Genomic DNA, 72,089 nt, shown 5'->3' on the forward strand with positions numbered 1-72,089 from the left:
TTTTCGGCCTAGTATGGTTCTCAATCAGAGGCAGGTGTCATTAGTTGTCTCTGATTGAGAATCATACTTAGGTAGCCTGGGTTTCACTGTGTGTTTGTGGGTGATTGTTCCTGTCACTGTGTTTGTTGTCACAGGATAGGACTGTTTTGCGTTTCACATTTCTTGTTTTTGTTAGTTTGTTCATGTGTAGTGATTTATTAAAATATGAATAACCACCACGCTGCGCTTTGGTCCGCTTCTCCTCCTCCTACAGACGAACGCCCTTACAGAATCACCCACCGCAACAGGACCAAGCGGCGTGGTAACGGGCAACAGCGGCACAAGGAGGAATGGACTTGGGATGATGTGTTGGACGGCAAGGGTTGCTACACATGGGAGGAGATCCTGGCGGGAAAGGATCGCCTTCCATGGGAACAGGTGGAGGCAGCGAGGAGAGCAGAGGCAGCCGGAGAGAGGAGCCGGCGATATGAGGGAACACGGTTGGCAAGGAAGCCCGGGAGTCAGCCCCAAAAATTTCTTGGGGGGGGGGCTAACAGGGAGTATGGCTACGCCAGGTAGGAGACCTGAGCCAACTTCCTGTGGTTACCGGGGGGCTAGAGAGACCGGGCAGGCACCGTGTTATGCTGTGGAGCGCACGGTGTCCCCAGTGCGGGTGCACAGCCCGGTGCGGTACATTCCAGCTCCGCGTATCGGCCGGGCTAGAGTGGGCATCGAGCCAAGTGCCATGAAGCCGGCTCTACGCATCTGGTCTCCAGTGCGTCTCCTTGGGCCGGCTTACATGGCACCAGCCTTGCGCACGGTGTCCCCGGTTCGCCTGCATAGCCCAGTGCGGGCTATTCCACCTCGCCGCACTGGCAGGGCGACCGGGACCATTCAACCGGGTAAGGTTGGGCAGGCTCGGTGCTCAAGAGCTCCAGTGCGCCTGCACGGCCCGGTCTATCCGTCACCACCTCCACGCACCAGCCCTCCGGTGGCAGCTCCCCGTACCAGGCTGTCTCTCCGGCCCATCCTTGCAGGGGCTCTCTCCTCTCCAGCGCTGCCGGAGTCTCCCGCCTCTCCGGCGCTACCAGAGCCTTCCCCCTCTCCAGCGCTGCCGGAGTCTCCCGCCTGTTCGGCGCTACGAGAGCTACTCAGTCCAGCGCTTCCAGAGCCTTCCTCCTCTCCAGCGCCGCCAGTGCCGCTCGTCAGCCCAGCGCCGCCAACGCCGCCCGTCTGCCCATCGCCGCCAGTGCCGCCCGTCAGTCCGGCGGTTCCAGAGCCTTCCTCCTCTCCAGCGCCGCCAGTGCCGCCCGTCTGCCCAGCGCCGCCCGTCTGCCCAGCGCCGCCAGTGCTGCCCGTCTGCCCAGCGCCGCCAGTGCTGCCCGTCTGCCCAGCGCCGCCAGTGCTGCCCGTCTGCCCAGCGCCGCCAGTGCTGCCCGTCTGCCCAGCGCCGCCAGTGCTGCCCGTCTGCCCAGCGCCGCCAGTGCTGCCCGTCTGCCTAGCGCCGCCCGTCTGCCAGGAGCCGCCAGTGCCGCCCGTCTGCCAGGAGCCGCCAGTGCCGCCCGTCTGCCAGGAGCCGCCAGTGCCGCCCGTCTGCCAGGAGCCGCCAGTGCCGCCCGTCTGCCAGGAGCCGCCAGTGCCGCCCGTCTGCCAGGAGCCGCCAGTGCCGCCCGTCTGCCAGGAGCCGCCAGTGCCGCCCGTCAGCCAGGGGCCGCCAGTGCCGCCAGTCAGCCAGGGGCCGCCAGTGCCGCCAGTCAGCCAGGGGCCGCCAGTGCCGCCAGTCAGCCAGGGGCCGCCAGTGCCGCCAGTCAGCCAGGGGCCGCCAGTAAGCCAGGGGCCGCCAGTAAGCCAGGGGCCGCCAGTGCCGCCAGTCAGCCAGGGGCCGCCAGTAAGCCAGGGGCCGCCAGTGCCGTCAGTCAGCCAGGGGCCGCCCGAGCAGCTGCCCCTCTGTCCAGAGCAGCTGCCGCCCCTCTGTCCCGAGCTGCTGCCGCCCCTCTGTCCCGAGCAGCTGTCCCTCTGTCCCGAGCAGCTGTCCCTCTGTCCCGAGCAGCTGCCCCTCTGTCCCGAGCAGCTGCCGCCCCTCTGTCCCGAGCTGCTATCGCCCCTCTGTCCCGAGCTGCTATCGCCCCTCTGTCCCGAGCTGCTATCGCCCCTCTGTCCCGAGCTGCTATCGCCCCTCTGTCCCGAGCAGCTGCCCCTCTGTCCCGAGCAGTTGTCCCTCTGTCCCGAGCAGCTGCTTCACCTCTGTCCCGAGCTGCCCCTCTGTCCCGAGCAGCCCCTCTGTCCAGTGGGGTCATTGAGAGGGGTGGCCATGGTGAGTAAGCCAGGGAGGCGGACAATAAGGCGGACTAAGACAATGGTGAAGTGGGGTCCGCGTCCCGCGCCAGAGCCGCCACTGCGGACAGACGCCCACCCAGACCCTCCCCTATAGGTCAAGGTTTTGCGGCCGGAGTCCGCACCTTTGGGGGGGGGTACTGTCACGTTCTGACCTCTATTTCTGTTGTTTTGTATTTATTTAGTATGGTCAGGGCGTGAGTTGGGTGGGCAGTCTATGTTTGTTTTTCTATGTTTTGGGGCATTTCTATGTTTTCGGCCTAGTATGGTTCTCAATCAGAGGCAGGTGTCATTAGTTGTCTCTGATTGAGAATCATACTTAGGTAGCCTGGGTTTCACTGTGTGTTTGTGGGTGATTGTTCCTGTCACTGTGTTTGTTGTCACAGGATAGGACTGTTTTGCGTTTCACATTTCTTGTTTTTGTTAGTTTGTTCATGTGTAGTGATTTATTAAAATATGAATAACCACCACGCTGCGCTTTGGTCCGCTTCTCCTCCTCCTACAGACGAACGCCCTTACACAAACGATTGACCATATTTTGGTAATGTGTGTTGTCAACACATGATAGTGGTATAAGACATTAGGTCTCCCATATTCTCCAGTAGTAAATTGGCAGAGCTTCAGTATTGGTTCTAATACAAGGTATCAGGTGTCGTGACCAATTAAAAGGCACAAATACCATACCCACTTCCCTGGAGAGTAGTTATCGCTACCTTTGATTTTTTTTTCAATTGGCACATATTAAAACCGTGAGAGAGGAAATCTAAACTGGACATTGTTGAGAAAGGAGCAGAAATAACCATCATACAAGAGGAAAACATTTAGCAAAACCATAGAGGCACTAAAAGAGCATTCTACCAATTCGGCTCGAATGTGGGAAAAAAATCTAATCATTTTAATCATGATAAAATAATCATGATAAAATTGGGCAGCATTTCCCTGCTGACGGAAAATTGCAATCTAATAAAGAATTCAGAGATGCTATAGTGAATTGGCACAATGACGTGAAAGAACAATCAAAATGTCAATAAATCAGCATTTTGATGTTAGCGTTCTGTCAATAGAAAAGCAAAACCGATAAAACCAAGATTAGTATTTCACTCAGCATAAACACACTAACCGTAATATTTGTGAAGTAAATTGAGTATGTAGTGTGCTTATTTTTCTTAAGATATAAATTCATGAATTTAATTAATTATGACAAATGTTAAGACAATTTTGAGCAATGTTATTAAGTAATGACTTTTCAAATAAGTTACATTATACATTATATTGGCAGACAGTTTGTTAGTTACGCTATCCTTATGAACCTCAAAGCATATCATTAGAGCAGTATTAACCGGTAATACATGTTAGCTAGCTAACGTTAGTCGGCTACTAATACATTGAATATAGAGTTAAAGTCAGAAGTTTACATACACTTATGTTGGAGTCATTAAAACTACTCCACACTTGTTAACAATCTATAGTTTTGGCAAGACGGTTAGGACATCTACTTTGTGCATGACACAAGTCATTTTTCCAACAATTGGGGGGGGGGGGGGAGTAATTAAATTGTTGCCAGCAGCACAGTTAGTCACCAATGCTTTGGATAACATGAAAAAAGCCTAACCAAGTCTGCTAGGGTGAGTAAAATGGTCAGAGTGAGGTGTTCTCTTACTATTTGTCTGGAAGTCTTGGGTGGTTGACTGCCTTTGTGAGGTCAGAACGCTTGGATCAAACCCTGCTCCTTGGCCAGAGAGGGCAGTGTTCACTCTGACCAGTCTGAATTTCCAAACACTCAAATTCGTTAAGTGTTGAACTAGTATTTTGTTATGCTAGCAAGAGGCTGCATAGCAACAGCATCAACTTCTGGTAGACATGCACAGCTCAACTGAAAGGTTACTATTCGTTTACAGTATACTAAAATGAACTAATAGCATATAGTATGTAGTATATCCTCGTTAAGTATGTAGTATACAGTATATTAGTATAGGTATTCGAACACAGCTTGGGTATGTGAGTATGTTGGTAAAATGTGAACGTACAGTGGTTCCTCCTTTAAAAGTTGTGTCATACCGCAGTACACCTTGCGGTCTGCTGCAGCATTCTGTGGCACCTTATCTATTTATCAACCATGTTTTCTGTTAATGCAAGTTATTGCTAGTTCGATCACCAGGGGGCATCTTTGAGAGGCATTTAATAGTCTTCCATATTGGCATTACCAGATAATTTTTTTGTAGATGATGAGCGATCAGCAAAGGCATCATGGCACAACTGCTGGCATCACGGCACAACATCAACATCAGTCTAATTACAGTCAGAAGACAGTTGAATAAACTTGCGCAGACTTATCTTCTTTGGGACAGGGGGCAGCATTTTCACTTTTGGATTAATAGCTTGCCCAGAGTAAACTACCTCCTACTCAGTCCCAGATGCTAATATATGCATATTATTATTAGCACTGGATAGAAAACTCTGAAAACTCTGAAGTTTCTAAAACTGTTTGAATGATGTCTGTGAGTATAACAGAACTCATATGGCAGGTAAAAACCTGAGAAAAAATCCAAACAGGAAGTGGGAAATCTGATTTATGTAGTTTTTTAACTCAGCCCCTATCGAATACACAGTGGGATATGGGTTATGTTGCACTTCGTAAGGCTTCCACTAGATGTCAACCGTCTTTAGAATGGTGTTTCAGGCTGCTCCTGTGAAGGGGGGCCGGATGAGAGCTGTTTGACTAAGGGGTCTGGCAGCAGCCTCGTTCTCAGTCACGCGCATTTCACATGAGAGGTAGCTCTTTCCATTGCTTTTCTAAAGATGGAATTCTCCGGTTGGAACATTATTGAACAGTTATGATAAAAACATCCTAAAGATTGATTCTATACTTAGTTTGACAAGTTTCTTCAACCTGTAATACAACTTTTTGAACTTTTCGTCTTTTTGGACCTGAAAGCGTGTTTGGATTTGTTTACCAAACGCCCTCACAAAAGAAGCTATTTGGACATAAATTATGTACATTATCGAACAAAACAAACATTGTGGAACTGCGATTACTGGGAGTGCATTCTGATGAAGATCATCAAAGGTAAGTGAATATTTATAATGCTATTTTTGACTAATGCACTAATGCTAGTACTGCAGCCCCGGGTTCGATCCCAGGCTGTGTTACAGCCGGCCATGACCGGGAGACCCATGGGACGGCGCACAATTGTCCCAGCGTCGTCCGGTTTAGGGGAGGGTTTGGCCGGCCGGGATGTCCTTGTCTCATCGTGCTCTAGAGACTCCTTGTGGCGTTCCGGTCAATCGAATTCAGTCATCAGTTTGACAGTGTTTCCTCCGTCACATTGGTGCAGCTGGATTCCGGGTTAAGTGAGCAGTGTGTCAAGAAGCAGTGCGGCTTGGCTCTCGATCGTCGCCGAGTCCGTATGGGAAATGCAGCGATGAGATAAGATCGTAACTACTAATTGGATATCACGAAAAAGGGGGTAACTCCATGGTCCAAAATAAATGTAATATATTGGCCATGCTGTCCATCCAGCATGACTTCTGCCGTGTTTAAAAAAACTGGAAATTCAGATCTGGGAAATCTCAGATTTCAGTGAGTTCAAGACAACTGAGAACTCGGATAAAATGAACTCAGACTGGGAAAATACAGAAAATAATTTTGAACTGTCATCCAACTCTTTTTAGAGCCCACATGAAGGACTGCTGCGCTATCTTCCTATTCAAGTGAGCACAGCACAACAAGGTGAGTTCAAAAATGTATTGTATGTAGCTAAAAAAGTAATACTAAGTATATGTTGTGTAGTGGGTTAGTAGCTCATGTTAGTAGCTCACCCTAAAAAAATTATCCCTTTTCACCTCCTAACTTAGCCTACTGTTCTGCACATTTAGCCTATAACTTGTTTTAGATAAATGCCATCATCGAATACTGTAAGAGCTTTCCATGTCTGCTTATATTCCCACTTTATTTATCTTACAGTTCTGACTTGGTGTACAGGGGAGAATACTGTAAAAACGGCCCATGTTCTGAATTCTGTCGCTGTACATTTCAAAAGTGCTCAACAAATATTGACTATGTCCGTCCTAGCTTGCTCGTTAATGTTTTAATTGAAATTACAGATTGCCTCTTCTACGCTCGTCGCTGCCAGACAAGACTCTGCTGATAGCCAGGTGTAGCAGTGGTAATGGTTTGGGAATGCTGTTGAGATAGCTTTATGTAGGCCCTAACAGTTTGTCACCGTTATACTGCAATTAATGTATTGTTTAGTGTTGTGTAGTTTATTTGTGGTATGCATCTAAAAAAAAAATTGTTGCATTTGCTCCACCAAGATTTACATGCTAAAATCGCCACTGCACAACCATGAGTCAATGCATGTTAGAAACACCTTTGGCAGGGATTAAAGCTCTCTAAGAGCTTTGCACACCTGGATTGTACGATATTTGCATTTTTTTATTTTTTATTCTTCAAGGCCAAATTGGTTGTTGATCATTGCTAGACAAACATTTTCAAATCGGGCCATATATTTTCAAACGTATTTAAGTCAAAACTGTAACTAGGTCACTCAGGAACATTCAATGTTATGTTGGTAAGCAACTCCAGTGTATAGTTTGTCTTTTAGGTTTAAGGTTATTGTCCTGCTGAAAGGTGAATTTGTCTCCCAGTATCTGTTGGGAAGCATACTGAACCAGGTTTTCCTCTAGGATGTTGCCTGTGCTTAGCTCTATTCCTGTTTTTTTTCTATCCACAAAAACTCCCTCGGCTTTGCCGATGACAAGCATACCCATAACATGATGCAACCAGCACCATGCTTGAAAATATGAAGAGTGGTACTCAGTGATGTGTTGTGTTGGATTTGCCCCAAGCATAATGCTTTCTATTAAGGACATAAAGTTCATTTCTTAGCCAACATTTTAGCAATTTTACTTTAGTGTTTTTATTCTGTACAGGCTTTCTTTTTTTCACTCTGTCAATTAGGTTAGTTTTGTGGAGTAACTACAATGTTGTTGATCCACCCTCAATGTTCTCCTATCACAGCCATTAAAATCTGTAACTGTTTTAAGAATCCTTAAGAGTATATTGACACACCTGTGCGTCAATTTAATTAACACACAAAAAAAATCTGTGTTAAGAAGTTGGCGGCCAGGCGGGTCATGTTTTGGAGGACGCATGTTTTGACCTTCGCCTCTCCTGAGCCCATTAAGGATTTGCAGCAATGATACAAGGTCATAACAAGCAATGGCAGAAAATGGGGTAAATAATAATCAAAACAAAACAAAATATTTGGATACGCTACACCACTAGATGGCCCCATATCACACCATATCACAGATGGCCCCATATCACACCAGGGTTATAAGAACTGAACCCATGGTGTTCAGTTCATGGGGCCCTGAAATTTGGTATTTAAATGTCCTTAGCAGCTGTAAGTATCCTGTGCTCCGCAATCTGTGTTCAATGGTGTGTATTCTGCAGCGTATGTCTTATTTTATGTTTGGTAAGGGTGTGTGAGCGTTCACCAGCACCTGACTCAAAGTATTTGTATTTATTATGGATCCCTCTACTCTTCCTGGGGTCCAGCAAAACTAAGGCAGTTTATACAATTTTAAAACATAACAATACATTCCCAGATTTCACAATACTCTGTGTGCCCTCAGGCCCCTACTCCACCACTACCACATATCTACAGTACTAAATCCATGTGTATTTTTAGTGTGTGTGTGTGTGTGAGTGTGAGTGTGAGTGTGTGTGTGTGTGTGTGTGTGTGTGTGTGTGTGTGTGTGTGTGTGTGTGTGTGTGTGTGTGTGTGTGTGTGTGTGTGTGTGTGTGTGTGTGTGCCTTGTTGATAGTGTTGTTAAGATAGACAGACTAGAAATTCTGGCTTTACTCAAAGTCAGTGGAATGTCGTTAGTAAAAATTGAAAAAATTCAAGGGGCCTAAACAGCTACACGGGGGAATTCCTGATTCTACCTGGATTATGTTTGATAGGCTTCCATTAAATAACACCCTCAATCATTTTATCTTCCATTTCTCTCAGCCAATCATCAGTCATTTGTGTAAGTGCTGTGCTTGTTGAGTGTCCTTCCCTATAAACGTGCTGAAAGTCTGTTGTCAAACCCTATTTTTTCCAGAAGTTTTCTAAGGGTTGGTAACAGGGTGATTGGTCAGCTATTTGAGCCAGTAAAGGGTGCTTTACAATTCTTGGGTAGCGGAATGACTTTAGCTTCCAAAATAGGAGTGGCAATATCATCCGCTATTATCCTCAGTAATTTTCCACCCAGATTGTCAGACCCCGGTGGCTTGTCATTGCTGATAGACAACAATCATTTTTTCACCTCTTCCACACTGACTTTACGGATTTCAAAAGTAAAATTCTTGTTATTCAAAATTTGGTCAGATATACTTGGATGTGTAGTGTCAGTGTTTGTTGCTGGCATGTCATCCCTTAGTTTGCTTATCTTGCCAATGAAGAAGTCATTAAAGTAGTTTGCAATATCAGTGGGTTTTTCCCCAAAATGTCATTTAAGGTGCCCCAAAGCTTTTTACTATCATTCTTTATATAATTTATCTTTGTTTCATAGTGTAGTTTCTTTTTCTTTTTCTTTAGTTTAGTCACATGATTTCTTAATTTGCGGTACGTTTGCCAATCAGTTGTGCTGCCAGACTTAATTGCCATACCTTTTGCCTCATCCCTCTCAACCATACAATTTTTAAATTCCTCATCAATCTAAGGGGATTTAACAGTTTTTACCGTCATTTTCTTAATGGGTGCGTGCTTATTAGTAACTGGAAAATGTAGTTTCATAAATGCGTCAAGTGCAGCGTCTGGTTGCTCCTCATTGCACACCACAGACCAGCAAATATTGTTTACATCATCAACACATGAAGTGCTGCTCAGTTGTGTTTTAAGAAACTTATGCCAGCCTACACATTGGAAATGAAAGACATCCTATGCTATAGTATTTTACAGCAGTAGTTCTCAACCCTGGGGGTCCGTGTGTGAAAGTGGTAATGTCAGCATTTCTTGAAGGAGTCATCCAAGCACTTGTGTTGAAAAACCTTGTCAATGGGATTTGAGGATGCCTCTCTGCAGTCACAGGTTCCGTTACAGAATACTAACAAGCCAATCTAACACATTCCATGATTACGTCCCAATAATCTCCCCATCCTCCTGAAGTGTGCACTTGTTCACCACAATTCCACACATTTAAAAGCATTGGATTAGTGTTGATGTGGGATAGAAGAAGTTTCCATATACTAGTCATTTCCTTTCAAATCCATGATTTGTACACACTTTAGGAGAAAGAGAAGATAATTCGGACGCACCCCATGACTGCTTGCAGGAGCCTGAGCATGTCTAGATGATTAGCCCCGGGAAATAATACTTCCTCTTAAATCAATACCTTTTAAGGTAGCTTGCTGCTGCCGAATAGATAAGCAGGCTGTGGCCCTCATTGTGGGAGGTGCCCTAACTCTTATGGGTAAATGAGGAAAGTGGGCACAGCTCGCACTCTGGAGTTTAAAAACATGTCCTTTATCAAGAAAAATTGTTAAAAGTAGTGTTAACATTTTGGCCATGTTGTCCTTCATTAAATCAAATCAAATCAAATCAAATCAAATTTTATTTGTCACATACACATGGTTAGCAGATGTTAATGCGAGTGTAGCGAAATGCTTGTGCTTCTAGTTCCGACAATGCAGTAATAACAAGTAATCTAACTAACAATTCCAAAACTACTGTCTTGTACACAGTGTAAGGGGATAAAGAATATGTACATAAGGATATGTGAATGAGTCATGGTACAGAGCAGCATAGGCAAGATACAGTAGATGGTATCGAGTACAGTATGTACAAATGAGATGAGTATGTAAACAAAGTGGCATAGTTTAAAGTGGCTAGTGATACATGTATTACATAAGGATACAGTCGATGATATAGAGTACAGTATATACGTATGCATATCAGATGAATAATGTAGGGTAAGTAACATTATATAAGGTAGCATTGTTTAAAGTGGCTAGTGATATATTTACATCATTTCCCATCAATTCCCATTATTAAAGTGGCTGGAGTTGAGTCAGTGTCAGTGTTGGCAGCAGCCACTCAGTGTTAGTGGTGGCTGTTTAACAGTCTGATGGCCTTGAGATAGAAGCTGTTTTTCAGTCTCTCGGTCCCAGCTTTGATGCACCTGTACTGACCTCGCCTTCTGGATGATAGCGGGGTGTACAGGCAGTGGCTCGGGTGGTTGATGTCCTTGATGATCTTTATGGCCTTCCTGTGACATCGGGTGGTGTAGGTGTCCTGGAGGGCATGTAGTTTGCCCCCGGTAATGCGTTGTGCAGACCTCACTACCCTCTGGAGAGCCTTACGGTTGAGGGCGGTGCAGTTGCCATACCAGGCGGTGATACAGCCCGCCAGGATGCTCTCGATTGTGCATCTGTAGAGGTTTGTGAGTGCTTTTGGTGACAAGCCGAATTTCTTCAGCCTCCTGAGGTTGAAGAGGCGCTGCTGCGCCTTCTTCACGATGCTGTCTGTGTGAGTGGACCAATTCAGTTTGTCTGTGATGTGTATGCCGAGGAACTTAAAACTTGCTACCCTCTCCACTACTGTTCCATCGATGTGGATAGGGGGGTGTTCCCTCTGCTGTTTCCTGAAGTCCACAATCATCTCCTTAGTTTTGTTGACGTTGAGTGTGAGGTTATTTTCCACACACCACACTCCGAGGGCCCTCACCTCCTCCCTGTAGGCCGTCTTGTCGTTGTTGGTAATCAAGCCTACCACTGTTGTGTCGTCCGCAAACTTGATGATTGAGTTGGAGGCGTGCGTGGCCACGCAGTCGTGGGTGAACAGGGAGTACAGGAGAGGGCTCAGAACCCACCCTTGTGGGGCCCCAGTGTTGAGGATCAGCGGGGAGGAGATGTTGTTGCCTACCCTCACCACCTGGGGGCGGCCCGACAGGAAGTCCAGTACCCAGTTGCACAGGGCGGGGTCGAGACCCAGGGTCTCGAGCTTGATGACGAGCTTGGAGGGTACTATGGTGTTGAATGCCGAGCTGTAGTCGATGAACAGCATTCTCACATAGGTATTCCTCTTGCCCAGATGGGTTAGGGCAGTGTGCAGTGTGGTTGAGATTGCATCGTCTGTGGACCTATTTGGGCAGTAAGCAAATTGGAGTGGGTCTAGGGTGTCAGGTAGGGTGGAGGTGATATGGTCCTTGACTAGTCTCTCAAAGCACTTCATGATGACGGATGTGAGTGCTACGGGGCGGTAGTCGTTTAGCTCAGTTACCTTAGCTTTCTTGGGAACAGGAACAATGGTGGCCCTCTTGAAGCATGTGGGAACAGCAGACTGGTATAGGGATTGATTGAATATGTCCGTAAACACACCGGCCAGCTGGTCTGCGCATGCTCTGAGGGCGCGGCTGGGGATGCCGTCTGGGCCTGCAGCCTTGCGAGGGTTAACACGTTTAAATGTCTTACTCACCTCGGCTGCAGTGAAGGAGAGACCGCATGTTTTCGTTGCAGGCCGTGTCAGTGGCACTGTATTGTCCTCAAAGCGGGCAAAAAAGTTATTTAGTCTGCCTGGGAGCAAGACATCCTGGTCCGTGACTGGGCTGGATTTCTTCCTGTAGTCCGTGATTGACTGTAGACCCTGCCACATGCCTCTTGTGTCTAAGCCGTTGAATTGAGATTCTACTTTGTCTCTGTACTGACACTTAGCTTGTTTGATAGCCTTGCGGAGGGAATAGCTGCACTGTTTGTATTCGGTCATGTTACCAGACACCTTGCCCTGATTAAAAGCAGTGGTTCGCGCTTTCAGTTTCACACGAATGCTGCCATCAATCCACGGTTTCTGGTTAGGGAATGTTTTAATCGTTGCTATGGGAACGACATCTTCAACGCACGTTCTAATGAACTCGCACACCGAATCAGCGTATTCGTCAATGTTGTTATCTGACACAATACGAAACATCTCCCAGTCCACGTGATGGAAGCAGTCTTGGAGTGTGGAGTCAGCTTGGTCGGACCAGCGTTGGACAGACCTCAGCGTGGGAGCCTCTTGTTTTAGTTTCTGTCTGTAGGCAGGGATCAACAAAATGGAGTCGTGGTCAGCTTTTCCGAAAGGGGGGCGGGGCAGGGCCTTATATGCGTCGCGGAAGTTAGAGTAACAATGATCCAAGGTCTTTCCACCCCTGGTTGTGCAATCGATATGCTGATAAAATTTAGGGAGTCTTGTTTTCAGATTAGCCTTGTTAAAATCCCCAGAACGCACACGTAGTGTTACTAGTCTCCGACATTATCAGATCGTTAAGTCATATCCATGGGGTTCACGCAATGTTAGACACTACTTCGTAATTTGCAGAGATCTGCTACAGATTTGATTTGTCTCAGATCTCTTCTAATTACAATTGGGTGTGTTTTGTTTGAGTCGGGTGTAAGCATGGAGAAGATAATATGTTTAGTTGGACACTGCCACAGTGCTGAAATTTCTCAAGCCCTGTAGAAGCTGAGCAGGGTTGAAATAATTGCCCAACTGCTCATTAAATTGAGTAACATATATAGTGTTAATGGAAAAACTAGAGTGGTGAGGCATTGTTCAACTCTAAAGGGGGAAAGGATATGTGTGCTATACCATGCTCTCAGCCCTGCTCTCAGTTCCACAATTATGTTTATTATTCAGTTCCATAAATTCTGTAAATTCTGTGAATATTTAGTAAACCTGCTTATGTCATTTCAAAGACAGGATGCAGTACCTAAAGATGTACTCTGTATCTATTGTATTGTATTCACTTTAATGTGAAACTGATTTGAATCAAATGTACAGTGCCTTTAGAAAGTACTCACACCCCTTGACTTTTTCCACATTTTGTTGTTACCGTTTTTGTCAACAATCTACTCAAAATACTCTAATGTCAAAGTGGAAGAAAAACTCAAACATTTGCAAAACATTTATGAAGAAAAACCCCCACTAATATACGTATCTTGATAAGATAAGTATTGAACCCCCTGAGTCAATGCATGTTAGAATCACCTTTGGCAGCTATTTCAGCTGGGAGTCTTTCTGGGTAAGTCTCTAAGAGCTTTCCACACATGGATTGTGCAACCTTTGCCCATTGTTCTTTTCAAAATTCTTCAAGCTCTGTCAAATTGGTTGTTGATCATTGCTAGACAACCATTTTCAGGTCTTGCCATAGATTTCAAGCAGATTTAAGTTAAAACTGTAACTCGGTCACTCAGGAACATTCACTGTTTTCTTGGTAAGCAACTCCAGTGTTTTTTTTTATCCTTAACAACCCCATTCCTTAATAATTACAAGCATACCCATAACATGATGCAGCCACCCCTATTCTTGAAAATATGGAGAGTGGTTCTCACTAATGTGTTGTATTGGATTTGCCCCAAACATAACACTTTGTATTCAGGACAAAAAGTGAATTGCTTTGCCACATGTTTTGCACTATTACTTTAATGCCTTGTTGCAAACAGGATGCATGTTTTGTAATGTTTGTATGCTGTACAGGATTCCTTCTTTTCACTCTGTCAATTAGGTTAGTAAGTGGAGTAACTACAATGTTGTTGATCCATCCTCAATTTTCTCCTATCACAACCATTCAACTCTGTAACAGTTTTAAAGTCACCATTGGCCTCATGGTGAAATCCTTGAGCGGTTTCCTTCCTCTCCAGCAACTGAGTTAGGAAGGACGCCTGTATCTTTGTAGTGACTGGGTATATTGATACACCATCTAAGTGTAATTAATAACTTTACCATGCTTGAGTGGATATTTTATTTTTACCCAGCTACCAATATATGCCCTTTTTTGCAAGGCATTGGAAAACCTCGCCGGTCTTTAAAGTTGAATCTTTGTTTGAAATTCACTGCTCGACTGAGGGACCTTATAGATACTTGTATGTGTGGGGTACAGAGATGAGGTAGTCATTCAAAAATAATGTTAAACACTATTATTGCCCACAGAGTGAGTACAGGCACCTTATTCTGTGACTTGTTAATTAAGAAAATGTGTAGGCTTGTCACAACAAAGGGGCTGAACAGCAATTGACTCAATTGACTCAATTGTCATTTTTTATTAATGATTTTTTTATAAATTGAGAAACATAATTCCACTTTGACATGATGGGGTATTGTTTTTGGGCCAGTAACCCCCCCCCCCCCCCCCCAAAAAAAAATAATTCTCAATTTAATCCATTTGAAATTCAGGCTGTAACGCAACCAAATGTTGAAAAAGTCAAGGGGTACAAATACTTTCTGAAGGTACTGTATCTCAATCAAATTCTAACAAGTGTATTTATAAAGCCCTTTGTACATCAGTAGATGTCATAAAGTGCTATACAGAAACCCAGCCTAAAACCACAAACAGCAAGCAAGCAATGCAGATTTAGAAGCACTGTGGCTAGGGAAAACTCGCTAGAAAGGCAGGAACCTAGGAGGAAACCTAGGCTCTGAGGGGTGGCCAGTCCTCTTCTTGCTGTGCCGGGGGGAGATTATTAGAGTACATGGCCATTAAGACCAGATTTTTCTTCAAGATGTTCAAACGTTCATAGATGACCAGCAGGGTCAAATATTAATCATAGTGGTTGTAGAGGGTGCAACAGATCAGTACCTCAGGAGTAAATGTCAGGTAGCTTTTCAAAGCAGAGCATTCAGAAGTCAAGACTGCAGGTGTAGTAGAGAGAGCGAGAAAGAGAGAGAATCGAAAACAGCACGTCCGGGACAAGGTAGCATGTTCGGTGAACCGGTCAGAGTTCCATATCCGCAGGCAGAACAGTTAAAACTGGAGCAGAAGCATGATCAGGTCGACTGGGGACAACCAGGAGTCATCAGGCCAGGTAGTCCTGAGGCATGGTCCAAGGGCTTAGGTCCTCCGGGAGGGGAGGAAGAGAGAGAGAATTAGAGGGAGCCTACTTAAATTCACACAGGACACCAGATAAGACAGAAAAATTACACCAGATATAACAGACTGACCCTAGCCCCCCGGCACATAGACTATTGCAGCATAGATACTGGAAGCTGAAACAGGGGCGGTTGGGGGGTACTGTGGCCCCGTCCGACGATACCCCCGGACAGGGCCAAGCAGGCAGGATATAACCCCACCCATTTTGCCAAAGCACAGCCCCCACACCACTAGATGTATCAACAGACCACCAACTTACTACCCTGAGACAAGGCTGAGTACAGCCCACAAAGATCTTCTCCACCGCATGAGCCTGAAGGGGCACAAAAACGTACAGGAAGATCACGTACAGTGGCTTGCGAAAGTATTCACCCCCCTTGCCATTTTTCCTATTTTGTTGCCTTACAACCTGGAATTAAAATGGATTACATTTGATTTACACAACATGCCTACCACTTTGAAGATTAAAAATATTTTTTATTGTGAAACAAAGAAGAAATATGACACTTGAGCGTGTATAACTATTCACCCCTCCAAAGTTAATACTTTGTAGAGCCACCTTTTGCAGTAATTACAGCTGCAAGTCTCTTGGTGTATGTCTCTATGAGCTTGGCACATCTAGCCACTGGGATTTTTGCCCATTCTTCAAGGCAAAACTGCTCCAGCTCCTGCAAGTTGGATGGGTTCCTCTGGTGTACAGCAATCTTTAAGTCATACAGCAGATTCTCAATTAGATTGAGGTCTGGGCTTTGACTAGGCCATTCCAAGTCATGTAAATGTTTCCCCTTAAACCACTCGAGTGTGGCCTTAGCAGTATGCTTAGGGCCACTGTCCTGCTGGAAGGTGAACGCCCGTCCCAGTCTCAAATCTCTGGAAGTATGAAACAGGTTTCCCTCAAGAATTTCCCTGTATTTAGCGCCATCCATCATTCCTTCAATTCTGACCAGTTTCCCAGTCCTTGGGGATGGTAGTCTCGGGGTGATGAGAGGTGTTGGGTATGCGCCAGACATAGCATTTTCCTTGATGGCCAGAGTACCTTCTTCCATCTGTTTGGGCAGTTTCCCACATGCCTTTTGGTGAACACCACTTGTGTTTGATTTTTTTTTCTTTAAGTAATGGCTTTTTTTCTGGTCACTCTTCCATAATGCCCAGCTCTGTGGAGTGTACGGCTTAAAGTGGTCCTATGGACAGATACTCCAATCTCCACTGTGGAGCTTTGCAGCTCCTTCAGGGTTATCTTTGGTCTTTGGTGGGTGGGCGGCCCTCTCTTGGCAGGTTTGTTGTGGTGCCATATTCTTTCCATTTTTTAAATAATGGATTTAATGGTGCTCCGTGGGGTGTTCAAAGTTTCTGATATTTTTTTATAACCCAATCCTGATCTGTACTTCTCTACAACTTTGTCCCTGACCTGTTTGGAGAGCTCCTTGGTCTTCATGGTGCCACTTGCTTGGTGCTGCCCCTTGCTTAGTGGTGTTGCAGACTCTGCGGCCTTTCAGAACAGGTGTAAATTTACTGAGATCATGTAACGGATCATGTGACACTTAGATTGCACACAGGTGGACTCTATTTAACTAATTATGTGACTTCTGAAGGCAATTGGTTGCACCAGATCTTATTTAAGGGCTTCATAGCAAAGGGGGTGACTACATATGCACGCACCGTTTTTCCATTTTGATTTTTTAAATAATCTTAAATAATCTTTTTTATTTTATTTCACTTCACCAATTTGGACTATTTTGTGTACATCCATTACATGAAAATCCATTTAAATTACAGGTTGTAATGCAACAAAATAGGAAAAAACGACAAGGGGGATGAATACTTTTGCAAGGCACTGTATGTAACTCAAGTGAGAGATGGCATGGAGATAGCATGGAGAAGCACTAGTAAGACAGTGTCTCAGCCACATAATAGGGTCAGAGGCACAGAATTCTAGTGGAGAGAGGGGAGCCGGCCAGGCAGAGACAGCAAGGGCGGTTCATCGCTCCAGTGCCTTGCCGTTCACCTTCGCACCCCTGGGCCAGACTACACTCAATCATAGGACCTAATGAAGAGATGAGCCTTCAATAAAGACTTAAAGGTCGAGACCGAGTCTGTGTCTCTCACATGGATAGGCAGACGATTCCGTAAAAATGTATCTCTAAAGGAGAAAGCCCTGCCTCCAGCTGTTTGCTTAGAAATTCTAGGGACAATAAAGAGGCCTGCGTCTTATGACCATAGCGTACGTGTAGGCATGCACGGCTGGACCCAATCGGAAAGTATCTGTGCCTGAAATCTATTTGGAATCACTTTTGTTTAAGCAAAAGCATGCGGCTGAGATGATGGGAAAGAGAAAGAGAGAGAAGAAGAAGAGAAGGAGAAGTGTCTGCACATGCACTTGCCCCCAGACATTCAGTATTTCACATATTTCGCAGTTCTATTAAGGAGGAAATCCTGCTAAGACTTCTTAGTCTCAGCAGTTTTCCTCCATCCTCTCGTTAAAGTTTCAAGTTGCCCCTAGTTATGGGTCTAGGATCAGTTTTCCCTACCCAAATCCTAACCTTTAACCATTAGTGGAGGAAATGTAAAACTGACCCAAGACCAATGTCTAGGGGAAACTTCATCCTTCATCCCATACAACACTGGAGCTGAGCTGCTTTTTAAATCCTGCCAGGAAAAAGCAGAGGATTGTGGGTGCAGCTATGCATACACCTCTCAGATGCACACTTAAAGAGAAGGCACATTCCCGACCATGAGGCTGGGCAAAACCAGCAACTGGAGTAATCTCAGTTTTGCCCGGTCATGTGCTGAATGTTTAAGGTGTGCTGTCAACTTCTACACTCCTCTTCCTCCATCCATTTGCATGTGTGTGGACACTGCACAGACACACAAAGTTAAACTACACTTACAGGTAGCCTAGTGGAGCGGCAGGTGGTAAGAGCGTTGGGCCAGTAACCGAAAGGTTGCTAGATTGAATCCCTGAGCTGACAAGGTAAAAATCTGTCGTTCTTAACCGACTTGCCTAGTTAAATAAAGGTTAAATAAAAATATATATACACACCTTTAACACATACAGTATGCTCACACCAGAGTTTGGCTCAATTTGATTTGAAGGCAGTCAATTCAGGAAGTAAACAAAAATTACAATTCGATACTGGAAAAAAATTTGCATTTATTTCAATGACTTCTCAATAAAACATTTCGGAAATCACTTCCTGAATTGACTGCCTTCAATTCGAATTGTGTTTGTTGTCAGGTACTATTTAATGAAGCCACCACAGGAGTGATGGTTGCTGATAATGGGCCTCTGTGCGCCTATGTAGGTAGATATTCCATTCAAAATCTGCCGTTTCCAGCTACAGTCATCATTTACAACATTAATAATGTCTACACTGTATTTCGGATCAATTTGATGTTATTTTAATGGACAAAAATGTTGCTTTTCTTTCAAAAACACGGACATTTCTAAGTGACAGCAAACTCTTGAACGGTAGTGTATGTCCCAGAGACATCCAACTGTCCCAAATATCTGGTTTTAATGCTCATTCTAGAATGCCCTTCTAGCCAATTAGAAAGAGTATTCAGCAATGCTGTGGTATAAATCCATCATGTAATGCTGCTATATACCAAGGTGCGGATTATGTCTACCGTGTATGATGCTGTCTATGGTGCTGAATCTGTATGATGGAGAAAAAGGGTTTTGATTCTATGGTGCATTGTATGGTACTGTTCATGGTGCTGAATCTGCGTTGTGTACTTCCCTCTGGCCCTGAATGTGGATCTGTCTGATACTGATCCGTTGTGCTTCTGACTCCTGATTTGGTCTGTTGAACTAATTCCCTCTGTCAGTAAAGCCATGGCCCTGATTTGAAAAGTTCCATGAAGGGGAATTCAAGGGAAGCAATATAGTCTATTCTTCTACCTGAGCCCCCCAAATACACGCAGGCAGACACACACACATCACTTTTTTTGGTGAATATTTGGGGAGTAAAAAGGTATTCCCATTCAAAATCCTATTTTCCCTTACCCCTAACACTAACTCTCAACCTTAACTCCAAACCACTAACCCTAACCCTAAACCTAACTCCTAAACCTAACCCTAAAATGAACCCTACCCCTTAACCCTAGCCTTAACCCCAAACCATAAACCTAACCCTTTAACCTACAATAATTTTAACAAATTCAGGGCATGACAAAATTTCTTATTTTCCTACCTAGACAGGACATTCTGTTGACTTGCACACACACACACACACACACACACACACACACACACACACACACACACACACACACACACACACACACACACACACACACACACACACAACAAATCAAGTCTATGATCCAACGCAACCCCTATAAACGATTGGCTTCACTGTTAGCTAAGAGGAGAACTGTGGCACAGTTTCAGGAAAAGGAAAAACAATTACTTTAATCCTATCTATTTTACTGTATCCCCCATCCCCATAAATGTGCAAAAAGCCCCCCTACTACAGTAATGCAATATTATCTCCTCCAATAGCACTGCCCGGATAACTGGGTGCTGCTAGGAAATTACAGTAGGTTGAGGCCCTCCATATTTCATGTTAATGCTTCCAGGTTAAATCGTAATATGATTTATCCTTTGGCTCACCAGCAGCCCCCCTCTCACCCCTCTCTCTCCCTCCCTCAAGCTGTTATTATCAAATCAAATCAAATTGAATTGGTCATATACACATGGTTAGCAGATGTTATTGCGAATGTAGCGAAATGCTTGTGCTTCTAGTTCCGATCGTGCAGTCATATCTAACAAGCAATAGACAATTTCACAACAACTACCTTATACACACAAGTGTAAATGAATGAATAAGAATATGTACATATAAATATAAACATTATGTAAACATTCCTGTGACATCGGGTGCTGTAGGTGTCCTGGAGGGCAGGTAGTTTGCCCCCGGTGATGCGTTGTGCAGACCTCACTACCCTCAGGAGAGCCTTACGGTTGTGGGCAGAGCAGTTGCTGTACCAGGTGGTGATACAGCCCGACAGGATGCTCTCGATTGTGCATCTGTAAAAGTTTGTGAGTGTTTTTGGTGACAAGCCAAATTTCTTCATTCTCCTGAGGTTGAAGAGGCGCTGTTGCGCCTTCTTCAACACGCTGTCTGTGTGGGTGGACCATTTCAGTTTGTCCGTGATGTGTACGCCGAGGAACTTAAAACTTTCCACCTTCTCCACTGCTGTCCCTTCGATGTGGATAGGGGGGGTGCTCCCTATTTCCTGAAGTCCACAATCATCTCCTTTGTTTTGTTGACGTTGAGTGTGAGGTTATTTTCCTGACACCACACTCCGAGGGCCCTCACCTCCTCCCTGTAGGCCGTCTCGTCATTGTTGGTAATCAAGCCTACCACTGTACTGTTGTCTGCAAACTTGATGATTGAGTTGGAGGCGTGCATGGCCACGCAGTCATGGGTGAACAGGGAGTACAGGAGGGGGGTAAGAACGCATCCTTGTGGGGCCCCAGTGTTGAGGATAAGCGGGGTGGAGATGTTGTTTCCTACCCTCACCACCTGGGGGCGGCCCTTCAGAAAGTCCAGTGTCTCGAGCTTAATGACCAGTTTGGAGGGTACTATGGTGTTAAATGCTGAGCTGTAATCGATGAACAGCATTCTTACATAGGTTTTCCTCTTGTCCGGATGGGTTAGGGCAGTGTGCAGTGTGATTGCGTCGTCTGTGGACCTATTGGGGCGGTAAGCAAATTTGAGTGGGTCTAGGGTGTCAGGTAGGGTGGAGGTGATATGATCCTTGACTAGTCTCTCAAAGCACTTCATGATGTCGGAAGTGAGTGCTATAGTCGTTTAGCTCAGTTACCTTAGCTTTCTTGGGAACAGGAACAATGGTGGCCTTCTTGAAGCATGTGGGAACAGCAGACTGGGATAGGGATTGATTGAATATGTCCGTAAACACACCAGCCAGCTGGTCTGCGCATGCTCTGAGGCCGTGGCTAGGGGCTAGGGGTGCAGTCTGGGCCGGCAGCCTTGCGAGGGTTAACACGTTTAAATGTTTTACTCACGTTGGCTGCGGTGAAGGAGAGCCCACAGGTTTTGGTAGCGGGCCGTGTCAGTGGCACTGTATCGTCCTCAAAGTGAGTGAAGAAGTTGTTTAGCTTGTCTGGGAGCAAGACGTTGGTGTCCGCGACAGGGCTGGTTTTCTTTTTGTAATCCGTGAATGACTGTAGACCCTGCCACATACGTCTCGTGTCTGAGCCGTTGAAATGCGACTCTACTTTGTCTCTATTCTGACGCTTCGCTCGTTTGATTGCCTTGCGGAGGGAATAGCTACACTGTTTGTATTCATGTTTCCAGTCGCCTTGCCATGATTAAAAGCAGTGGTTCGCGCTTTCAGTTTTGCGCGAATGCTGCCATCAATCCACGGTTTCTGGTTGGGGAAGGTTTTAATAGTCACCGTGGGTACAACATCACCGATGCACTTGCTAATAAACTCACTCACCGAATCAGCGTATTCATCAATATTGTTGTTCGACGCTATGCGGAACATATCCCAGTCCACGTGATCGAAGCAATCTTTGGGAAACCGGGCCCAGGTCTTCACCTGCATATAATGAATGGATGGGCTTGACATGCACATATGCAGACACACTCAGAGGGGACATTGAAGGAGTTATTAGCTTGAAATGTTGAATATAGGTTCCTGAATTGGGCAGGTTAAATAATAATAGAACAATGGAACCGTATGCAGCTCTGTCACCTACTACCCTAACAAAACATGTCAAAACCCATGTACCAAAAATTACTTTTGGTCATCTTAGTTCAGCAACTCTTCATATCCAAAGAAAATCCTCCTATAAGAACAGAAAGGGATGTGGTCAGGATAACGTAGAAAACCTGGATCTTTGCTAGGGGAGTGTTCAGTTTCAATATCAATGTAGGGAAATATCAGAAAACAGCCATTTGTGGTTCATCATGAAAAATCACATCCCTAAGACCTGATCATTATATTGATGTTTGTCCATCTGAAATTTGATTTGGCCTGATGACATATGCTCACAATCCTGAACAATTATCATGATCAGCAATAGGCATTCAAAGATAATTATGAAGTTCACAAATGTATTTTACAACCTGATGAATCACCACGAAATCTTAATTTCTGGTTACCAGTGTTTGGGTGATGAGTGAAATTGATTCTCAATTACATTTCAGGGGCAGGATTTTAATTACCTCTATTTAAAGTCTCAGCTGTTAGATATTATGATGTTAGATAAATAGTAATTTATCAATGAAAAGAGAACTTTGTTATATCAAAGTCTCTTTTTGATTAACAGAAAATAAAACATGGACAAGAGTTTTACAATTAAACTCTTGGATGGGCCTCCCGAGTGGCGCAGCGGTCTAAGGCACTGCATTGCAGTACTTGAGGCGTCACTACAGACCTGGGGTCGATCCCAGGCTGTGTCGCAGCCGGCCGCGACCGGAAGACCATTGAGGCGTCGCACAATTGGCCCAGCATTGTCCGGGTTAGGAGTTTGGCTGGCCGGGATATCCTTGTCCCATCGCGCTGTAGCGACTCCTTGTGGTGGGCCGGGCGCATACATGCTGACTTCGGGGTCGCATACATGCTGACTTCGGTCGCCTGTGGTACGGTGTTTCCACCGACACATTAGTGCAGCTGGCTTCCAGGATAATTGAGCAGTGTGTCAAGAAGCAGTGTGGCTTGGCAGGATCATGTTTCGGAGGACATATGGTTCTTGACCTCTCCCAAGGCCGTAGGTGAGTTGCAGTGATGTGACAAAACTGTAACTACCAATTGAATATCACATAAAAGGGGTACAAAATAAATAAACAGTTCAGAAGATCTGTAATTGTAACGCTGCTATTCAAATGGGAATCTATTTAATAAATTCTGCAAACTTTATAGTTGTTAAAATTGGATTTGAAACCACTGTGAATTTGATGAACACATTACGGGTTACCAGTAGCCTTATCAAAGCCTGTATGTCCATAGTACTCTGTCATACAAAAAACAACAGTGATAGAAGTACCAACGTAGTGCTAGAAGTACCACTGGTGCTGAAACGCACAAGCCATCTGTTCAGGTAATACTGTACTGTGAATTGTATGGAGTTCATCGTGCTGCTCAAATGTTCATCCACAAAACAAAATGCAAAACTCTGGAGTGCATTTAGATTTTTATTCAACTGTATGCTTGTGTGATGTTTTCATATATAGCTGATATGTCACATTACTTTGAGACTTATTTGTGTTATCATTACAGAAATTAGTTATATTCAAATTCTAACATTGGATTTATTAGACTTCTATTTAAAGAAAATAAATTGTTTTAAAGTTGCCAATTTGTTTATTTCAGTCTAAACAGTCCATGTACATCAATTAAACACAAGAAACATCTTTGATACCTTTAGATTCGTGACTTTTGAATAGACAACTCTTCCATACCAAACTGCAGACAGAATGAATAAGTTAGATTTATTTTTTCAAAGCCCCCTGCTGTTGGACATCAATGATAGTATCTAATGTTACACCTGAAGGCCTGGACAGATGACCTCAAACCTGACCTAAGTACAACGACTGCATTTCCACTGCCTCAGCACAGGAACTAGCATTGATCTTTGTATAGAAAAACACAGACAGAAAAAAAACAGCCATTAAACACGAAATGGAAACGCACATTGTCTTTCAGGGTACTTCTGCTGACTGAAATAATAAAATAATTATTTATTTTTTGCTGTTGATACACAATATAGGGTAGAATGTGATTTCTTGATGGAATAATGATGGTCTTGATGAAAGCAAAATGTTAATTTCCATTACCAGAAAAGACACATATAGCATTTGAGTAAGACTATGTTCTGCATAATTGAAATAGTAAATGCTCATGCTATTTTAAATTATCAATGTCTTTTTAAAAGTGTGATATTATCAATCTTCTCTTCGTTGGTTTGCACTGTGATATTTAAATTGATGGAAACACAAAAAGCAATAAGACTAAATAACTTAATTACCACTAAATGTCAGGTTATTTAATTAATCTTTGAGGAAAGAACAGACCTTCACTGTTAATAAATGTTGCGATTTTTCTTCCATCTTGATTTTCAAACGCTTTGATAAGTGATTAAGAATATCAGTTAAATGTGTCTGACGTTATTGAGTTGAATCTGATTAGACTAATAGATACTGGGTACAAGAGTATATCTGTGAAACCAGCGCAATGTTCTAACTCAAAACACCTGAACAAATGCAGTGAGCTTCGTTGCAGTCAATTATCTGCTGGGCTACTTACAGCCCCGTTCCCATTCATCACCTTCAAGCAATTAAATCCAGTCAAATCAGTTGTCACCAGAGCTACAGTGCTTTCAGATAGAATTCAGACCCCTTGACTTTTCCCACAATTTGGTAGGTTACAGCCTTATTCTAAAATGGATTAAATAGTTTTTCACCATTCATCTACACACAATACTCAATGACAAAGCAAAAAGAAGAATTTAGACATTTTTGCTCATTTATATATATATATATTTTTTAAACATTCACATTTACATAAGTATACAAGCTTGGCACACCTGTATTCTCAATCTCTGTCAGGTTGGATGGGGAGCATTGCTGCACAGCTATTTTCAGGTCTCTCCAGAGATGTTCGATTGGGTTCAAGTCTGGGCTCTGGCTTGGCCACTCAAGGACATTCAGAGACTTGTCTCGAAGCCACTCCTGCGTTGTCCTGTTGGAAGGTGAACCTTCGCCCCAGTCTGAGGTCCTGAGAGCTCTGGAGCAGGTTTTCAACAAGGATCTCTCTGTACTTTGCTCTGTTAATCTTTCCCTCAATCCTGACTAGTCTCCCAGTCCCTGCCTGCTGAAAAACGGGTGTTTTTATAGCATGCTGCCACCACCATGATTTATCATGAGGATTGTGCCAGGTTTCCTCCAGAAGTGACACATGGACACATTCAGGACAAAGTGTTCAATCTTGATTTCATCAGACCTGAGAATCTTGCTTCTCATGGTCTGAGAGTCTTTAGGTGCCTTTTGGCAACTCCAAGCGGGCTGTCATGTGCCTTTTACTGAGGATTGGTATCCGTCTGGCCACTTTACCGTAAAGGCCTGATTGGTGAAGTGTTGCAGAGATGATTGTCCTTCTGGAAGGTTCTCCTATCTCCGCAGAAGAACTCTAAAGCTATGTCAGAGTGACCATCAAGTTCCTGGTCACCTCCCTGACCAAGGCCCTTCTCGATTGCTCAGTTTGGCCAGGCGGCCACCTATAGGAAGAGCTCTTCCATTTAATAATGATGGAGGCCACTGTGTTCTTGGGGACCTTCAATGCGGCAGAAATGTTTTGGTACCCTTCCCCAGATCTGAGCCTCGACACAATCCTGTCTCGGAGCGGTCATTATGGGGTATGGTATGTAGATTGCTGAGGATTTTAACACTCGAAAGGTCTCTGAAGTCAAGGTTTCAATCCCCAAGTCAGTCAAAAATCTGAGGTGGGCGAGAGATCAATGCTGGCACCGGCATCTGTTCTAAATAATTCAAATTTCTTCTGACAAACCTGTCAAAGGTGCCATAAGAATAACAATATGAACACACAAGCATTTCTTGGGATACATTTTTTTTATATCACCCTTAGGTTATGCATGAGGTTTATATTTACAAAGAATGGAAAATGTACAGTGAGTTCTGAAAACATTGGCAAAATAATAAAAACATTTATTTAAAGAAAGCTGTCCACTCCAAACTATATAACATAAGAAAATGGTTAGTTACATTGGTGGGACTTTTTATTTGATTTAACCTTAATTTAACTCGGCAAGTCAGTTAAGAACAAATTCATATTTACAATGACGGCCTAGGAACAGTGGGTTAACTGTTTTGTTCAGAGGCAGAATGACAGATGTTTACCTTGTCAGCTCGGGGATTCAACCTAGCAACCTTTCGGTTACTGGCCCAACACTCTAACCACTAGGCTACCAGCCGCCCCAACTTGAAAAACAACATAAGAGAATTATGGACCTAAAACCAAAATCTGTCATATCCACTTATATGTAGCCGTCTCATCCATGATAAACAGCTAATCCAAGTGTGTCATGGCTCATCCTTTAACAACAAGAGGGTCATCAGCAACTGACCAACACTTAAAATCTCCACCACTGCAACCCATGTCGACATTTCATAAACAGAAAAGGACCGATATTAACAGAAATAACTCATGCATGGAGCCAGTTGACGAGTCCAAAAAAATGCAAAAGTCCAACAACCAGAGGCCTTAAGACAATCCAAAGTCTTTGGAGTCAAATGGATGAAATAAGCTTAAGGAGGCACCTCTCTCAGTTGACAAAAATTGTCCTCACTGGAGGACTGTGTGGTCAAAACTCTGTCATTTTCTTGTGAGTGTCAGCCTTCCTGTTCTCCCTCTGGGCCGAGAGCTCCTGGGCCTTCTGCTGGACCAGCAGGCTGCGGGCTGCAGACAGCTTCTCTTCCAGGTGAGTCACCATGGAAGAATCCCTGTGGGGACACAGAGGGAACAGTGGTTTAATAAGATCTACATAGACATGGGGGGGGGGGGGGGGGGGTTGCTTTACAGACTTACACTGTAGAAGTTCATCTACAGAAGCAAAGTTGCTACAGAGGAAGAAAACTAAAGAGATCTAAGAGAGGGAGAGGCTGCATTGGGAGAATAGGGACCTACTAGATTTGTGATTTGCTGCAAATCCTAAACCCATCACTAGTCAGCAAAGATCAAACTATCATTGACATGAGTTTAGACAACATTGTTTAACAACTACAGTATACTGCCATTCACATCTGATGGCCGGTGAAGTGCTCCTGTATGGCTGTTGGGCATCCATCTTATGATATGAGAGGCGAGGTTAGTTGAGTTCCCAGGGTCCCTCCTTTCCTTACCTCCCAGTCCGTCGGCTCAGGGACTCTGTGAGTCTCTGGATCTCCCTCTCCGTCTGGGTCACCCTCTCTGCCGCCTGGAACAGCTTCACGTTCAGGTTTCTCTTGGTGCTCTTCCCCCCCTTGTAAGCCTCCACTCCGGCCCCTTGAGACGATGGAGTATGTGAGGGAGGAGGGCCACAAGTGCCTCCTGCCTCAGGGTTGGCGTCCCCGTTGCCCAGCTTGCGGTTCAGGAAGTCAAAGACGTTGTGGCACCCACCAGTGTTATGTGCACGAGCCTTTCTCGTTCTCTTATTGCGGCTCACCTTCTGCCCATCTTTGCCTTTGGCCACTTTGCTCTGTGTCTTCCTCCCAGTGAGCTCAGCACACTGGTCCAGAGATTTACCTTTGGGCAGGACCACCGCCAGCACTGGCTCCACCCGACCCTCTGACGTTTTACCCAGACCTGTAGAGGCACAGACGCATCTACTATGGGCTTGCTGGGAGCGGCAAATTGTGGCTTGTATCTCGAAAAGCAATTAAACTGAAAGCCTAAAACAATGGCCATTTGTGTGATGCTTTAAAGTGGATTTTAGGGTGTCAACTTGAAATGACCACAGTAAAATTGCTTTAAACTTACAGTACAAGTTGTATGGGACATTGCTTTTACTAATCCACACATTTCACAAATCTAGGGGGAGACGTAAGAGGGAGAGGCCCAAAACAACATTGCAGAGAACAATCAAGACTGAGCTCCATCAACACCAGCAGAGCTGGGGCATGGTGAAGAAGATGACCCGAGACTGACTGACAGAAGTGGAGACTGTTGCTGCACCTATGTGCCAGAGTGTTTCACTAATCCTTGACTGTGAACTAACCTTTTAAATTGACAATTTCATTCCCAGAAAATATATGCCACAAGGCAATATGAATTTGATTTTAGAGTAGCACAACATTTTTCATTACATTGTGTTTTACAGTAAAGTATTACTTATCTGCATTGTCTCCATGTTTGTTGACTGATAATCACTTGTGTTTACCTTTCCCATATTCGTATCCCATTTTGAGCATGAGCTTGGAGCCTATGCCTCTTGTGTGTGCCTCCCAGCCACCAAAGGCAGAAGAACTTCCCGACGGCGCCCAATCCTCCTCTTGGGTTAAAACTGATGGGTCAATGAGAAGACAAACTCAATACTTTAGCTACATGCAGGGCATCTGTACAAAGAAACATTCAGCCAAGTTACTGTGTAAGTAGGTGTCATGTTATCCACTAATGTTTGTGGTTAGAGCGAAAGGAAAAACATAGATTAAAATGGGAAGCAAATTACAAATCAATAACATCCTCTATTTCTACATTAGGGTCGATTCCATGCCAGCATGCCCCAAAATATTTTTGTCATCTCAGATTGTTTATCGAAACGTTTAGGCCATTTCTTTGATCCGTGAACCGTACATGATACAAACACCACCTTGGAGTACAATGAGGGGGGCATGTATAGCTCTCAAAAGGGCCTAAAATTGACACTTTCATCATGCCCGCCCCCCCCCCCAAAAAAAATTGACACAAATGTAAAAATCATTTTAAACCTCCAACCTTCCAACAAAGTTATTTTGTGAGATTTGTCAAAACAATCTGTTATAACCAAAATAATTTCTGGCCATGCTGGGGTAGAGTCATCCATAACAATGTCTTTAAGGTAGCTGCATACCATTACATGGAAATCCTCAAGACAAAGCTGGGTCTACACCATAGAAACAGAATCCGGAGTCTATTCATACTGAACATACAGATGAAGTCAGAAGTTTACATACACCTTTGCCAAATACATTTAAACTCAGTTTTTCACAATTCCTGGCTTTTAATCCTAGTAAAAATTCTTAGGTATGCGAGCAAGGAGGCCTACAAACCTGACTCCGTTACACCAGCTCTGGCAGGAGAAAATGGGCCAAAATTCACCCAACTTATTGTGGGAAGCTTGTAGAAGGCTACCCGGAACGTTTGACCCAAGTTAAACAATTTAAAGGCAATGCTACCAAATACTAATTGAGTGTATGTAAACTTCTGACCCACTGGGAATGTGATGAAAGAAATTTAAAAAAATCTACTATTGTGACATTTCACATTCTTAAAATAAAGTGGTGATCCTAACTGACATAAGACAGGGAATTTTTACTTGGATTAAATGTCAGGAATTGTTAAACAATTTGTTTAAATGTATTTGGCTAAGGTGTATGTAAACTTCTGACTTCAACTGTACGTTCAGTCACCGCACTAATTGATGAAACAGGTGACTGATGTGGTGTACTCCTCAATGCCATTGGATGAATCCTGGAACATATTCCAGTCTGTGCTAGCAAACCAGTACTGTAACTGAGCATCAGACCACTTCTGCATTGAGCGAGTCACTGGTACTTCCTGCTGTAGTTCTTGCTTTTAAGCAGGAGGATAGAATTTGCCAAATGGGGGGGTGGGGGGGGGGGGGAGCTTTGTACGCGTCTCTGTGAGTGGAGTAAAGGGGGTATAGTTTTTTTTTATTTTTATAACCCCCGTGTTTGCAAGTGACATGCTGGTCAAAATGAGGTAAAACAGATTAAGTTCAGGCATTAAAGTCCCCGGCCACTAGGAGCGCCGCTTCTGGGTGAGCATTCTCGTTTGCTTATGGCCTTAGTGCCTGCATCAGTTTGTGGTGGCAAATAGACATACTAAAAATAGATACATTCTCTAGGTGAATAGTGTGGTCTACAGCTTATCATGAGGTACTCTACCTCAGGCGAGCAAAACCGCAACACTTCTTTAATATTAGAGATCGCACACTAGCTCTTGTAGACAAATAGACACAGACCACCACCCCTTACCAGAGGTTGCTGTTCCGTCTTTCCGATGCACGGAAAACCCAGCCAACTGTATATTATCCATTTCCTCGTTCAGCCACGACTCGTTGAAACATAAGAGATTTGTTTTTAATGTCCCGTCAGTAGGACAGTCTCAAACGGAGCTCATCCAGTTTACGGCAGCCACACCCTCCGGCTCCATTTGTAACAACAGCAGACCTCCACCCGAGGGATCATCTGAAACCATTCACCCGGACAGCTGATGAAACTGTGGGCACAGACTGCCAGAAACCTTCTCAGGGAAGCTCAACTGAGTGCTCGTCGTCCTCACCAGGGTCTTGACTTGACTGCAGTTCACCGTTGTAACCGACTTCAGCGGACAAATGCTCACCTTTGATGGCCATTGGTACGCTGGAGAAGTGTGTTCTTCATACTTTTCAACTGTACCGGCAAGATGGCAGACTGCATGTATGGCGTCGTGTGGGGGAGCGGTTTGCTGATGTCAATGTTGTGAACAGAGTGCCCCATGGTGGCGGTTGGGTTATGGTATGGGCAGACATAAGCTACGGACAATGAACGCAATTGCATTTTATCGATAGCAATTTGAATGCTCAAAGATACCTTGACGAGATCCTGAGGCCCATTGTCGTGCCATTCATCCGCCACCATCACCTCATGTTTCAGAAGGATCTGTACACAATTACTGGAGGCTGAAAATGCCCCAATTCATTCACGGCCTGCATAATCACCAGACATATCACTCTTTGAGCATGTTTGGGATGCTCTGGATTGACGTGTACGACAATGTGTTCCAGTTCCATATCCAGCAACTTCACACAGACATTGAAGAGGAGTGGGACAACATTCCACAATCAACAGCCTGATCAACTCTATGTGAAGGAGATGTGTCACGCTGCATGAGGCAAATGGGGGTAACACCAGATACTGACTGGTTTGCTGATCCACTCCCCTACATTTTTTAAAAGGCATCTGTGACCAAAAAATGTATATCTGTATTCTCAGTCATGTGAAATCCATAGATTAGGGCCTAATTCATGTATTTAAACTGACTGATTTCCTTATATGAACTTTTACTCAGTAAAAACTTTGACATTTTTGCAAGTTGCGTTTATATTTTTGTTCAGTGAATATGGTCTACAAATTGTTGAAAAAGGTACCTACCTATGGGGAACGCTGCTTCACCCTCTCCGTTGTCATCATCCTCCGAGTCAGAGCAGGAGGGCAGGTCATCTTCTCTCAACGGTGGGATGACCCCGTCAGCCTCCACCATGACGTTCTTCAGCAAGGCCGAGTCGAACTTCACCGTGTAGAAATCATTGTCGATGTCTACTCAGACAGACAAGAGCATTTCAATCACCTTGGTTAGTGGAACACAGTAATCTGAGCTGATCAGATGTTAATCTTGTCTACTACAAAACATTGACATGACACCCAACATGATGTAACTAATTTGGGACTCAATAGGCTACATCTCTAGTAGTGGGTAAAATTGAATGGGTTTGAGAAAGGCAATGCTTGTTATGCTGTATGTCAGCCATACTCAACAGGTGGGCCACAGTCCAGATCTGGACCCAGAACAGGGTCAATATAGATCGCTGGGCATGACTTACAAAATAAGAAACAGTGCCTTCAGAAAGTACTCATACTCCTTGACTTATTCCAAGTTGTTGTATTACAACCTGAATTCAAAAAGGATCACCTATCTACACACACAAAATGACAGTGTTTGTTTTTATTTTATTTTTTATGTTAGCAAATTCATTCAAAATGAAATAAATAAATAATTTACACAAGTATTCACACCCGAGTCAAAACTTTTTAGAAGCACCTTTGTCTGCCATTACAGCTTTTGGCTTGTCAGTATCAGCTTTGCACAACTGGATTTGGGGATTTCCCATTCTTCTTTGCAGATTTTCTTAAGCTCTTAAATTGGACGGGGAGCGGTGGTGAACAGCATTCAAGTCTTTCCACACATTTTCAATGGGATTCAAGTCTGGGCTTTGGCTGGGCCACTCAAGAACTTACACATTCTGGTTCTGAAGCCATTCCAGCGTTGCTTTAGCTGTATGCTTGGGGTCATTGTCCTGTTGGAATGTACATTTTTACCCCAGTCTAAGGTCGTTTGCACTCTGGATTAGGTTCTCGTCAAGGATTTGCTTGTACTTGGCTCCATTCATTGTTCCCTATCCTCAACAGTCTCACAGTCCCTGCCACTGAAAAGCATCTTTATAGCATGATGCTACTGCACCCATGCTTCACAGTAGGGATGGTGCTAGATGGGTGATGAGCTGTGCTTGGTTTTCTCCAGACATAGTGCTTTGCATTCAGGCCAAATAATTCAATTTTTGTTTAATCTATCCACAGAAACTTTTGCCTTGTGCTCTGTCTTTCACGTGCCTTTTGGCAAACTCCAGTCATGCGTATTTTTCTCAGGACTTGCTTCCATATGGCCACTTATCAAATCAAATATATTTAGAAAGCCCTTACCACCTCATCAGGTCTCACAGTGCTGTACAGAACCCAGCCTAAAACCCAAAAGAGCAGGCAACACAGCTGTAGAAACACAGTGGCTAGGAAAAACTTCCCAGAAAAGGCCGGAACCTAGGAAGAAACCAGGCTCTGAGGGGTGGCCAGTCCTCTTTTGGCTGTGCTGGGGGAAGATATGAGTACAGGACATTAAGGCCAGATTGTTCTTCAAGATGTTCAAACGTTTATTATTTTGACCCTGCTTGTCATTTATAATCACAGGGGTTGCAACAGAGGTCAGCACCTCAGGAGTAAATGTCAGTTAGCTTTTCATAGCCGAGCATTCAGAGGTCGAAACAGCAGGTGAGAGAGAGCGTGAGCGAGTGAGACGAAAACAGCACTTCCATAAAGCTCAGATTGGTGAAATGCTGTAGAGACTATGGTCCTTTAGGCAGGTTGTCTCATCTCAGCCAAGGAACTCTGTAGTTCTGTCAGTGGTCATTGGGTTCATGGTCACCTCCCTGACCAAGGTCCTTCTTGCCCGGTTGTTCAGTTTGGCCAGTTCCATAATTTTTTTGACATTTCCTAATGACGGAGACAAGTGTGCTCTTGGACATTTTCATTACTCTAGAAATGGTTTTATACCCTCCCCAGATATGTCTCAACACAATTTTATCTCAGAGATATACAAACAGTTCCTTGTAGTTTCTGCTCTGACATGCACTGTCAGCTGTGGGACCTTATACAGACAGGTATGTTTCTTTCAAAATCATGTCCAAACAATTTAATTGGCCACAGGTGGTCTCCAATCAAGTTGCAGCAACACATCAAGAATGATCAAAGGAAATTGGATGAACCTGAGCTCAATTTGGAGAGCTGTGAGTAATTGTAAATTACATCTGCCTTTTATTTTCAATACATTTGGAGAAAAAAAAAAATACAAAAACATGTTCACTTTGTCATTATGTGGCATTGTGTGAGGTAAAAATATATATTTAATCCATATTGAATTCAGGCTGTAACAACAAAATGTGGAACAAGTCAAGGGGTATGAATACTTTCTGAAGGCACTGAACAAAAAAATAAACTCAACATGTTAGAGCTGAAATAAAAGACACCAGAAATGTACCATACGCACAATTTTTTTATTTCTCTCAAATTGTGCCGAAATTTGTTTACGTCCCTGTTAGTGAGCATTTCTCCTTTGCCAAGATAATCCATTTACCTGACAAGTGTGGAATATCAATAAGCTAATTAAACAGCATGATCATTACACAGGTGCACCTTGTGCTGGGGACCATAAAAAGGCCACTAAAATGTGCAGTTGTGTCACACAACACAATGCCACAGATGTATCAAGTTGAGGGAGCGTGCAATTGGCATGCTGACTGCATGAATGTCCACCAGAGCTGTTGCCTGAGAATTTCTCTACCAACATAATTATAGAGAACTTGGCAGTATGTCCAACTGGCCTCACAAGCGCATGGGGTTATGATATGGGCAGGCATAAGATACGGACAATGAACCCAATTGCATTTTATCGATAGCAATTTCAATGCACAGAGATATAGTGATGAGATCCTGTGGCCTGCCCATTGTTGTGCCATTCATCCACCACCATTATCATGATAATGCATGGCCCCAGGTCGTAAGGATCTGTACACAATTCCTGAAAGATGAAAATGTCCCAGTTCTTCCATGGTCACCTATTGAGCATGTTTGGGATGCTCTAGATCGCCGTGTCTGTCAGTGAGTTCCAGGACCCGCAACTTTGTACAGCCATGGAAGAGGAGTGGGACAACATTCGAGAAGCCACAATCAACAAACTGATCAACTCTATGACAAGGAGATGTGTCACGCTGCACGAGGCAAATGGTGGTCACACTGTTTTCTGATCCCCACCCCTACTTTTTTTAAGGTATCTTTGACCAACAGATGCATATCTGTATTCCCAGTCATGTGAAATCCATAGATTAGGGCCAAATTAATTAATTTAAATTGACTGATTTCCTTGTATGAACGAACGCAGTAAAATCGCTGAAATTGTTGCATATTGCGGTTCAATTTTTTTGTTCAGTGTCAATGTTGCAGTTATCATGGCCAGGAGCCCTGACCCCCATTGATTTTGTTTAGTCCCTCAGGTATCATACCTTGTCGTGCTGCTGCTCCAGTTTCTGCTGTTCTGCCTGTGGCTATGGAACCCTGACCTGTTCATCAAATGCTACCTTGTCCCAGACCTGTGGTTGTCCACTCCCCCTCTCTCTCTGCTATGAGAAGTTTTTCCTAGCCATCGTGTGACTACGTCTGCATTGCTTGCTCTTTGGGGTTTTAGGCTGGGTTCTGTATAAGGTACTTTGTGACATCTGTGGATGTAAAAAGGGCTTTATAATACAATTGATTGATTGATATGAACACACATAAGACATGGCAAAATGTGTAGAATTGCGGGAAATTATCTTTAAAAAATTGCAACACTCTCTCTCGGCCAACAAGAGGGGTGCAAACAGTTTGGGGTTGCATAGGTTGCAAGGTAGGTGTTTGTTCCTATGCCGATAAATGACAATATCCATCCAGACATTTGTCACATAGAAAGCGTGTGACCGGACCTCCTCAAATAGTAGTTGAGTACCCCTGCTGTAGGTGATGGACAGTCAGTGACACACCTGTTATTTTGCCCGAGTACCAGATGCCGTCGTCTTGCCTGGCCAAGCAGGAGGAGCCCTCTTGAAGGTTAGTGAGGTTCGACTCCAGGAACTCTCTGAGCTCTGACACATACACCACCTCGCCATGGGAGAACCTACAGCACCAGAACAGGGGTCAGACGAGGGTCCTTACTGAGACGGCGTATCATAGCCAGGCAAAATAACATTGGGGAGAGTAGTCGAAAAGGGTTTCAATTGAACCGAAAATAATGTACTGCATGAAAGCTCAACACTTCAAACATTTTATGGCAGTTAAAATTAAGTGTAAAATCACGTGGGGGTTGAGGAAAAATAAGGGGGTAACGTTATAATTTGAATGACAAAACAATAATGTTATTACTTCATCAGTTACAAAGGAAATGTGTGTTCTGCTTTCCTTCCAACCCTGTAAAAAGATATCCGTGTGAGATCATAGATAGGTTTTCCGTTAAAACGATAAGAAAAACGTATACAATTTGATGTGAATTAACAATGCAGCTGCGCTGAGCCAGCAACAGTTTAGGTCTCACGGTGCGTCCCTTTCAGATGGTTAAGCATTGCACCTGAACCTCAATTCTACCTCTCAAAGTTAGCATTTCCTTCTCATTTAACTTCTTAAAGTATTGCCATTCAGGACTTCGCTGCTGTCGCTTGCCTTTCTGCCATTTTTCCAATTGTTAATGATGACGACATAGTGGTGGAGAGTGGACTCCAAAATCATTTCTGAGTGTCAAGATTCCTTAGATTGAGTATTTTTGGAAGGGAGGAAACTGATTAGTTGCTGTACTTCCGAGAACATTCATATCTTTCATAGCGAGGGACAGTAAGAGGGGGGGGCACTACGCCCATCCATCTCAATTTCTGGGCTTGCAATGTCTTGAAACATCAGTAAAACAGGGACTACCATCAGTGAATAGGGTAGGATATTCTACACGCAATTGAGCAAAAACTGAACACTCTCGCATCATCAGTGAAGAGAAAGAGCAGGGGTGTAATCATTAGTCCAAACAGTTGCAAAACGTAACGTTCCGGTTTGCAACTAAAACTAGAGTTTTAAGAAACATTTTGAAAAATAATTGGCGTAATGAACAAGGCCCAGGCGAGTCAGCGCAAAGGAAAGAGAGGAGGGGGCAGGCTGAAAAAAATGTGATGCACATCTCGCAAATTCACCGAAGTAGCCTAAAGTTTGCCTGTCCCCTCCGGTTTTATTTCAATTACATAACATTTCCCAGGCCTATCGTCTACTTCGGCTATCACATGGAAATGAACATGTTTTGTGATAACTGCAACGCGATTTGAATTTGGTTCCTGATTTTTCTTAACGTTAAGAATCACAATTTCATTTAAATGTTCACCCCTTAATAAAACCCTATACCTGCAGTTGTCTGCGAAGCGACACTTGTCCTCCAGGAAGAATGGGCAGGGCTTCATGGACTTCTGTGTGGGATGGACATACAGCACCCTCACCTGGGCCTCATTTCTGTCACAACTCTCTGTCCCCACAATCATTGCATTGTGGTACTCCAAAGTCCCCCAAGAGGTGCGGTAGGGTGCTCGCACTTTGGTGCCACTTAGCGCATCTACCTCTCCCTCCACCTCGCCATCCTCCTCCACCTCGCCATCATCCTCCTCCTCTCTCTCATCTTCCCTCTCTCTCATGTCTGAGCTACTTCCGGAAACCTCCCCCACTTCCGAGTAGAAGGCAGCAAACTCATTGTCCAAGCCACCGTTAGCTGGTGTGCCTGTGGCTAGCGACTGGAGCCCGTCGTCCTCTTCGAGAGTGGCTAGGAGCCGACTCTTCTTGACCGACACTAGGCTAGCTTCTGTGAGTTCTATCAGCTGAGAGAGGTCTTCTTTCAGTTTTAGCAGGTCAGCCTGCTGCGAGGGGTCCAGGCCGGCCAACAGGGCACTTTCCACCTGCTGCAGCTGGGCGCTGTAGGCCGTAATGGCTGTCTCCAGGGTTCCTTCGTCCATACTGGCCTGGGTGGGCAGCAACCACTGGTCAACATCTAGTTATTAAAGAGACTTTGGCACAAGAAAAGCTCATGAATAGGTGTGTCTGTGTCCATCATTAACATGTTGCATAACTAGGTCTGGATGTGCATCCATCAGCTAACTTACTTGCTAGGCTATGGCTAGAATAGTTAGCTATCATGCTTAGCTATAAAAACACCATGACATGAGCTCATCGGTGATACTGACAACAACGATTAGCTGAAGAACACTGAACTCCGTTCTCTTATATCGAAAGCTGATATAGCTAGGAGAAGAGTTGAGCGTTCCTCAGTTAGCGAATATGTCTACCTAGCTAACTAAATTAGCTAGTTAGCTAAATGAATCATGGGGGATAGCTAGCTAAGGTTACCTTGCCATATAACATTCAAAGTAAATGGCAAATCGTCAATTAGGAAGCTATCACAAATAATGCTGCTATTTAGCAACACAATTAGCTAATGCAATGATAATCTAGCTAACAATTTATGCTATCTAGATGTTAAGTACCAGTAGCCAGCAGGCTAGCAATTCAATTATAAACGTTATACTTACTTCGTGACATTCAACCCCTTTTCTACAAAAATGCCTATTGGGGGGAGAACTTTAAAGTCATGTTGCAAGAGAACACATAACAACAATAGAGGAAATTACAAGCAGGCCGCCGAAGATGTCCGTGCGAATGAAACGTAACCCGGAAGTAATTCATTTCCCACTGCGTCTTCACGAAATACAAGTATTTTGAAAGTATTATTATGGAATCATTAAACAGTGAAGAATTGGCAGAAAATATCAATTTATATAGGTTGACAATACGTTTTCTTCCATTTAGCAGATTTTATTTCAAGATACATATATTAAACTATCTTGACCGTTTCAAAAAGTGCTTCAACATAATGGATAAGTGTAACTAATGTGTGTGTGATCAATCATGAGGACCCTATTTCCTGTAGCGCAATAAATCAATAAATGGACAAAAGAAAGTAGTGTTTCTCAGACTGTGTGATACTTTGGGTGCGTTAGTAAATGCACTACTTTCCCCAATGCTACACATTCCTTTGTCTCATGCCTTTCTGCACACTTCTCACACCTAGGAACCTCCTTCCTACACACTGCTGCTACATGCCCATAAGCTTGACACCTGTAACAACGTAATGTATTCGGCACAAAAGCTTGTCAAGGATAACTTAAAAATACTAACATCACTTTGTTGGTCAAAGACTCAACATCAAAAGTCAAAAGAACAGATAATAACTCTTCTATTTCACCACTCATGCCACCCTGTCTGCATCGCATCAAACGACGAGAATCACAAACACTGTGAATCTTTTTCTTCTGTTGGAGCACCTTCTCCCTCTAACCAGCAAAAACATAAACAATTATCACAAGACCACTTCTGGTTACCCTCACTGATTCCACAGCACCCAACTCTGTTTTCACCCACCCTGAAACCCCAAATAGATCAGCCAAAAGGCAAGGGTCCACTTTTTCCAAAAACTTCACTCATACTGTCACAGACTCATCTTTATCCTGACCCTCGATGCAGGCCTCGGGCTCCGAGAACTTTACCACACCTACCACCTCCGATACTTCACCCTCATTCACTACCATTTCTCCTCGTCTTCAGCTCACTCTGCTTACACTTTCTACCATTCTTCTTTAACAAACTCTCCCTTTTTTCTGCCATTTTTAACCGACTCAAGCTCACCCTTTACCTCCCTCTCTCAAGACCTCCTCGGTCTCTCTTTTTCACTCCATTCCTCCTCCGTATTCCAATTATGAATCTCCTTATGCTAATACTACACTTCTCCTGACATATTCCCTTCTCAAGGGATGCCATTTAACCGGCTGTCACAATCTCAGTAGAATCAAATCAAATCAAATTGTATTTGTCACATGCGCCGAATACAAAATACCTTAGAGTGAAATGCTTACTTACAAGCCCTTAACCAACAATGCAGTTTTAAGAAAAATAAGTGTTAAGTAAAAAATAGATAAGTACAAAATAAAACATTTAAAATGAAAGTAACAAATACTTAAAGAGCAGCAATAAAATATCAATAGCGAGGATGTATACAGAGGATGTATACAGGGGTACAGGTACAGAGTCAATGTGCGGGGGCACCGGTTAGTTGAGGTAATTGAGGTAATATGTACATGTAGAGTTTTTTTTCCACCTTTATTTAACCAGGTAAGCTAGTTGAGAACAAGTTCTCATTTGCAACTGCGACCTGGCCAAGATAAAGCATATCAGTTCGACACATACAACAACACAGAGTTAGACATGGAATGAACAAAACATACAGTAGAAAAAAAGAAAACAAAGTCTATATACAGTGAGTGCAAATTAGGTCAAATATGTTAAGGCAATAAATAGGCCATGGTCGAGAAGTAATTACAATATGGCAATTAAACACTGGAATGGTAGATGTGCAAAAGATGGATGTGCAAGTAGAGATACTGTGGTGCAAAATGAGCATAATAAATAAATACAGTATGGGGATAAGGTAGATAGATGGGCTGTATACAGATGGGTTATGAACAGGTGCAGTGATCTGTGAGCTGCTCTGACAGCTGGTTCTTAAAGCTAGTGAGGGAGATAGGAATCTCCTGCTTCAGTGATTTTTGCAGTTCGTTCCAGGCAGTGGCTGCAGAGAACTGGAAGGAAAGGCGAACAGGAAGGAATTGGCTTTGGGGGTGACCAGTGAGATATACCTGCTGGAGCGCGTGCTACGAGTGGGTGCTGCTATGGTGACCAGCGAGCTGAGATAGGGCAGGGCTTTACCTAGCAGAGATTTGTAGATAACCTGTAGCCAGTGGGTTTGGCAATGAGTATGAAGCAAGGGCCAGCCAACGAGAGTGTATAGGTCGCAGTGGTGAGTAGTGTATGGGGCTTTGGTGGCAAAACGGATGGCACTGTGATAGACTACATCCAGTTTGCTGAGTAGAGTGTTGGAGGCTATTTTATAGATGACATCGCCGAAGTCAAGGAGCGGTAGGATGGTCAGTTTTACAAGGGTATGTTTGGCAGCATGAGCGAAGGAAGCGTAGTTGCGAAATTGGAAGCTGATTCTAGATTTAATTTTTGATTGGAGATGCTTAATGTGAGTCTGGAAGGAGAGTTTACAGTCTAGCCAGACACCTAGATATTTGTTGTTATCCACGTATTCTAAGTCAGAGCAGTCCAGAGTAGTGATGCTGGATGGGCGGGCAGGTGCAGCAATGATCGGTTGAATAGCATGCATTTAGTTTTATTTGCGTTTAAGAGCAGTTGGAGGCCACGGAAGGAGAGTTGTATGGCATTGAAGCTCGTCTGGAGATTAGTTAACACAGTGTCCAAAGAAGGGCCAGAAGTATACAGAATGGTGTCGTCTGCGTAGAGGTGGATCAGAGAATCACCAGCAGCAAGAGCAAGCAAGACATCATTGATGTATACAGAGAAGAGAGTTGGCCCGACAATTGAACCCTGTGGCACCCCCATAGAGACTGCCAGAGGTCCGGACAACAGGCCCTCAGATTTGACACACTGAGCTCTATCAGAGAAGTAGTTGGTGAACCAGGCGAGGCAATCATTTGAGAAACCAAGGCTGTTGAGTCTGCCAATAAGAATGTGGTGATTGACAGTCGAAAGCCTTGGCCAGTTCGGTGAATACAGCTGCACAGTAATGTCTCTTATCGATGGCGGTTATGATATCGTTATGGACCTTGAGCGTGGCTGAGGTGCACCCATGACCAGCTCTGAAACCAGATTGCATAGCGGAGAAGGTACGATGTGATTCAAAATGGTCAGTAATCTGTTTGTTAACTTGGCTTTCGAAGACCTTAGAGATGCAGGGTAGGATAGATATAGGTCTGTAGCAATTTGGGTCTAGAGTGTCTCCCCATTTGAAGAGGGGGATGACCGCGGCAGCTTTCCAATCTTTGGGAATCTCAGACGATACGAAAGAGAGGTTGAACAGGCTAGTAATAGAGGTTGCAACAATTTCGGCAGATCATTTTAGAAAGAGAGGGTCCAGATTGTCTAGCCCGGCTGATTTGTAGGGTCCAGATTTTGCAGCTCTTTCAGAACATCAGCTGTCTGAATATGGGTGAAGGAGAAATGGTGGGGGCTTGGGCGGGTTGCTGTGGAGGGTGCCGGGCTGTTGACCGGCGTAGGGGTAGCCAGGTGGAAAGCATGGCCAGCCGTAGAGAAATGCTTATTGAAATTCTCAATTATAGTGGATTTGTCGGTTGTAACAGTGTTTCCTAGCCTCAGAGCAGTTGGGAGGAGGTGCTCTTATTCTCCATGGACTTTACAGTGTCTCAGAACTTTTTTGAGTTTGTACTGCAGGATGCAAAATTCTGTTTAAAAAAGCTAGCCTTTGCTTTCCTAACTGCCTGTGTATATTGGTTCCTAACTTCCCTGAAAAGTTGCATATCGCGGGGGCTATTCGATGCTAATGCAGAACGCCACAGTATGTTTTTGTGCTGGTCAAGGGCAGACAGGTCTGGAGTGAACCAAGGGCTATATCTATTCCTGGTTCTACATTTTTTGAATGGGGCATGCCTATTTAAGATGGTGAGGAAGGCACTTTTAAAGAATAACCAGGCATCCTCTACTGTCGGGATGAGGTCAATGTCATTCCAGGATACCCCGGCCAGGTCGATTAGAAAGCCCTGCTCGCAGAAGTGCTTTAGGGAGGGTTTGACAGTGATGAGGGGTGGTCGTTTGCTCGCAGACCCATTACGGATGCAGGCAATGAGGCAGTGATCGCTGAGATCTTGGTTGAAAACAGCAGAGGTGTATTTGGAGGGTGAGTTAGTTAGGATATCTATGAGGGTGCCCGTGTTTACAGATTTGGGGTTATATCTGGTAGGTTCATTGATAAGTTGTGTGAGATGGACGGCATCAAGCTTAGATTGTAGGATGGCCGGGGTGTTAAGCATGTCCCAGTTTAGGTCACCTAGCAGCACGAGCTCAGAAGATAGATGGGGGGCAATCAAATCACATATGGTGCCGAGGGCACAGCTGGGGGCAGAGGGTGGTCTATAGCAAGCGGCAACGGTGAGAGACTTGTTTCTGGAAAGGTTCATTTTTAGAAGTAGAATCTCAAATAGTTTGTGTACAGACCTGGATAGTAAGACAGAACTCTGCAGGTTATCTTTGCAGTAAATTGCAACACCGCCCCCTTTGGCAGTTCTATCTTGTTGGAAAATGTTATAGTTAGGAATGGAAATTCAGACACGGCTAGGAAATCCGGATTGGTGGAGTGTGCTAAAGCATTGAAGAAAACAAACTTAGGGAGGAGGCTTCTAATGTTAACATGCATGAAACCAAGGCTTTCAAGGTTGCAGAAGTCAACAAATGAGAGAGCCTGGGGGATGGGAGTGGAGGTAGACACTGCAGGGCCTGGATTAACCTCTACATCACCAGAGGAACATAGGAGGAGTAGGATAAGGGTACGGCTAAAGGCTAATAGAACTGGACGCCTAGTACGTTCAGAACAGAGAGTAAAAGGAGCAGATTGCTGGGCACGGTATAATATATTCAAGGCATAATGTACAGACAAAGGTTTAGTAGGATGTGAATACAGTGGGGGTAAATCTGTGCATATAGTGATAATGAAAGAGATATTGTCTCTAGAAATAGCATTTAAACCAGGTGATGTCACTGCGTGTGTGGGAGGTGGAACTGAATTGTTAGCCGAGGCGTGTTGAGCAGTGCTAGAGGCAATAAAGTGAAATAAAACAATAGTTACAAACCAGAACAGCAATCGACACAGCATGGTGACGTTAGGGAAAGGCATGCATAGCCGGGTGATCATACAAGTCCAGTGTGTGGCTTCAGGCAGCTAGGGGCATGGGGCTAGCAGGCTAACAGAAAGGCCTTAGAGGGATGACGCGACGGAGGAAAGTCTGTTGTGGCCCCCTCGTGCAGTTACATCAGCGGATGGATCAGCAGGGCTCCGTGTGGTAAATCAGGCCAATTGGCAAAATATGTATAGTGGCCGAAGAAATATGTCAGAAGGGCCTCTTAAGCCAGCAGTCCAATGTGCTTTAGATAGCTAGCAGGCCGCAGATTAGCGGCTGTGCATTCAGGGGTCGTTAGCTGCTATAATTCCAAGTGGATTTTTTTTTTATCGTAATAAAAATGTAAAAAAATTAAATAAAAAAAATAGGTTCAGAGCTTGCGGTAGGAATCCGGAGATATGGAGAAGAATAAGTCCGACTAGCTCTGATTTGAGTCGCACTGTACAGACTGGCGAGAGTTGTCCGGGATAAAGGTAGCTGATGACCGCTTGCAAAGGATAGCTAACTGCTAGCTAGCTAGTGGCTTCGGAATGTTTTCGATGGGCCTCGTAAGCCAACAGTCCTTTGTGCTCTAGACAGCTAGCACTCAGGGGACGTTAGCCTCGAAGGTCGGAAGGTGAGAAGGTTCAGAGCTTGTGATAGGAAAGCGGGGATATGGAGATAAAAATAGGTCCGGTATGCTCTGATTGCAATGCAAATAGTCTGGGTAGCCATTTGATTAGCTGTTCAGGAGTCTTTTGGCTTGGGGGTAGAACTGGTTAAGAAGTCTTTTGGACCTAGACTTGGCGTTCCGGTACCTCTTGCTGTGCGGTATCAGAGATAACAGTCTAAAACTAGGGTGGCTGGAGCCTCTGACAATTTTTAGGGCCTTCCTCTGACACAGCCTGGTATAGAGGTCCTGGCTGGCAGGAAGCTTGGCCGTATGCACTACCCTCTCTAGTGCCTTGCAGTTGGAGGCTGAGCAGTTGAAAAACCAGGTACTGATGCAACCAGTGAGGATTCTCTCAGTGGTGCAGTTGTAGAATTTTTGAGGATCTGAGGACCCATGCCAAATCTTTTCAGTCTCCTGAGGGGGAATAGGCTTTGTCGTGCCCTCTTCACAACTGTCTTGGTGTGTTTGGTGCATGATAGTTTGTTGTTGATCTGGACACCAAGGAACTTGAAGCTCTCAACCTGCTCAGCTAAACCCCCGTTGATGAGAATCGAGGCGTGCTCGGACCTCCTTTTCCTGTAGTCCACAATCCTCTAATTTGCCTTGATTACGTTGAGGGAGAGGTTGTTGTCCTGGCACCACACAGCTAGGTCTCTGACCTCCTCCCTAAAGGCTGTCTTATCATTGTAAATGATCAGGCCTACTACTGTTGTGTCATCGGCAAACTTGATGGTGGTGTTGGAGTCATGCCTGGCCATATAGTCATGAGTGAAAAGGGAGTACAGGAGAGGACTGAGCACGCACCCTTGAGGGGCCCCCGTGTTGAGGATCAGCGTAGCGGATGTGTTGTGACCTACCCTTATCACCTGGGGGCGGCCTGTCAGGAAGTCCAGGGTCCAGTTGCAGAGGGAGGTGTTTAGTCACAGGGTCCTTAGCTTAGTGATGAGCTTCGTGGGCACTATGGTGTTGAACACTGAGCTGTAGTCAATAAACAGCATTCTCACATAGGTGTTCCTTTTGTCCAGGTGGAAAAGAGCAGTGTGGAGTGCTTTTGAGATTGGAGCGCCACTTCTGAATGAGCATTTTCCTGTTTGCTTATGGCCTTATAGAGTTGCTTGAGTGTGGTCTTAGTGCCAGCATCGGCCTGTGGTGGTAAATAGACGGCTACGAATAATAAAGATGAGAACTCTCTTGGTAGATAGTATGGTCTACAGCTTATCATAAGGTACTCTACCTCAGGCGAGCAATACCACGAGACTTCTTTAATATCATACATTGCGCAACAGCTGATATTGACAAAAAGACACACCCTCACCCCTCGTCTTACCCTCGACGGTATTTCTCTGTTTTCCCGGTGCATTGAAAATGGGTGGTAGGATAATCGTAATCGTAGGTCATCCATTTTATTTTCCAATGATTGCATGTTAGCAAGTAGAATTGATGGCAGTGGGAGTTTACTCATTCGCCTACGGATTTTCAAAAGGCAGACTGATCTGCGTCCTCTTTTCCTCCGTCTTTTCTTCACACAATGACAGGAATCTGGGCCTGTTCCCGGGAGAGCATAATATCTTTCTTGTCAGACTCATTAAAGGAAAAAGCTTCTTCCAGTTCGTGATGAGTAATCCCAGGTCTGATTTGGTGAAGTTATTTCCGGTCATTTTGTCAAAAATAATGTTCTTCCTACTTAGTAAAACAAATTTATATTTTACTACTAATGAACAAGGGGCAAACTAAAGACAAGACAACAAATATTAGATTTTACAATAATTGATTGTTGGTTATTGACAAGTATGTATATTGTTATTTACATGACCTTCAGTGAGTGGGTGAATCACTCTTGCATGTCTAGAAACCCTCGAGAGAAAATGTTGCATATCAAGAGATTGTCCATGTCGTGAGGACTCTCAGGTGTAATTGAATAAAATCTGTGCTTCTGAAATAGTCCATTGAAAGAGGGTATCTGTTTGTGTCACTGTGTGGGTTAAGACTTTTGTATATTGTGAGGATAATGTGCGCTATCAAGATTATCTTGTTTAATGATAGGCCCACCTGGTTTCATGACCACACATGCGTGCAAAGATTAAAAGGCAGCAGTGGCTGCTGTCAGTGATGTAACAAAGTAAGTAAATGAATAGGTTTTGTGTGGGCAGACAAAGCATGGGGCCCGGTGATGTGTATGTAATTTGCAGGGGTGACTACTAGTGATCCAAATTCCATTTTGTCCCAACCCCCATCCTATCAATCCAACCCTGAGTTAACTTTCAGTATCACTTTCAAAATAACTTGCATTACCTTCCAGTTTCTCCATAAACATTTTCACCATTCCATTTTCATCCAAGCCCTAACCACAGTATTAAACCTATCAATCTAACCCTGAGTTTACTTTCAGTATCACTTTCAAAATAACTGTCATTACCTTCCAGTTTCTCCATAAACGTAATAAACTAGAAAGTGAAAAAGAACACACAATAATATTCCAAGAAACATGCTGGATGTCTGGGAAAGAATACACACCATTAACCAGAATAGCAAGAATCTGCAACATCCTAGAGTAACACTTTCCATAATAAACCACTTATGAGGTATTTCTAAACCGTTTGCTCACCATTTATTAATCACTACTCCCACATTTGTAAGCTAGTTATTCACACATGTATATATATTTCCTTGAACATTCTGTGTTCTGTGCTCGTTCTTTTGCCAGGTACAGCAGGAATGTCTACCAATGGCATGCTCATCTTTATTTTTTAGAAATTACACTGGTCACTCAAAACCTTTATAAAGTATTCATAAAGTATAAATAGCACTGACTTTAGATTACGGACTGCAAAAATAATGTTTTATTCATGTGCTGAACACACAATGTATAGATAGATGCCTTAGGAATGGTTTATGACGGACGTTGAAATGTTTTACTTCCTAGATGTGAATGAATAAACACATTATTAGACAAAGAAGAAAATCACTGAGTAAATGCCTTAGATGAGCATTGGCTTACAATAATACCTTATAGCCTAACTACATATTTCGAATTAGTTCATTTCAACTGTTCCCCCCTACACACTTTAGATAAGAGTGTAAATATTAGGCTACATGTAATTCAATTGAAGAAAACAGAGAGAAAAGGAGAGAGAGTGACTGACAGTTCATTAATATTTTGCCTGTAGCCAATGGCTACATTAAGGAATTGGTGGTCTCTCTCATCCTCTCTCTCTGTTTTCTTCTACTGAATTCAATATACAACATTCTGTGTTTGTCAAAGAACAATGCTGAGACTATTTTATGTGGATATGGGTAGATTTCCAGTGCTGTGCTCCGCTTGACAGACCTTTCAGTGAATGAAAAATGCGGGAGAAGGTGGGATTTTCCACTCTTCAGTGCATTGGCTATATGTAATGTAATCTGACATTAGAAGCGAATTAACATTGATAAAACAATGAAAATGCACAGACAGTCCCCTAATTCACCTTTATTGTTATACTTAAAGAGTTAATAAAATAATTGTATAAATGTCAAGTAGATGGATATTGCCTAACCTATGTAAGCCAATCTAACAACTTGATAGGCTATATTACAAGTAGCCTCGTGTCTAAATATTCCTCCGAATCCCCCTTCCCTAATTAGCATACTATAGTAGGGATGAGTGCTGTGTTTGTGAGAAATTACAGATCATCTGCTGTGGTGCAGTCGAGGTAGGAAGAAAACAGAGAACGACTCTGACATGGATCATATACTACTGACAGTTATTTTGTCTGTATATTGTATAAGTCGGTACATTTAGCAGCATCGGCCTCAAGAGCCCTTTTTTGTTCTTTAACTTTTTATTTTTGTTTTTCTGTTTTGACTGAGTGACAGATTCAGAGCAGGTCTCATTCTCTTTTGTGATGCGCGTTTGACTTTAAATGTGAATTTGTGGCACAGCTCAGCCAATCAAAAAACCGGGCCCACTGGTCAACCTATAAATAATTCATATTATTATTATTTTGTCAGTTTCGACCAGCTCACCCTAATAAAAGATAGTCCGGCCCTTCTGGCATTTGCCAAAATTGCTAGACGGCCAATCTGTACAGGCTGCGCACTGGTGGCAGGGAAGTCAGGCGCAGGAGAGTGAACTTGGTATAAACGGAGCAGTTTAATGAATATACAAAAACTCAGAATACCAAAATATACAAAATAAAATAAGAGGGTGCAAAATCCGTCGCACACCAGAATGTAACTTGCACCAACACATACAACAAACAATCACCGACATAAACATGAGGGGAAACAGAGGGTTAAATACACAACATGCATTTGATGGGATTGGAACCAGGTGTGATGGAAGACCAGACAAAACCAATGGAAAATGAAAAATGGATCAGCGATAGCTAGAAGCGACCGCCCAACACCGCCCGAACAAGGAGAGGGACCGACTTTGGCGGAATCCGTGACACAATCTGCCCATTGTTCCTACTGGTTTCAACAGCAGAGATGAATGCTATTTCAACAGTTTTAAATAGTGTATGAAATTCTTCCTGGAAAATTACCATCTTGTGTAAGAAAATTGTCTTGGAAAATTACCATATTATTTTATATAATGACATCATAATGAAACTGAAATGTTGACCTTTGATGTTATGTCAAAGTTATAATTGAGATGATTAGGCTTCGAGTGTGTTTGATCAGTTTTCATGGGCACACTCTTTGTCACCGTCACACAGAGCCTTCGGAAAGTTTTCAGACCCCTTAACTTTTTCCACATTTTTTTAGGTTACAGCCCTATTCTGAAATTGATTACATTGTTTTTTCCCTCATCAATCTACACACAAAACCCCGTAATGACAAAGAATATATTTTTTTAAATGTTTGATAATTTATTTAAAGTTTAAAAATATATATATATTGCATTTACATACAGTTGAAGTCAGAAGTTTACATACACCATAGCCAAATACATTTAAACTCAGTTTTTCACAATTCCTGACATTAAAACCTAGTAAAGAATTCCCTGTCTCAGGTCAGTTAGGATCACCACTTTATTTTCAGAATATGAAACGTCAGAATAATAGTAGAGAGAATTATTTATTTCAGCATTTATTTCCTTCATCATATTCCCAGTGGGTCAGAGGTTTACATACACTCAATTAGTATTTGGTAGGATTGCTTTTAATTGTTGAACTTCGATCAAATGTTTTGGTTAGCCTTCCTCAAGCTTCCCACAATAGGTTGGGTGAATTTTGGCCCATTCATCCTGACAGAGGTGATATAACTGAGTCAGGTTCATCTGTCACTTCCTGATCAATATCTTGAGATGTTGCTTCAATATTTCCACATCATTTTGTTCCTCATGATGCCATCTATTTTGTGACGTCACCAGTCCCACCTGCAGCAAAGCACCCCCACAACATGATGCTGCCACCCACTTGCTTCAAGGTTGGGATGGTGTTCTTCAGCTTTCAAGCATCCCACTTTTTCCTCCAAACATAACGATGGTCATTATGGCCAAACAGTTCTATTTTTGTTTCATCAGACCAGAGGACATTTCTCCAAAAAGTATGATCTTTGTCCCCATGTGCAGTTGCAAACCGTAGTCTGGCTTTTTTATGCCGGTTTTGGAGCAGTGGCTTCTTCCTTGCTGAGCTGCCTTTCAGGTTATGCCAATATATGACTTGTTTTACTGTATCTTTACTGCATCTTCACAAGGTCCTTTGCTGTTGTTCTGGGAATGATTTGCACTTTTCGCACCAAAATCCGTTAATCTCTAGGAGACAGAACGCGTCTCCTTCCTGAGCGGTATGACGGCTGCGTGTTCCCATGGTGTTTATACTTGCATACTATTGTTTGTACAGATGAACGTGGTACCTTCAGGCATTTGGAAATTGCTCCCAAGGATGAACCAAACTTGTGGAGGTCCACAAAAAAATGTTGAGGTCTTGCCTGATTTCTTTTGATTTTCCCATGTCAAGCAAAGAGGCACTGAGTTTGAAGGTAGTACATCCACAGGTACACCTCCAATTGACTCAAATTATGTAAATTAGCCTTTCAGAGGCTTCTAAAGCCATGACATAGTTTTCTGGATTTTTCCAAACTGTTTAAAGGCACAGTCGACTTAGTGTATGTAAACTTCTGACCCACTGGAATTGTGATACAGTGAAGTGAAATAATCTGACTGTGAACAATTGTTTGAAAAATTACTTGTGTCATGCACAAAGTAGATGTCCTAACCGACTTGCAAAACTATAGTTTGTTAAGAAGAAATTTGTGGAGTGGTTGAAAAATGAGTTTTAATGACTCCAACTTCTGTGTATGTAAACTAACTTCAACTGTAAGTATTCAGACCTTTTACTCAGTACTTTGTTGACGCACCTTTGGCAGCGATTACAGCCTCGAGTCTTCTTGGATATGACGCTACATGCTTGGCACACCTGTATTTGGGGAGTTTCTACCGTTCTTCTCTGCATTTCCCCTCAAGCTCTGTCAGGATGGATGGGGAGCGTTGCTGCACAGCTATTTTCAGGTCTGTCCAGAGATGTTAGATCGGGTTCATGTCCAGGCTCTGGCTGAGACACTCAAGGACATTGAGAGACTTGTTCCAAAGCCACTCCTGCATTGGCTTGGCTGTGTGCTTAGGGTGTTTGTCCTGTTGGAAAGTGAACCTTCCCCCCAATCTGAGGTCCTTAGCGTTCTGGAGCAGGTTTTCATCAAGGATCTCTCTGTACATTGCTCCGTTCATCTTTCCCTCGATCCTGACTAGGCTCCCAGTCCCTGTCACTGAAAAACATCCCCACAGCATCCCCACAACATGATGCTGCCACCACCATGCTTCACCGTAGGGCCATCCCTGATAGGTTTCTTCCAGATGTGATGCTTGACATTTAGGCCAAGGAGTTGAATATTGGTTTCATCAGACATGAGAATCTTGTTTCTCATGGTCTGAGAGTCTTTAGGTGCCTTTTGGCGAACTCCACGCGGGCTGTCATGTACCTTTTACTGAGGAGTGGCTTATGTCTTGGCCACTCTACCATAAATGCCTGATTGGTGGAGTGCTGCAGAGATGGTAGTCCTTCTGGAAGTTTATCCCATCTCCAGAGAGGGACTATAGAGCTCGCTCTGTGACCATCGGGTTCTTGGTCACCTCCCTGACCAAGGCCCTTCTCACCCAGTGGTTTCAAACTTTATAAACATAAGAATGATGCAGGCCACTGTGTTCTTGGGCACCTTCAATGCTGCAGAAATGTTTTAGAACCCTTCCCCAGAACTGTGCCTTGACACAATTCTGTCTCAGTGTCACGTTCTGACCTTAGTTCCTTTGTTATGTCTTTGTTTTAGTTTGGTCAGGGCGTGAGTTGGGGTGCGTAGTCTATGTTCTTTTTTCTATGTTGTGGTTTTGTGTTTGGCCTGGTATGGTTCTCAATCAGAGGCAGGTGTCGTTCGTTGTCTCTGAATGAGAATCATACTTAGGAGCTCTATGGACAATTACTTCGACCTTGTGGCTCGGTTTTTACTCTGACATGCACTGTCAACTCTGGGACCTTATATAGACATTTGTGTGACTTTGTCCAATCATTTGAATGTACCACAGGTGGACTCCAAGTTGCAGAAACATCTCAAGGATGATCAATGGAAACAGGATGCACCTGAGATTAATTTCAAGTCTCAGCAAAGGGTTTGAATATTTATGTAAATAAGGTATCAGTTTTTTATTCGTAATAATATTTGCAAAAATGTCAAAAAATCTGTTTTCACATAACATTATGGGTTATTATGTCTAGATTGCTGAGGATTTGTATTTATTGAATCCATTTAATATTAAGGCTGTAGTGTAACAAAATGTGGAAAAAGTCAAGGGGTCTGAATACCTTCCGAATGGACTGTATGTGTTCTGAGAGACTCTGCTTTTGATGGTGGAGTCATAATACCCAAACCATTCGGCTACAGACTGAAGTTGACACATCGGCGGTACCGACTTCAGGCTGTGTAAGGGCTTTTTGACCAAGAAGGAGAGTGCTGCATCAGATAACATGGCCTCCACAATCACCCAACCTTAACTAAATTGAGATGGTTTGGGATGAGTTGGACCGCAGAGTGAAGGAAAAGCAGCCAACAAGTGCTCAGCATATGCGGGAACTCCTTCAAGACTGTTGGAAAAGCATTCCAGGTTTTGGTTACTACATGATTCCACATGTGTTATTTCATCGTTTTGATGTCTTCACTATTATTCAACAATGTAGAAAACAGTAAAAAAAAAAAAAAAAAACCCTTGAATGAGTAGGTGTGTCTAAACATTTGACTGGTACTGTACGTGTTCGTGAGAGTCGCTGCTTTCGATGGTGGGATCATATCATATTTTGATCACTCGACTAAGCATGCCTCTCCTTAATGTCAATATGCCTTGTTCATTGCTGTTCTGGTTAGTGTTTATTGGCTTATTTCACTGTAGAGCCTCTAGTCCTGCTCATTATACCTTATCCAACCTATTAGTTCCACCACCCACACATGCAATGACATCTCCTGGTTTCAATTATGTTTCTAGAGACAATATCTCTCTCTTCATCACTCAATACCTAGGTTTACCTCCACTGTATTCACATCCTACCTTACCTTTGTCTGTACATTATACCTTGATGCTATTTTATCGCCCCCAGAAACTTCCTGTTACTCTATGTTCCAGACGTTCTAAACGACCAATTATTATTGCTTTTAGCCGCACCCTTATTCTACTCCTACTCTGTTCCTCTGGCGATGTAGAGGTGAATCCAGGCCCTGCAGTGCCTAGCTCCACTCCTATTCCCCAGGCGCTCTCTTTCGACGACTTCTGTAACCGTAATAGCCTTGGTTTCATGCATGTTAACATTAGAAGCCTCCCTAAGTTTGTTCTATTCACTGCTTTAGCACACTCTGCCAACCCGGATGTTCTAGCTGTGTCTGAATCCTGGCTTAGGAAGACCACCAAAAATTCAGACATTTTAAGACAAGATAGAACTGCCAAAGGGGGCGGTGTTGCAATCTACTACAAAGATAGCCTGCAGAGTTCTGTCCTACTATCCAGGTCTGTACCCAAACAATTTGAACTTCTACTTTTAAAAATCCACCTCTCTAAAAACAAGTCTCTCACCGTTGCCGCCTGCTATAGACCACCCTCTGCCCCCAGCTGTGCTCTGGACACCATAAGTGAACTGATTGCCCCCCATCTATCTTCAGAGCTTGTGCTGCTAGGCGACCTAAACTGGAACATGCTTAACACCCCAGCCATCCTACAATCTAAACTTGATGCCCTCAACCTCACACAAATTATCAATGAACCTACCAGGTACCTCCCCAAAGCCTTAAACACGGGCACCCTCATAGATATCATCCTAACCAACTTGCCCTCTAAATACACCTCTGCTGTTTTCAAGATCTCAGCGATCACTGCCTCATTGCCTGCATCCGTAATGGGTCAGCGGTCAAACGACCTCCACTCATCACTGTAAAACGCTCCCTGAAACACTTCTGCGAGCAGGCCTTTCTAATCGACCTGGCCGGGGTATCCTGGAAGGATATTGATATCATCCCGTCAGTAGAGGATGCCTGGATATTTTTTTTAAATGCCTTCCTAACCATCTTAAATAAACATGCCCCATTCAAGAAATTTAGAACCAGGAACAGATATAGCCCTTGGTTCTCCCCAGACCTGACTGCCCTTAACCAACACAAAAACATCCTATGGCGTTCTGCATTAGCATCGAACAGCCCCCGTGATATGCAGCTGTTCAGGGAAGCTAGAAACCATTATACACAGGCAGTTAGAAAAGCCAAGGCTAACTTTTTCAAGCAGAAATTTGCATCCTGCAACACTAACTCAAAAAAGTTCTGGGACAATGTAAAGTCCATGGAGAATAAGAACACCTCCTCCCAGCTGCCCACTGCACTGAAGATAGGAAACACTGTCACCACTGATAAATCCACCATAATTGAGAATTTCAATAAGCATTTTTCTACGGCTGGCCATGCTTTCCACCTGGCTACTCCTACCCCGGTCAACAGCACTGCACCCCCCACAACAACTCGCCCAAGCCTTCCCCATTTCTCCTTCTCCCAAATCTGCTCAGCTGATGTTCTGAATGAGCTGCAAAATCTGGACCCCTACAAATCAGCCGGGCTAGACAATCTGGACCCTTTCTTTCTAAAATTATCTGCCGAAATTGTTGCCACCCCTATTACTAGCCTGTTCAACCTCTCTTTCGTGTCGTCTGAGATTCCCAAAGATTGGAAAGCAACTGCGGTCATCCCCCTCTTCAAAGGGGGTGACACTCTTGACCCAAACTGCTACAGACCTATATCTATCCTACCATGCCTTTCTAAGGTCTTCGAAAGCCAAGTCAACAAACAGATTACCGACCATTTCGAATCTCACCATACCTTCTCTGCTATGCAATCTGGTTTCAGAGCTGGTCATGGGTGCACCTCAGCCACGCTCAAGGTCCTAAATTATATCTTAACCGCCATCAATAAGAAACATTACTGTGCAGCCGTATTCATTGATCTGGCCAAGGCTTTCGACTCTGTCAATCACCACATCCTCATCGTCAGACTCGACAGCCTTGGTTTCTCAATTTTTTTCATTTTACCTTTATTGAGTAAATGATTGCCTCACCTGGAACTACTTCTCTGATAGAGTTCAGTGTGTCAAATCGGAGGGTCTGCTGTCCGGACCTCTGGCAGTCTCTATGGGGGTGCCACAGGGTTCAACTCTTGGACCGACTCTCTTCTCTGTATACATCAATGAGGTCGCTCTTGCTGCTGGTGAGTCTCTGATCCACCTCTACGCAGATGACACCATTCTGTATACTTCTGGCCCTTCTTTGGACACTGTGTTAACAACCCTCCAGGCAAGCTTCAATGCCATACAACTCTCCTTCCGTGGCCTCCAATTGCTCTTAAATACAAGTAAAACTAAATGCATGCTCTTCAACCGATCGCTACCTGTACCTACCCGCCTGTCCAACATTACTACTCTGGACGGCTCTGACTTAGAATACGTGGACAACTACAAATACTTAGGTGTCTGGTTAGACTGTAAACTCTCCTTCCAGACCCATATCAAACATCTCCAATCCAAAGTTAAATCTAGAATTGGCTTCCTATTTCGCAACAAAGCATCCTTCACTCATGCTGCCAAACATACCCTTGTAAAACTGACCATCCTACCAATCCTCGACTAAGGCGATGTAATTTACAAAATAGCCTCCAATACCCTACTCAACAAATTGGATGCAGTCTATCACAGTGCAATCCGTTTTGTCACCAAAGCCCCATATACTACCCACCATTGCGACCTGTACGCTCTCGTTGGCTGGCCCTCGCTACATACTCGTCGCCAAACCCACTGGCTCCATGTCATCTACAAGACCCTCCTAGGTAAAGTCCCCCCTTATCTCAGCTCGCTGGTCACCATTGCATCTCCCACCTGTAGCACACGCTCCAGCAGGTATATCTCTCTAGTCACCCCCAAAACCAATTCTTTCTTTGGCCGCCTCTCCTTCCAGTTCTCTGCTGCCAATGACTGGAACGAACTACAAAAATCTCTGAAACTGGAAACACTTATCTCCCTCACTAGCTTTAAGCACCAACTGTCAGAGCAGCTCACAGATTACTGCACCTGTACATAGCCCACCTATAATTTAGCCCAAACAACTACCTCTTTCCCTACTGTATTTAATTAATTTATTTATTTTGCTCCTTTGCACCCCATTATTTTTATTTCTACTTTGCACATTCTCCCATTGCAAATCTACCATTCCAGTGTTTTACTTGTTATATTATATTTACTTTGCCACCATGGCCTTTTTGCCTTTACCTCCCTTATCTCACCTCATTTGCTCACATCGTATATGGACTTGTTTATACTGTATTATTGACTGTATGTTTGTTTTACTCCATGTGTCGTTTAATGTGTCGAACTGCTTTGCTTTATCTTGGCCAGGTCGCAATTGTAAATGAGAACTTGTTCTCAACTTGCCTACCTGGTTAAATAAAGGTGAAATAAATAAATAAAATAAATATCCGTTTGGACGCTACAGACATTTTTGTGAGAAGACTATAGCTCGGGCGTCACTAGTTAACACAGCCACAAAGTCTTAATTATGGCTAAACCCTGCCCATTTCTACAATTTATTTTGTTATTATAAACCTAACCCTAACATTAACCCCAACCACACTGCTAACCTTATGCCTAACCCTAACCTTAAATTAAGATCCAAAAGTTAAATGTTTTTGCCAATTTCGTCTTTGTGGTTGTGTTATCAAATGTAAACAGACATATTGTGATGGGGATGTATTTATCATGCTACTTAAATATATAGACTCTGTGGGTTAAAAAATACCATACTTGCCCAGAGGAACCAGGGTGACCACCTTTTGCAGGGTGAGTAAGAGTCAACATAGTTATATGTAATTACCAAGAGTTCCAAGTCAAGTCAGTACATGCCACTGGGATAGGAAAGGGCTAACTCTGGACTTTGACAGCCACATAAGTGGATTGAAATGTTTGAGCATTTGAGTTGTAGGCTGCAGTTGATTTGTCCTACTGCTGATTCTTAGCATTAGCAGTGGCTACCAGATGCCATTTAACAGCAGATGTCATAGATTTGTGGATTCAAATGTCTAAGAACTTTCTGTTGGAGGTGCCAGTGCATTTGACCTACTACTTATAGGCTAGTGTTGATATTTAGTAGCAGTGGCTAATGTAATGCATGGAGACAATTTTTTATTTAACTAGGCAAGGCATTAAGAACAAATTCTTATTTACATTGACAGCCTAGGGAGAGTGGGTTTAACGTCCTTGTTCAGGTGCAGAATGACAGATTTGTACCTTGTCAGGTCAGGGATTAGATCGAGCAACCTTTCGGTTACAGGCCCAATGCTCTAAACACTATGCATGGCGCACAACATGCTGATAAAACTACTGTTGTTAAATGTTTATTTCAATACCAGGTGATAAGGTCATAGATGGAGAGTACCTGGGGGCTCATTTATAAAACATTTTTTTTTATATCAAATAAAGTTGTTTCATTTTCATTTAAAAATTGCACAATTTCATGCAAAATCTAGGTAAATTGCAATTTTTTTTTTACATCAAGTTCAAGATTCATAAATCACATTGCTGCTGTGGATTTCATTGTAGGCACAATTTATAATCAAATCTGTGTTTACGATGGTTTTACAAATGAGGCCCTGCAGGTCTGTATGTTTTTATCAGGTGATGATGGGTCTTCGTCAGAGTAGGTAGTTTAGGACTGGAGGATTATTTTAGTACCAGTGACATGCATTGCCATTTGAAGTGCAGCATGACCTTTGATGGAACATCAACACCTACACCTAGAGTTCACCAACACCTACAGAGTTCACCAACACCTACAGAGTTCACCTACACCTACTGAGTTCACCAACACCAACAGAGTTCACCTACAGAGCTCAATGCACTTGACACACATGTATGATGTTTTGAGTGTTTATTTGTTTTAAAGGACAGGTTCACAATATTATGGACAGTTTCACAATAGGTTGTTTTTAATCTTTGACATATTTCTGAAAAAGACAGACCTCACATCAGCAGGAACTGAATAAATATACCTGTAATATTATATATATATATATATATATATATATATATATATATATATATATATATACACACACATATATATATAAATACAGTATATATACACACATATATAGGCTTAAATAAAAATACATTTTACAATATATTAGTCCTATAAAGTCATATGAGGAAACCATTTTTTGACTTTACGTCTTAAATGGAGCAGCCCGTCTGTGTCCAGGATATCATGCATTCGATTCGCAAAAGGTTTGTTGTTGCTAGGTTTGTTCTTAATAGTTGTGAGAAGGTCCAGGACAGTTGACTTTTCTGTGAAGTTTTTCCCTGCACTCCTCCTGAGCACAGTCATCAGTCTTTTGTGCTTTCTTGATGTGAGGATCTGCAGTCCCAGGAATTCCATCAACTCTCCATCACAGATAGCTTCATCTGAGTGATTGAGAGAGAGTGATAGAGAGAGTGTGAGTGAAGGAGTGAGAGAGAGAAAAGAGAGCAACCAAGACCATAATAATTGACTGTATTTCAATAAATGAGACCACCATTTGTGATAAACAAAAAGGCTTTTCAGTCAGTTTTAGTAGGTAAGAAGGTGACAACAACATACAATTATTAAACTAGTCATTCAATACATGTTTTTTTAATGTGTATCCAAAAGACTAAACAACTGCATGGACAGAATCTTCAAACGTTCAACATTTATTGTGGATTATACTGTTCAAATTAACATCAATCTCTCACCTTCCTGTGTTATCGAACCACTCTTGCAGGCTGAGCAGTAAACATCATGCCTGTCGTCGCCAGGTATAGTGGTGCGATCTGGAGTACACACAGTGAACTTCTGACATGATTTCCTGCTGGAGGAATCTGCAGAGAAGAAGCCCCCTCGGCAAGGTTCACATGTCACATCAGAGTATGCTGTTCCTGGAAAATAAGAATGTTGATCGTATAGCCTACATGGTGTATCATCCGCAAACCACAATAAAGGAAAACCCTGGTGGTGTGCATAGTCAATTGGAAACATAGGTGTGGAAAAGGCATCTTTATTATGAAAGCCTAACATTATATTATCACTTACCATTAGAGAGCACCCCTTCGCCGGGCAGACACCTGCTGTGCCTTGAACATGATCCATGTCTCATATAAAACCCGTCCTTGCACTCGCACTTTCGGTTGTGAAATTGGGTGCACTGCACGCTGACAAACTGATCATCCGTGCAAAAAATATTGCAGTATTGACACCGCTCGATGTAGTTCCAGATTTCTGTGTAGTGGGACTTTGGGCAAGGTTCGCATTCTGTCTTGCTGTCCTTCGTGCAACGCATCCGTAAGTGTGTTCCGGGAGGACATTTGTCGCATGTAAAGGAAACTCCTGTCACGTCATCTCTCCAGATGTAGGTCGGTGTAAGTGCGCCTGGCTCTGGCTCGTTGCCGCCACAGAGCGTGAATACCAGGAGCGGCAGAAAAAAATCGATCAGCTATTGGAAGAAAGAGCAGTGTTATAATTTAGAATCAATCATAACTTTTATGTAGGCTAGGTTACGTCTCATAGTATGGCTGTCCAATGCCATCAAATTACTATTTCATATGAGGCTATTCAGCTTCAAGAGTTACGGTATAATATACATTCATTCCTACAGGCACTGAAGAGGCCGGTATATTTGAGTAGAGAAATAACTCACCAGATACATTTCCCTCTCTAGTCAGCTAGCAACTGGTTTGTTCACCGTCTTTCGAGTGGATAAATAGTGATGATGACTCATTTCTCATGCTCAGTTCTCAAAAACATCCTGCCTTTTCGATAGTCTGGAACATATCACATGGTGTTGTCATTGCGTGCAACGAAATCATGTGGGTTGATTCAACTCAAGAGACCACATAGGTCATGTTTGCTTACCAACAATTGTCATTCTTCTTCCTAATCCACATGCACCCTATTCTCCACAAGGGCCTGCCATCATTTACTTTGAACTGGACTGTTTTTACAGGCAGTAGTGCCTGTCGTCATTCACTTTGAACTGGACTGTGTGTTTACAGGCAGTAGGGCCTGCCGTCATTCACTTTGAACTGGACTGTGTGTTTACAGGTAGTAGGGCCTGCCATCATTCACTTTGAACTGGACTGTGTTTACAGACAGTAGGGCCTGTCGTCATTCACTTGGAACTGGACTGTGTGTTTACAGGCAGTAGGGCCTGTCGTCATTCACTTTGAACTGGACTGTGTTTACAAGCAGTAGGGCCTGCCATCATTCACTATGAACTGGACTGTGTGTTTACAGGCAGTAGGGCCTGCCGTCATTCACTTGGAACTGGACTGTGTGTTGACAAGCAGTAGGGCCTGCCGTCATTCACTTTGAACTGGACTGTGTGTTTACAGGTAGTAGGGCCTGCCATCATTCACTTTGAACTGGACTGTGTGTTTACAGGCAGTAGGGCCTGTCATCATTCACTTTGAACTGGACTGTGTTTACAGGCAGTAGGGCCTGTCGTCATTCACTTTGAACTGGACTGTGTTTACAGGCAGTAGGGCCTGCCATCATTCACTTTGAACTGGACTGTGTTTGCAGACAGTAGGGCCTGTCGTCATTCACTTGGAACTGGACTGTGTGTTTACAGGCAGTAGGGCCTGTCGTCATTCACTTTGAACTGGACTGTGTTTACAGGCAGTAGGGCCTGCCATCATTCACTATGAACTGGACTGTGTGTTTACAGGCAGTAGGGCCTGCCGTCATTCACTTGGAACTGGACTGTGTGTTGACAAGCAGTAGGGCCTACAGTCATTCACTTTGAGCTGGACTGTGTGTTTACAGGCAGTAGGGCCTGCCGTCATTCACTTGGAACTGGACTGTGTGTTGACAAGCAGTAGGGCCTACAGTCATTCACTTTGAGCTGGACTGTGTGTTTACAGGCAGTAGGGCCTGCCGTCATTCACTTGGAACTGGACTGTGTGTTGACAAGCAGTAGGGCCTACAGTCATTCACTTTGAGCTGGACTGTGTGTTTACAGGCAATTGAGGGTGTTCAAATGGTGACAACCTCTTCCTGTGGAATCCCTGAACTACACTCACACTCCAGAACTCCAGGGTCTTGTCCATCACAAGGAAAAAGAGGAAGAACACCGGCAAACCATGAGGGACCACACAGCCCAGATGCACAGCAGAAATAAAAGGTCAAGAATAAGAATTAGGGTAATTTAGAAGAATATGTTGTGTAGTCCATATTGAAATGAAACAGACTGGCCGATCTGAGGAGCATCAGAGCCATGCAGTCTCTTGAATTCCAGGTAAGAGCCAGAGAATTCAGGGGCAAGTACATGAGTTGTTTTGAAATGCGGTGGCATTTGGGCATGGCATTTTGGATTAAAAAAAGCATTTTTGAAAAAATGATTCTAGGCTTTTTTGGGTACATCTTCCCATACTAAATCAACTAATATGACAGCTTAATTACTTTAAATAATTGTTTTACCACTATAAAACATTGTGCCAACAGTAGGACTAGTAACACCAATTAAACATTTTAGGTTATTGAGGATTTTCTTAAATGAAGGCGGCAGATGCTCAAATCTAACCCTTTAAAAATGATGAATAATTTAAACACACCAAATTATCATAGACTCCTCAAATTTATGACATACTAAAAGGGTGGGATTAGCTAATAATTGTCTTTAATTTAGACCCCTACCCCGATAACAATTTGACACTGGAAGGAATGCTCGAGGTCGTTGTATACTGTATCTGTGCAATGAATGATTTTCAAGGTGTTAACACCAATGACATAAAACTTAGGGACACACATGGTAGTAGAAGAAACAATTTGGTATTTTAATAGCATTCTTTGTTTTTATTTATTTATTTATTTTTATTTCACCTTTATTTATCCAGGTAGGCTAGTTGAGAACAAGTGTCATGACTTCTGCCAAAGTCGGTCCCTCTCCTTGTCCGGGTGGCGGTCGGCATCGCCGGTCTTCTAGCCATCGCCAATCCACCATTCATTTTCCATTTGTTTTGTCTTGTCTTCCCACACACCTGGTTTCAATTCCATAATTACATGTTGTGTATTTAACCCCATGCCCGTGTCCGAAATGGTTTATTGTAAGTTCTTGTGCACGTTATGTCTTGTGTGCAACGGGGTTTTGTCCCATTGTATATATTGTTTTTGTTCATGGTGATATTATTATTAAACTGCGTCGTTGTAACACAGTCTTTGCTCTCCTGCGCCTGACTTCTCTGCCGCCAGTACGCACTCATTACAACAAGTTCTCATTTGCAACTGCGACCTGGCCAAGACAAAGCAAAGCAGTTACGACACATAAAGCAACACAGAGTTACACATGGAATAAACAAACATACACTCAATAATACAGTAGAAAAAGTCTATATACAGCATGTGCAAATGAGGTAGGATAAGGGAGGTAAAGGCAATAAATAGGCCATGGTGGCGAAGTAATTACAGTACACACAGTGAGTGAAGATGAAATGTCAATCAAAGAGTTGAACGCTGATGAACTGTTTATTGATTCAGTGACACAGAAAAGTCAAATATCAGAGACAGAGCAAGCCTTTGTTGACATTGAGATAGGAACACAAGGCACAAAGCTAAAGTTCAAACTAGTGGTGCACAAGTAAACATTATTCCTCTGAATAAATACAGCAGCTTGTAGTACTGCATTTTATTATTTTGTACAAAGTGTGCAAAACAAGACAATTGGCAGCAGAGAACTGGAAGGAGAGGCGGCCAAAGGAAGAATTGGCTTTGGGGGTGACCAGTGAGATATACCTGCTGGAGTGCGTGCTACGGGTGGGTGCTGCTATGGTGACCAGTGAGCTGAGATAAGGGGGGCTTTACCTAGCAGAGACTTGTAGATGACCTGGAGCCAGTGGGTTTGGCGACGAGTATGAAGCGAGGGCCAGCCAACGAGAGCGTACAGGTCGCAGTGGTGGGTAGTATATGGGGCTTTGGTGACAAAACGGATGACACTGTGATAGACTGTATCCAATTTGTTGAGTAGAGTGTTGGAGGCTATTTTGTAAATGACATCGCTGAAGTTGAGGATCGGTAGGATGGTCAGTTTTACAAGGGTATGTTTGGCAGAATGAGTGAAGGATGCTTTGTTGCAAAATAGGAAGCCAATTCTAGATTTCATTTTGGATTGGAGATGGACGGGCGGGCGGGTGCGGGCAGCGATCAGTTGAAGAGCAGGCATTTAGTTTTACTTGCATTTAAGAGCAGTTGGAGGCCATGAAAGGAGAGTTGTATGGCATTGAAGCTCGTCTGGAGGTTAGTTAACACAGTGTCCAAAGCAGGGCCAGAGCGACATCATTGATGTACACAGAGAAGAGAGTCGGCCCGGGATTTGAACCCTGTGGCACCCCCATAGAGACTTCCAGAGGTCCGGACAACAATCCCTCCGATTTGGCACACTGAACTCTATCAGAGAAGTAATTGGTGAACAAAGCGAGGCAGTCATTTGAGAAACCAAGGTCTGCCAATAAGAATGTGGTGATTGACAGAGTCGAAAGCCTTGGCCAGGTCGATGAATACAGCTGCACAGTAATGTCTCTTGTCGATGGCGGTTATAATATCGTTTAGGACCTTGAGCGTCGCTGAGGTGCACCCATGACCAACTCTGAAACCAGATTGCATTGCAGAGAAGGTATGGTGGGATTCGAAATGGTCGGTAATCTGTTTGTTAACTTGGTTTTCAAAAACCTTAGAAAGGCAGGGTAGGATAGCTATAGGTCTGTAGCAGTTTGGGTCTCGAGTGTCTCTCCCTTTGAAGAGGGGGATGACCGCGGCAGCTTTCCAATCTATGGGAATCAAATCAAATCAAATGTATTTATATAGCCCTTCGTACATCAGCTGATATCTCAAAGTGCTGTACAGAAACCCAGCCTAAAACCCCAAACAGCAAGCAATGCAGGTGTTGAAGCACGTTGGCTAGGAAAAACTCCCTAGAAAGGCCAAAACCTAGGAAGAAACCTAGAGAGGAACCAGACTATGAGGGGTGGCCAGTCCTCTTCTGGCTGTGCCGGGTGGAGATTATAACAGAACATGGCCAAGATGTTCTAATGTTCATAAATGACCAGCATGGTCAAATAATAGATCTGGGACAGGTGAACAGGTCAGTATTCCATAGCCGCAGGCAGAACAGTTGAAACTGGAGCAGCAGCACGGCCAGGTGGACTGGGGACAGCAAGGAGTCATCATGCCAGGTAGTCCTGAGGCATGGTCCAAGGGCTCAGGTCCTCCGAGAGAGAGAAAGAAAGAGAGAGAGAATTAGATGGGTAGGATAGCATGCTTAAATTCACACAGGACACCGGATAAGACAGGAGAAGTACTCCAGATATAACAAACTGACCCTAGCCCCCCGACACAAACTACTGCAGCATAAATACTGGAGGTTGAGACAAGAGGGGTCAGGAGACACTGTGGCCCCATCCAATGATACCCCCGGGCAGGGCCAAACAGGAAGGATATAACCCCACCCACTTTGCCAAAGCACCGTCCCCACACCACTAGAGGGATATCTTCAACCAACAACTTACCATCCTGAGACAAGGCCGAGTATAGACCACAAAGATCTTGGCCACGGCACAACCCAAGGGGGTTGAGGCAATACTAAAGAGAGTTTGAACAGGCTAGTAATAGGGGTTGCAACATTTTCGGCAGATACTTTTAGAAAGAGAGGGTCCAGCTTGTCTAGCCCAGCTGATTTGTAGGGGACAAGATTTTGCAGCTCTTTCAGAACATCTGCTATCTGGATTTGTGTGAAGTAGAAATGGGGGAGGCTTGGGCGAGTTGCTGTGGGGAGTGGAGGGCTGTTTTTTGGCGCATACCGATATCCAATAATTTCCTTGGCAAAAAAAAAACGATACCGATACCCAATATTAAATTTTTTAGCTGCCATTTAAGCATTCTAGTATAGTTAAATAGTTAACACACACACGGACGCAGCGGTCTAAGACACTGCATCTCAGTGCAAGAAGCGTCACTACAGTCCCTGGTTCGAATCCAGGCTGTGTGAAGAATCAACAACAAGTGGGACACAATCATGAAGTGGAATGACATTTATTGGATATTTCAAACTTTTTTAACAAATCAAAAACTGAAAAATTGGGCGTGCAAAATTATTCAGCCCCTTTACTTTCAGTGCAGCAAACTCTCTCCAGAAGTTCAGTGAGGATCTCTGATAGGATCCAATGTTGACCTAAATGACTAATGATGATAAATACAATCCACCTGTGTGTAATCAAGTCTCTGTATAAATGCACCTGCACTGTGATAGACTCAGAGGTCCGTTAAAAGCGCAGAGAGCATCATGAAGAACAAGGAACACACCAGGCAGGTCCGAGATACTGTTGTGAAGAAGTTTAAAGCCGGATTTGGATACAAAAAGATTTCCCAAGCTTTAAACATGCCTAGGAGCACTGTGCAAGCGATAATATTGAAATGGAAGGAGTATCAGACCACTGCAAATCTACCAAGACCTGGCCTTCCCTCTAAACTTTCAGCTCATACAAGGAGAAGACTGATCAGAGATGCAGCCAAGAGGCCCATGATCACTCTGGATGAACTGCAGAGATCTACAGCTGAGGTGGGAGACTCTGTCCATAGGACAACAATCAGTCGTATATTGCACAAATCTGGCCTTTATGGAAGAGTGGCAAGAAGAAAGCCATTTCTTAAAGATATCCATAAAAAGTGTTGTTTAAAGTTTGCCACAAGCCACCTGGGAGACACACCAAACATGTGGAAGAAGGTGCTCTGGTCAAATGAAACCAAAATTGAACTTTTTGGCAACAATGCCATCACCCTGAACACACCATGACCACTGTCAAACATGGTGGTGGCAGCATCATGGTTTGGGCCTGCTTTTCTTCAGCAGGGACAGGGAAGATGGTTAAAATTGATGGGAAGATGGATGGAGCCAAATACAGGACCATTCTGGAAGAAAACCTGATGGAGTCTGCAAAAGACCTGAGACTGGGACGGAAATTTGTCTTCCAACAAGACAATGATCCAAAACATAAAGCAAAATCTACAATGGAATGGTTCAAAAATAAACATATCCAGGTGTTAGAATGGCCAAGTCAAAGTCCAGACCTGAATCCAATCGAGAATCTGTGGAAAGAACTGAAAACTGCTGTTCACAAATGCTCTCCATCCAACCTCACTGAGCTCGAGCTGTTTTGCAAGGAGGAATGGGAAAAAATGTCAGTCTCTCGATGTGCAAAACTGATAGAGACATACTCCAAGCGACTTACAGTTGTAATCACAGCAAAAGGTGGCGCTACAAAGTATTAACTTAAGGGGGCTGAATAATTTTGCACGCCCAATTTTTCAGTTTTTGATTTGTTAAAAAAGTTTGAAATATCCAATAAATGTCGTTCTACTTCATGATTGTGTCCCACTTGTTGTTGATTCTTCACAAAAAAATACAGTTTTTTATGTTTATGTTTGAAGCCTGAAATGTGGCAAAAGGTCGCAAAGTTCAAGGGGGCCGAATACTTTCGCAAGGCACTGTACCACGGCTAAGGGCTGTATCCAGGCACTCCGCTTTGCGTCGTGATAAGAACAGCCCTTAGCCGTGGTATATTGGCCATATACCACACCCCATCATGCTTTATTGCTTAAATATAAGTCATACAGGACAGGACTTGCAGTATACAGGACTTGCATTGCTTTATTATTGATAAACTAACTATGTAATTTTAAAGTATTGTTTCATGGTTGCAAAGGCAAGGGACTCAAATAGGGAATTTAATCTACAATTACATCATTATAACATCGGATTGTCATTAGTCATAGAACCACAGTCAAGACAAAATTCTGAGGCTACTATTTCTGTTCGACAGCAAGACCCAGCCACTTGTCTGTCTATTTGAGAGGAATAATGGGCTAGGTTTTGTGAGTGCAAAATTGATTGTGTTAAATCAAACGATGCACTGTGTCTAACTGTGATTGTGAGAATGCTACCACAGGGAACGCTACCAAAGGCATTATGAAGCAAAGCTAAATATGTTAACACAACCATCCAACATTTTGGTTTCCCAATATAGCCGTAATGTTTTCTTTGACCTGATGAAGACCCGAGAGGTCAAAATAAATGTTAAATAAATAAATGACATGGGAGTATACAATGGGGTGAGAGCAGTGTGTTGTACAGTACTACTACGGCAGGTTTTGACCTGTTAGTGTGTATCATAAACAAATAGCTAGGCACCCACTACTCCATAGTCTTTGTTTTGCAATCTATTCAAATCGGACCCATTGACACATAGTTTCCCCACACCCACTTCAAAACAAGCCTGGGCCCATACTCAAAGACTTTCAGTGTGACAGAGAGGTAGACAGAGTGGTGGAGGTGCCCACCTGCAGTAGAACGCTGAGCGGAGTTGCATGTTGTCTGGACCCCGGTCGATGATGCTGACAAAGATCTAATCATGCTGAATCACATAGGGATTCTCCAGGCACACTTGCAATGGACTATGGGGGCGAGAGTTCAGGAGAAGAAGCGAACCCCCCAAAAAAGGAAACCACAGTCAGTGGAAAACACCAAAAAGAGAACTATGTGCTCTGATTTTAAGTCACTCTGTATAAGAGTCTACTAAATGACCAACATGCAAACGTCAAGACAAGTACGACTGAAAAATGACCTAAACAATATAACTGTGCAATGTTCTTATGTAGCTTTTTTACCTCAGCACCTCAGGTGATAAACAAAGATGACGGTTTATTTCACGTTATAGCTTTTTTTCACTCCTTTTTTAGGAGTCAATTTGGCACCTTAATAAAAAAGAACAAGACCCACACAGGCGTGTGTTTTTTTAGACAGACACCTCTCGGTCAGAGACGATGACACACTCACATTTGCATTTTGGAGGTAAAGAGGGACAGGGAGAGAGGTTCCAGCTGGTAAGGATAATGCTGCACACACCCTGCCTCACCAGCTCCTGCATGCTGAATCCAGGTGAGAAGCACCAGTAACTCTGAACACTTCCTGGAATACTCCACCAGAAAACTACACACCACACAACCAATGGTTACCCAAAATCATGAAACCACCATCATCTTTCATTCAACTGGGGAACGAGAAGATAAACAAAACACAGCATGACTCTACATTGTGATTGTTATTATCTTGAGATCTAACGAAGATGCACCACTAACTCAGAACAATTCCTGGGGGAAACCATCGCAAGAAAACACCACACACAATGGTTACCAGAACCACCGTAACAAAACGAGAATTTTCATTCAACCCATTCATTTCATTCAGCATGTATTATTGTAATCTTGCTGCACACTACGGGTCCTAACATGAGCGCATACGTGCATAATACGCTCTGTCTAGCTCAGTTGCCTGCACAGAACATAATATTTTGGTTGTAGTATGGCAGGTTGACTTCTGTAAGAAGCTCCGTGCTTAAAGCTACATAATGTAGTCCTGGGCCCATATCCACAAAGCATCTCAGAAAAGAAGTGCTGATCTAGGATCAGGTCCCCCGTGTCCATACAATGTTATTATGATATTAAATACTAAACTGATCCTAGCCCTGCTAATCTGACACGCTTTGTGAATACAGGCGCTTGTCTTGCAAATTGAGATTGAGGTGTACAGCATGCAGTACACACATGAAACATAACGTTTCCATGAAATATTATATTACATTACATTACAGACATCATGACTGGATTATAAAATACAATGGAGTCCTCAAGAGAGTATTTTACATGGATGTAGCTCTAGTTCAGAGCTGTTTAGTGCTATATAATGTAGTCCTGGGGAGTATTAACCCATTTTTCTTTTTTTTACAGTGTCCTCAAGAGGAAAACTGACTCTGACTGTTACCTTCTCTTTTAGAGGCGTTTTGTTGTTTCTTATTATTTCTGGTGTCTTTATGGGACCTATGAGAAAGAATATATGTGCCAACCGTATTAAAACCATGCTTCAAATATACGATTTCTCCAGATATGTGGTAGTGACTACCTTATATTGAGTGGTGCTGGATTACATGTTAGGCTGCATATTTGCACCTTTGCCGCCCTCTTGTGGATTAAGCATGAACACCAGCTAGTGAGAGAAAAGATAAAAACGAGATAAATAAGAAAATACATGACATATTATTGCATGCATTGCAGATTGGACATACATTTTATTTATATTTTATTTTAAAGAAATTGTTCCTGATATAATGCTGAGCATTTTACTTTACTTCAATAATGTCTCCCTTCTCTTTCCCCCTCTTCTTTGTTTCTTAACCTGATCTGACTACTTTTTTTTTATTTGCAAAATATATTTTTTTAATAATTGTTTTAGGACAAAAAAAATAGGCTTCAAAAGTGCACAAACCGGAATTATGTCCGCAATTTCTGTAATCCAGTTGTGTTCATGTATATGCCTGGTAGTATTATCACCGTCATTAACTATGTTCAGAGGCTCATAGTCAGCAGTCAAATTGATAATGTAAGGTACTAGAAAAGACAGACATTTAAAAAAAATGGGAGGCGTAACTTGACTCTTAAGAACGCAATGAATCAGAACTTGAAACAAGTGGGCGTAACTCAATCATTTTTCAGAATTAGTCATCCTCTTCACTCAACAAAATGTAATTAGAGAATATCACATCAGATGGCCTAATAAAGGGAGAGCCATACGAACAGGTGGCAGAGAGACTTCCAACCAGGTATCCAGTGATCTGCTCCAGGGCTTCAAAGATGGCGGTCTTGGTGTCGAACACCTCTGCAAAACCAGTGACGTATGAAGATTGTAAGAGTTGTGCAGTTCAATCTCTGAGAGATTACACAGTGAAACCATTGGTCACATTCATTGGTGAAATATCATGCTTCTTATGCTAGTGTGTGAGGGTTACATGACAAATATTAAAATAAAAAACCTGGTCAAACTTATGTTTTAACCTGGAATGAAAACATACAATACACTTTCAAATATAGAAAAAACGGTTTCAATTTCAATTTGAACAATGTAGTTTCTGTTTCTTCACAACAGAACCAATCATAGGCCTCCCCAACAATGGAACAGGGGAAAACTACTTCAAAGACGTGCTAATGAATACTAGAGGACAGAAAAATTGTTTCCAAATTGTGTGGCAGAGACAGGAGGATGCCACTGGAAGCATGTGCCTGAAATGAAAATAGAGATATAAGACATACAGTGGGGCAAAAAAGTATTTAGTCAGCCACCAATTGTGCAAGTTCTCCCACTTAAAAAGATGAGGCCTGTAAATTTCATCATAGGTACACTTCAACTATGACAGCTAAAATGAGAAATAAAAAATCCAGAAAATCACATTGTAGGATTTTTAATGAATTTATTTGCAAATGATGGTGGAAAATAAGTATTTGATCAATAACAAAAGTTTAATACTTTGTTATATACCCTTTGTTGGCAATGACAGAGGTCAAACGTTTTCTGTAAGTCTTCACAAGGTTTTCACACAATGTTGCTGGTATTTTGGCCCATTCCTCCATGCAGATCTCCTCTAGAGCAGTGATGTTTTGGGGCTGTTGCTGGGCAACACAGACTTTCAACTCCCTCCAAAGATTTTCTATGGGGTTGAGATCTGGAGACTGGCTAGGCCACTCCAGGACCTTGAAATGCTTCTTACAAAGCCACTCCTTCGTTGCCCGTGCAGTGTGTTTGGGATCATTGTCATGCTGAAAGACCCAGCCACGTTTCATCTTCAATGCCCTTGCTGATGGAAGGAGGTTTTCACTCAAAATCTCACGATACATGGCCCCATTCATTCTTTCCTTTACACGGATCAGTCATCCTGGTCCCTTTGCAGAAAAACAGCCCCAAAGCATGATGTTTCCACCCCCATGCTTCACAGTAGGTATGGTGTTCTTTGGATGCAACTCAGCATCTTTGTCCTCCAAACACGACGAGTTGAGCTTTTACCAAAAAGTTAAATTTTGGTTTCATCTGACCATATGACATTCTCCCAATCTTCTTCTGGATCATCCAAATGCTCTCTAGCAAACTTCAGAGGGGCCTGGACACGTACTGGCTTAAGCAGGGGGACACGTCTGGCACTGCAGGATTTGAGTCCCTGGCGGCGTAGTGTGTTACTGATGGTAGGCTTTGTTACTTTGGTCCCAGCACTCTGCAGGTCATTCACTAGGTCCCCCCATGTGGTTCTGGGATTTTTGCTCACCGTTCTTGTGATCACGGGGTGAGATCTTGCGTGGAGCCCCAGATCGAGGGAGATTATCAGTGGTCTTGTATGTCTTCCATTTTCTAATAATTGCTCCCACAGTTGATTTCTTCAAACCAAGCTGCTTACCTATTGCAGATTCAGTCTTCCCAGCCTGGTGCAGGTCTACAATTTTGTTTCTGGTCTCCTTTGACAGCTCTTTGGTCTTGGCCATAGTGGAGTTTGGAGTGTGACTGTTTGAGGTTGTGGACAGGTGTCTTTTATACTGATAACAAGTTCAAACAGGTGCCATTAATACAGGTAACAAGTGGAGGATAGAGTAGCCTCTTAAAGAAGAAGTTACAGGTCTGTGTGAGCCAGAAATCTTGCTTGTTTGTAGGTGACCAAATACTTATTTTCCACCATAATTTGCAAATAAATTAATTGAAAATCCTACAATGTGATTTTCTGGATTTTTTTTTCTCATTTTGTCTGTCATAGTTGAAGTGTACCTATGATGAAAATTACAGGCCTCTCTCATTTTTTTAAGTGGGAGAACTTGCGCAATTGATGGCTGACTAAATACTTTTTTGCCCCACTGTAAATCAACAAGGCTGGCCAGGTTTTGTCTCAGACCTCAGACATGGATTGAAGCTGGGGCTTGGAGGACTATCAAACCTTGTGTTGGTGGGCGGGGGTGGCAGTGTAGACACGTAATGAATGCGTATGCAGATCTCAATCATTTGGCTTAGTCATGCTCGTGCTTCGCTGACATTTGTGAAGATTAGGAGTTTCTGTTTGTGGACAATAATTTAATCATTAATTGTCCGTTGTGACAGGGACTGTTATGTTGGGCCTTAGGTAGAGGTCTAAAAAGTTGGACCAGTTCCGAAATGGATTTGGGGCTTTCCCACCCGGACAAATATGAGAAAGCAACCAATTGAACAGTCAGAAGAAGAGTTTGTAATAAAAATTATAATCTTAACTGCTCGATTTCAACAGGCTGTAGTTGTTTGAACTGAATAGCCTACAATGTTTTTTCAACTCAGACTTTTTTCAGATCAGATTTACTCACAAGGCAATGTCATTGACTATAGGCCAAATATTTGTATATTTCTTTAAATATATTTTTTTAATATTTTCATTCAGCTTCACAGTGCAGATCGAAACGGGGTCCCCGTACTGAATTGCGTAATGCCCTAAAAAAAATACTAAATATTTCATTTTTCTTAACCTTTCCATAGTCCTTCGACTACGGCCTGACCACTGACATACTACTTCCTTCCTTTTCTCTGACTCCCCCTATTATGTAAAAAAGGGCAGGGTTACACCTGTGTTCTGATAGCTAAGTTAGGTTGCCACGCACTGGTACTCTTTAGGGTACTATAATGAACAACTGTAGGATGTGGTTCTACAAGGAATAGAAAAGGAACATATTGTAGGACACAATAATATGTGATTATTAATATAAGATGCATACAATATTAAGGCTTAACCAGATGAGCTTACTACAGTATGCAATGTAAACTTAATGAAATACGACTTCACAGATGTGAATACAATAGTGACTTAAAATGATATGCTCTATGTAATAGGCTCATATTACATCTAAAAGATAATGCCGTTTAGGAGAACAGACAGTTAGTGATTATCCACAGAAGTATTTGTGTGTGCATCTAAAACTAAGTAAGAATATGTCATGGTTATTATACTGTATGGATGCTCTAGGAGGATAAAGTAATTACATAAAGTTGTAATTTGTCATTGTTTATGCATCGTCATTGTTAGCAACTACGTTAGCTACTTAGCCAGGCTAACTATTTTCTATGCGTCGTGCACACAGTGCATTG

At 43.2% G+C, this 72,089-nt stretch overlaps 2 protein-coding genes across 2 annotated transcripts; both read right to left on the reverse strand.

Annotated features, from left to right (window-relative positions):
• Positions 1–25,792: 25,792 nt before the first annotated feature.
• On the reverse strand, positions 25,793–37,796 carry zgpat (zinc finger, CCCH-type with G patch domain). Its single transcript, XM_021565682.3, has 7 exons — positions 37,625–37,796; positions 36,453–37,102; positions 35,060–35,193; positions 31,092–31,256; positions 28,118–28,240; positions 27,102–27,543; positions 25,793–26,702 (listed from the first exon to the last, which is right to left on the reverse strand). The coding sequence occupies exons 2-7, from the start codon at positions 37,049–37,051 to the stop codon at positions 26,564–26,566; spliced, it is 1,602 nt and encodes a 533-aa protein (XP_021421357.3). The 5' UTR covers positions 37,052–37,102; positions 37,625–37,796; the 3' UTR covers positions 25,793–26,563.
• A 19,172-nt stretch (positions 37,797–56,968) lies between these two features.
• Positions 56,969–58,894, reverse strand: LOC110491862 (tumor necrosis factor receptor superfamily member 6B). The gene is made up of 4 exons (XM_036946755.2): positions 58,767–58,894; positions 58,163–58,562; positions 57,826–58,008; positions 56,969–57,516 (listed from the first exon to the last, which is right to left on the reverse strand). Exons 1-4 carry the CDS (start codon positions 58,773–58,775, stop codon positions 57,245–57,247), a joined length of 864 nt encoding a protein of 287 aa, XP_036802650.1. The 5' UTR covers positions 58,776–58,894; the 3' UTR covers positions 56,969–57,244.
• Between the last annotated feature and the right edge of the window lie 13,195 nt (positions 58,895–72,089).

Source organism: Oncorhynchus mykiss, chromosome 16, assembly GCF_057628025.1.
Source record: "Oncorhynchus mykiss isolate SJ-2025 chromosome 16, ASM5762802v1, whole genome shotgun sequence".
Classification (NCBI taxonomy): Eukaryota; Metazoa; Chordata; class Actinopteri; order Salmoniformes; family Salmonidae; genus Oncorhynchus; species Oncorhynchus mykiss.

Coding starts and splice junctions, on each gene's coding strand:
- LOC110491862 (XM_036946755.2), bottom strand. Junction 58,009..58,162: donor CGAAGGGGTGCTCTCTAATG/GTAAGTGATAAT, acceptor CTTATTTTCCAG/GAACAGCATACTCTGATGTG. Junction 57,517..57,825: donor TGGTTCGATAACACAGGAAG/GTGAGAGATTGA, acceptor TCAATCACTCAG/ATGAAGCTATCTGTGATGGA.
- zgpat (XM_021565682.3), bottom strand. CDS start 37,051: ATGGACGAAGGAACCCTGGAGACAGCCATTACGGCCTACAGCGCCCAG. Junction 35,194..36,452: donor CGCTTCGCAGACAACTGCAG/GTATAGGGTTTT, acceptor CTGGTGCTGTAG/GTTCTCCCATGGCGAGGTGG. Junction 27,544..28,117: donor GGGATACGAATATGGGAAAG/GTAAACACAAGT, acceptor GTGCCTCTACAG/GTCTGGGTAAAACGTCAGAG.